We start from the raw sequence: 60,977 nt of genomic DNA on the forward strand, positions 1-60,977 counted from the left end.
GTCCTGGTTGATGGAGCGTAACCACCTTCATGCTGAGAGTTCCCATGATCAGCTAAGTACAAGTTCAACATTCACCATTAATTCCACATCTGTTTTCTCCTTTGTCAGGGAACAATGAGGGAGTCTGACCACGAATCTGCTTGTCTGTCAGTTGTCCAGTTACTTTTGACCCTTGAAGAATCAGTCAGTCAACAGTCAATGCAACACTTCTGTCAATTAAACCAGAAAGTCTGGTTTTGTCACATGTTGATTTGGTTTCAAGTCCACTGTCGTTGTGTGAAAGGCAAAATTTCATGGTCCAAAAACCTCTGGAAATAACTGTATGATGGTGGTGTTGAAGGTTTGGGAGGGAACATGAGCAATCTTCATAACTGTAATGAGGCTGTGCAGACAGCAGGTTATATGACCAACACATCATTCAGACTGCAGTCGAACCCTCTCATAATCTACGCAAGGAGAGCGTGTTCAGGTCAAGTCTTTGGTGTTGTTGGTGACAACACTCGGCTATTTCGAGCAGTGTTCAGTTAACGTGCAGTATTATTCACAGCACACTGGCCCTCCAGGAGTCTGACGCATGCAGATTACTGATGATGATCTGCGACAGCATCCCGGCAGATTCAGATTATTGATAGAGACCTTGGACTAACGTGTAGTGAAACATGGCTGACCTGTTGCAAAGGACTCCGCATGACCTGACACGACCTCTGGCCGCCATGTTGGATTTCTTCAGCTCTCGGGTACCAGCTGATGTTTCTCACAGAAACGTTTACCTCGGTTTGTGTACGGTGTTTGAATGTCACAGATTACAGTTGTTTCTCTGATCCTTTGGTTTATGACTGAGCAGCTGCACAACTACACTCAGTTCATTGAAAAGTGTTTGCTAATCCACATGAACTGCTCCTTTTTAAAAATGATTCACATATTGCAACTTGACATTGGCATTTAGCTTAAAGCACTGCTGTGTTCAAGTAAAAGGCACATGTGAATGTACGAGCCAGAGAAGTGATGGTAGCAGTTAAGACCAAAAATACAGTTTTAAGAAAATGGATAAAAGAGCTTCTCTCTAAAGTACGTCAGCACTTCATCAGCTAATCTTTGCAGGTCGGTCACAGTAGTCTTCTCCTGTTTAATGAGCCCACCAGCCAAGAAAATCACCTGTAAGCTGCACGCGGGACGATTTTTGGTCCATAAAGAGAGCAGCACCAAATCATGACAGAGGAGTGTTGAACACAGTGGGAAGCAAAACTATCCAAAAACATGAGTTTTGCATCTGAAAGCACTTTGAATGGTCAGACGACAGTAGAGAAGGCAACACTGTCCTGAGCTTCTTCACAGCTCAGGACAGTGTTGGAGTTCACATGATGACCCATGGAAAGGTCAGTGTTTCCTCTTATGCCCAGTTTGAGAGCTGTTAGTTTCCCCTCTCCCTAATTCAGCTGTTTTCTCACATGTGCATCTTATAGCCTACTAACAATCAAAGTGTGTTATATTGTTATTGACACAGGGATAGAAGTTTCAGTGTTCAAATCCACAGATTGTGGCTGATACTCTCGTAAGTTTCTCAAATTTGCTTAAATATGAAGGTGGGTGCTGTAACAGTCTAAGGCCTGTCGCCCTGCAGTGAACGCGCTGCCTCATAAAGGCTGTACGATACAGTAATGTCAACTTTTATTACAGTGTTACTGAACGAATCCTAAGCGAGTATCGGTACTGAGTCGACTCTGATGAAGCTCCGTGTGAATCCATCTGTGGTTCAAAGCTCAGCTCCAATAAGCCCTGCATCGTCTACACGCGTATAGTGTTTGTGCGGTTTTTTTGTTTGTTTGTTTGTTTTGTTGTGCGTTCTGGTTGTGTCCAAGTAATCCAGACCTGCCTGTCACTACTACAGAATGATCCAGTGACAAACAGTCCACAGAGAGCGATCCAAGATCCCTGCTGTGAGCTGGCACTATGTGTATAAAGACTGAGCTGAATGGGAGACAACGTTTGAAATTGGATGTAGCGAAACGATACCTGAAATCTATTTTTGCTCCAACTCCTGGTCCGATCTGCTTTAGCTGCAAAGCTAAAGTTTAAATGACAAAATAAGCTCCCGTCTCTCTTTTTGCAGATGCATTTATACATCTTTGTATTTGAACTTTGTTCTTTTCAACATCACTTTTTAGATTTTCAAGTCATTCTTTATTCTAAGGATTTGTTTGTTTTCTTTCTGTCGCAGTTAAAAAAAATATTGACTATGAAATAAATGACACAATATTTGCTAGGTTTTAAGTGATAATGACTTATTGTACATATGCATTTTTTCCTCCGTTACTGAAAAAAGAAATTAAATGGTTGTACATTGTGTAGAAAAGCAAACAAAAAGCCATGAATATTGTGAAGCTTGTCATTTCGTTTTGTGATCACTGTGTATTATTGTGTAACAAATGTGCAAAATGTTTGGGATTCCTTTTCTTTCGCCCGTTCTGCTTCTTGAAGCAGCCTTGCTGGTTGCATTTGCTGTTATTTTGAACTAGTTAGCGTTTGCAGGGAAGTGCTCACTGGTTCAGATCAGAATGGTCTGAAACTCCCGTCTGAATACTTCGACGCATTAAACTTTAGATACCTTCAAATTACTTGTTGATGGAAACACTCTGATTGGTCGGACTCGGTGGGCCTAGCCCTCACTGTCAGAACGCCGTCACGTTGGCGAAACCACCTCTCGTAATTACGTTTCTGTGTTTTGATGGAAACGATTACTGCTCCCCGGTTTGTTACACGCAGGCAGACAGCGGATCGACACGAACCACTAAGACGCAGATTCTTACAACTGTTGAAACTTTTTGTTTGTTTAGCTTTTTCGTAAAGAAGCGCTCGCCCTGAATCAGTGACCACTTTTTCTGCCGACACCAGCATACAACACGTATGATACTGTACTGTTTGGCTTTATCTTCTATTAATTGTTGTTGCTAATGCAGGGAATGATTTAACTGCAAAATCATTGTTTCTTTTTGCATAGTGTTGACAATTTTAAATATCTGGGAAGTAGGAACGAATGATAAAACGGACCAGAGACTAATCAGACTAATTTTTGTTTTACTTGCATCAATCCTGACCTTTTGCACATACTTGATATTTAACGGTCTTCAAAAAAAACGTCAAGAAAATAATGCTGTTTGAATACTGCCAGTTGATTGACAATTATGCATTGATTGAAAAAAAATAAGCTAATTTTGGAGGAAATAACTTTGTAATATTTATCTCTTGCAAGCTATGTTTAATAAAGGTTGAAACAATTTGCTTCAAAGTGTCAACGTCATTCAGCTTTCTTCTTCTTCTTCAGCGACGCGCTGGGCAGCGTTTTCAGCCGATCTGTCCCGACCACTTTTCCTCTGGTCTTTTCATTAATTTTCAAGTTATCATTATCTCCTCAAAAACAGTCTCCATCTACCCCAACAACATACCCTGGATCACCAAGGAGCTCAAGGAAATCCTTAATTTAAAAAAAAGAGGATTTTCTTTTCCGGCTCTGCTCTGGATAAAAAGGAGGTCAACAGGGAGGTCAAGAGCCCCTTAAAAACTGCTAAACTGGAGTATCAAAACACTGTTGGAAAAAAATTCACCACAGGGGACCTCCACTCAGCCTGGCAGGGCCTCAAAACCATGGCCTCTGTGAATACTGTGGTCACCACCTCCAGAACCATCCAGGTTCTCATTCTTGGCCTGTTTATGCCATGCCCTTATCTTTAACGTCTGCTCCGTTGTACCTTAATTGGCCCTTGGGGATAAATAAATAAAGTCTCTCTGATTCTGATTCTTTAGCCGTTTAAATCAGCTGTGTTGGATCAAGCACACCGGCCCTCGAGGCCTGGAGATCCCCACCCCTGGATTAGGGGGTCTATACTTAAACCAGCGTTTATATCATGTACACAACGCAGTACTCTCCACTAGGTGGCAGCCTGGAGCAACAAACCATTTCCCGGGTCAGCTGAAATTTGACCTGTGTCGAAACAGTTTCCATCTGGAGAGCTTGAAAGAGCCTCCAGGAAAAGTAGAATGAAGCAGACTGATCAGGACTCAATCTGAACCCAGCTCTCTCCATTTCAGCACCGACGAATGTGTTTTTACTGTAACTTGTTTCATGATGTCATTTCTTGATTTTTCAGTGTTGACTAAACAGCCATCCTCTGTGAGCTGCTTTGAATGAACCGGTACATGCAGGGATCAGGGCTGGTGGACACACACACACACACACACACACACACACACACACACACACACACACACACACACATTATTTGGAGCAGCTGTTACAGTATTGTTTCTGCGCTGTGTCATAACGTGACATGTTGACTGTCTGCCATACTGCATTTGAGAGGCCATCTACTGGAACATGCAAAGTTACAAAGCAGAATAGAATAGAAATGGTTTTTGCCTGAATATTAAATATTATTGTAGCATTGATCCTAAAAAGCGCTCTGTGGGTTTTATGGCTCTTTAAGTCATAAGACCACTGCTAACAGAATCAGCTCCCAGCCCAGAGCAGATTTACTGAGCGCTCGCTAACAGTCTTATCTGACTCCTGCTCCTGCCTCCTTTGAGCGTATCAGAAGGTTCCTGTAACGGCGATGCATAGTTTGAATAGACTTTTCTAAAAATAAGGCTGTCAGACATGTATTTACTTAAGGATGTTTGCAGAAATGCCCGTGCTTACATGGAACGGTTGGTAATAAACAAGTGTCACATATCTGTTTCTGCCATCATACTGAACTCGTACTGTTACCAGTTAAACGTGTTGATGAAGTCTTTCAGGCTTTGTGCACATGCAGGAAAACAACGAGCTGCATCTCACTCCCCTTTTGTCTAGAGCGCAAACAGTCATTACACAACACAACCACAATCATGTGACCTGTAAAAAAGGAGAACAGCTGCATTAATAGAGTACATGATGTGACGGTGGGCGGGGCCGGCTCTGTGTGGAACGTGTGGAACATGACGTTCTCTGAGTGTTTACATATAGATCTGCCTGAAGGACGGGAACACGGTAGGTGGACGACCTCGAGTGTGTAACTATAGTGCAGTGCGACCTTCCAAAGTGCTTCAAACCACACAGCCTCCCTTAAGTGAAACAGTAACATCGTTCATCTACATTTGCTCTGTGTTTGTCTGTTATGGACTGAACTCTGTTGTCACACTTTAACAACCTTCAAACGTCAGAAAATCTCCCAGCGAGTCATTTCCTTATTGTCAGCCTCGTCGAGCCTGAGTGGCACACACACCTGGACGTTGATTTAATGTCTGCATGTGCACAAGTCAATACGCAGTTAGGCCTTCCTCCATCACTGTAATATACTCTAGAATAAAGAGTTAAGCCACATCTATCGTATGCAGCTGCTCACTACAATAATTCATTAGGATTCATGAATTAATCCTAATATTTGCCTCACTTTTTTAACGTAAACTGTCACGGACTCCTCACAAGGCAAACATCTCCATGTAAGATACACAGAGTGGACGAGACTGAACAAGCAGCAGGGCTGATAATGAACCACAGAGACCGTAGACAAACATTAACATTGATAATAACTCGGGGGGCATCCATCTGTTGCTGTCTGTTTCTCCTGTTCCAGCCAATGAAAGGGCTTACCTGCTCTACAGCTGTGTGCACGCTCTCAGTCACTCTGGAGTGAAACACATTCACCTTACTTTGGTCACTGCTAACGTCCTCTCTCCTGCCCGTCAGTAAATCTTTTCAAACTGCTCACAGTTGTTTGAATGTGCTTGAAGTCCAAACAAAGGTTCCCAGACCAAAGTCTGTTTATTCTGGAAAACATTGCTCAGCACAGAAATGATCAAATCTGTTCTTGCACACATAAAACGTGCTGATCGGTGCTGGTAAAGAGCGGAGCGTCTGCCGGGAACACAAGCCGGGAAGGTTAAGATCCTGCGGTCGGTTTGTTTCCACCGGCCTCAGAGTTTATGTCTTCCTCACTCTCCCCAAAAACACAAGTGTTCACGTCTGTGCGGTTTTATCTGTATTTTCAAAATATCTGCCGATTCATGTTCTGTCCTGCTTGTTGTTTTTCAGTGCGAGCATGCACGCAGGTGGCAGACGGCTGATTAAGGTGGATGTCAAGGTGACGAGTCTGTCTGTGCACATTGCTGTTCCCCACACAGTGACTGAAATGCTGCAAACGCTATAGCTACTGATCAAAACGCTCAACAAGGAAAACTGTCATTGGTTCAGCTTCCAGGCTTTTATTCTTTCTCACTGTTTCTTTAGACTATGCATGAATAAAGTAACTGTTGTAATGGCGATGACCTTGTTCACTGTTATCACTGCTGACTTTGTTTTCTGAGTATCTCCTCCCAGGACAGACAGTGGGTGGGCCCTCTGTGTTGTCTTCCTTTGGGGACCCTGACTTCCTCCCACCACCCAAAAGCATGAATGCCAGTTTAACTGGTGACTCCAAACTGGTCACGGATATGAAGCAGAATACAGTACTGTAGGAATACATGGTTAACCATGTGACTTACAGTTACATACCTGTGCTTGCACCATATTAAAGACTCCGCTGACTAAACCCATGTGACTTTTTGACAGTCAGAGTTCCCTGAAAGGGAACAACCTGTAACATTTTCAACACTTATTCGCTTCCATTTAAAAGTAAGTTTGGCAAAAACCCACTAAAATATCAAAACTGAAAGCAGATCAAGCAGCAGGAAGCAGAAAGTCCCCCCCGTCCTGCCCAGGAGCCATGAGAAAAACAAAATTCCTCCCGAAGACGCCCACATGCCCTGTGTGCATGCCCCACGCATGAACAAGGACTCCAACCAATCACAGAACACTTAGCAACAGGCTTCAGCCAATCAGTCCTCAAGTTTTGGGGTAAACAGAGAGGACTTTTTTCTCCTGTGGTTGACACTGTGAAAAGAAAGAATGAAGGAAACTCGTCCAGTTCCTGAGGAGCAACTTTTGTGTCAGTTCAGCAGCAGCAAAGCAGCAAAGCAGCAAAGCAGCAAAGCACAACCACGGTCGCCTCCAGGCGGCTTTATACTGGAAGGCAGACGCTGCAATAATTGTTATGTGAAGAAATGTCTTTCAGCCACTTTTCTCCTTTAGTGGTCAGTTCTCTCTTTGTTTCTCTGCCTTTGCACAAGCACATTTCCCTTTCCTGAAACAGGCTTCACAAAGGCCGAGTTCTGTTCAGTTAAGAGCTTCTTCTGTTGTCACACTTCCAAATCGAAAACTGGGAAAAGATGAAGCTGCTTGAACATCATTCCTGTCTAAAACAATAAGAAGGCCTAATGACTTGTCCTGTTAACCTTTGTACTGTCGCCATCGTGCACCTGGTCACATTTTGAGAAATAATGTTTTTATGCCTCCTTAACTGGATTGAAGGCATCATAAATGGAGGCTTTAAAGAGGCCGGTTTTACAGTTCAATGCTTTTTTGGAAGAGCCTCAGCAATCAGTGTTTATTTGAGGCAACTGTATCATGATGTCCCACTCATGACTAGACTCGCTCAGTAAGCAAACTGAACTTCCTGTGGTGAATCACCGCCTCCGCTGAGAGAACAAATGGGCGGATGAGGAAATAGACAGCGATCTGCTGAAAACCGGCGGGTGTGTCTGTGTACTTGTGCTGCTGGTATTTTGTGAGTGTCTTGGTGGGTGGGTGTGAACACGCAGCTCGTGAATGCTAGCCTTTATTCAGTCAGACAGGGGGCAAGTGCTCTGGCCTCTCAGCCAATCACAGCTGGCGTCTGGGGATGGCTCGAGGCGTGCGCCGAGTTATGACATGATGGTGTAGCTGCCCGCAAACACACATGCCTGGAACATGAGAACATTTCTCATCAGCCTTACTTCATCTCTCAGAGTGAAACCCAAGAATGAGCCACAATGCAAATGTCTGGAGATTTATCATCATTAGTTTTATTCATTTTTATGACTATGAAGGATCTCCTGAGGGTTCGGCGCTGCCAGCCCGAATCTTTGTTGTTGTTATTAAGTTGTTGCAAAGTCTCCGTCTGTGTCTCTCTGAGCTTCTGCACTGGAACGACAATGGAGGTGGAACAGGCCTGCAGGGTCGGCGTCTTCCTCTTCTTGCCTTAAAGACAAATGTTAGCCTCAGTGAGGTGAGATGGGAGGAGCCTGTTTTTGAAGAAGTCATTAGAAAACCCCCCCCCCCCCAGCTCGCTGCCCTACTGCTCGGGAACGCCTTGATGGACCTCAGACGGTGAAAAGTGTGGATCCAAAGTCAGGCAGACCTTAATAGGAGGGAGTGAAGCCCCGATGAGTTTCCTGCTGTCCTCACCGTCTCTGCGTCTGAGGCACTGCAGGCTCCAGTTGGTTCAGATGAAATTTGTTTTTTAGCTGAACTGTTTAATCTGAATCTAACTCCAGGAGAGAATTCCTGTAGGGCTGGTCAGGGGTCAATAAATCAACTTCTTCCAATCTGCCACAGATTGGAAGAATGTTGGCTCATTTGAAATAATCTGTAACACTGAGGTGTTTATCCTACTAAACAAACTTCCAGTTAAAAACGCATCCAGGGACGAGTCCGGAATAAAGAGGTCAAATCTTTATATCATTTTATTATTAAGAGTTTGCAAAACAAGGCGTTATTAGAGCAAAAGGCCTTATCTGCACAACACCAAAGACCCACACAGTTCTTTTAATGGCACAGCCTGCCAGCAATGTAGCAATCACCTGATAACACCTCAGTGTCCCCAGCAGATAAGTGTGATTCAGAGCTCATATCTCAGAATCAAGCTTAAAATAGTGCCTTCATCTAAAACCAACCAGGACAGAAGAAAGCACCTGCTGCCCTCACTTTGACCCCCTGGGTCCTAAAACCTTTCAGGGTTTCCCAAACTGCAGAATCAAAAGAGTTCCAAGTATGAAAAATCAGTCAGCCTGAGATGATACTCATGGGAAATCCAGTTAGTTTCCTGTGTTCATGGCCTTGATAAGTGGGGCCTTTTTTGTAACAACATAATGTCTGCCTTTAAAGACTGACCCACAGCCTGGACCCAGATAATTACTCATTTTCAGGGATTTAAAGGTGTCCCGTGTGGAAGCACTTAAGCATAGAAAAAAACAAGTGCTCGTACGAATGAATGTGAATGTTGAGGCATGTTGTATGTTTGAGTTCTCTGGGAAAGTAGAAAGGTGCTGTGTAAGAATCAGCCCATTTACCAGACTTTAGCCCCAGTGAGGTCACCTGAGGCAGGGGTGGAGATCTCAAGCCTGTAGGCGACTAAACGCTGGTGGTGTAAGTCCCCACCAGCTGGCAGCTATATGAGGCGAGTCGCCTACATTTGTGCTCGGGCTGCCCAATTAACTAATTAAAATAAAACATATTATATGTATATTTTGCTTAAAGGTAACAAATTGACAAAATAAAATGCATTTAAAAATTGGACTAAATTTCATTATAATTCTTTTTCAGTCTAAACCATATGAAGTTAAATATATCATGTGTTTCTCTAATAAAACATGTCTATTAACACCTGAATTAAAATACATTGGCAAAGACAGACTTAAATATACATATGAACGAGAATGTAACAGGAAGCATGTGTGGCCGGTGTAACGTGGAAAAAACTGTTGTAGCATAATAACTTTTTTTTAAACCCTTCTTACTACGTTTAGATGAAACGGGATATTGGGAATGAGCCACCTGGCTGTGGAGACACGGATCACTGGTTAGACTGCATGTTTGGATTCGATGTTCCAAAACAGTCCTTTGTTTCGTGAAACTGCTCTGGGTTGTGTTTTGAGAAAAGGTGGAAAGTTTCAGCAAAGGCTCCAAAAGCTGGATACACGTCTAGTCCGAAAAAGGTTTTCCAATTTAAAAGAAGCAGAAATGTGTGTTTGATACGTTTCAGTGAAAAGTGTTTCCTGATGGTTTTCTTTCTGTTTTATTGTTTTTAATAATGATATTAAAATACTAATAAAGTCGTTCTTCTTGAGGCTTAAAAGCATTTTGCTGGTCACCCTTGTACACGAGGCTGGTTTGTTTCCCTGTTATGAAGTTTACATCCATAGTTTCATATTTCTAATATCAAACTGTGTTTATTAGTGTTTGCCAAATGTGTGAAGGTCACTTGGCTGAAAGTCAAGCTGTGAACTTTTAATAACAATTAGACTCCAGTAGTCATTTCCCAGGGAGAGGAAAAGAGCAGAGGAAATGTCACTGCCTCTGAGAAGCTTAAACATGACTTTTCGTCGTTTGCCATTGGTTGGCTGTGAGATGAGCTGAGCCTGTCAGAGGCACTGTTGGATAAACAAACTTTGCTTATCTGTTGCTCGCAATGGCTACTGACGCACGTAGTATAGAGTGGAGAACATCATTTAAAAGTGTAAGAAAAATATTTTCAATGCAATTCAGTTTTATTTATACAGCACCAAATCACAGCAACCGTCGCCCCAGACGCTTTATATTGTACGCTAGACCCTACAATAATACATACAGAAAACCCAACAATCATATGACCCCCTATGAGCAGCACTTTGGCAACAGTGGGAAGGAAAAACTCCCTTTTAACAGGAAGAAACCTCGGCAGAACCAGGCTCTGCTGTGATTGGTTGGGGTGAGAGAAGGAAGACAGGATGAAGACATGCTGTGGAAGAGAAACCAAATAGATTCAGCCACACTGCTGCAAGTCACATAAACCACTGACTAATTTCCCCTGTCAGATTCCACAGTGTGTGGAATCTATTCCAGCATTTCTATGACAAAGGTCCATATTACATTTTAATACAAAGAAATATAAATTAGTACCATTCTTTGACCGAAACGCCTTTATTGTATTAATCTTTGTTTCTGTTGTCATCTACTCAGGGAAAACGCCCCGACTCACAGAAACGGGCAGATATAACGGCACACGCGATTAAAGACCTCTCCATCGGCTCGCTGCGCAAAGAGTTTGTGCAAGCGGAACAAAAACCTGCAGCGATTAAATTTTTTTAGCTGACAACCAGAAAAAAAAAAGAAAAAAGGAGGAGGTAGACAAGTGAGTGGATAGTTTTTAATAAAAAAAGAACCCATAGGGTTTCATACAAAAACATCTGCACGTATCAAGAGCGCATTACAAACATATTTTCTCACAAATGAGTCATTAACAGTGATTTCCCTGCACCCTGAAAGAACAGAAGTTGTGAATTCACAGAAGTGGAACTCTTAAATGAAATGTTGTCTGGGAAAACTGCAGATCAGATACAAGGATCCTCAGATAAAGTGCGTTCCATCGAGAGCGTGTGGTATGGACGGCACTCGCAGTAATTAGCACCAGTCACCAAGCTGTGGTGACTGGTGGAAGTTGGTGGAAGTTGCATATCTCCACATCAAAAACATTGTTCAGTTGAACAGAGTCTTCTGGGCAGTAGGAGAGTCAAAAGCGATCAAAAAGTGCAACAATATAGGAATAAAGGACTTTTTTCAAACACTGGTAACACTACTGACATTTAAGGAAGAAATTTACATGCTGTGATTCTGAAAAGCAACAGTGTTCCCAACAATTTCGTAACAGCGATGCAAACTGAGTGGACTGGTAAAAGGATGTTTCCTTTTGAGTAGTCCTGTAAAAATACAGGCTTGGAGTGCAATGAGAAAAAGCCACGGTGCCACAGCAGGCCAGTGCTCGGCCCAGTAACAAAGTCATAGTGGCTGTAAATGGAGAGTCTGTGGAAAGGGCAGCTTATTCAGAAATGCAGCATATCACTGTGCCATCGGGCCTCAACATCTCTGGTCTGAGGAGCACGAGCAGGAAGACTCATAAGCGATGAAGCAGGTTGAAGGCAGCTGACATAACAAACGACCAACATTTCAGTCCACCTCCACACTCGTGCCTTTACTTCTCCATCCAACCTCCTCTGGAGTTCAGACCTTCTGCCTGTTTTCAAGTTTGGTCCTTAACAGGTGGACCACAGTTCCACGGTTCCCACTGGTGGACTTCAGCAGACCGGCAGCATGCGAGCATTGCCGTTGAACTCCTCCTCCGCCTGAAAAAACACGTAATTCCTTTTAGTTATCTCAAGGAACGCAACTTCTTACTAACAGGACACTTTTAAGTTACCAGAGATGCTTACCTCACTGTAGGCTGGCGGCGCTGGGTACTGGAAGGCTGGTGCGTTCATAAAGATGGGACTGTCATCGCCGTCAAAGTCATCAAGGAGAGGTGTGAGAGGCTGGTCTAGGCGGCAGTCCCGGGTCACGTCGCAGTAGCTCGGAGGTTCAGAAGGCATCCTGAGAGACACCCAGCTCTGGGAGGCAGTGCTGGCTGAACTGTCCTGGCTGCTCACACTGTTGCTGCGGCTGCCCAGACCGGCAGTCCCAATGACCAACGGCAACTCCAGGATCAGCTTGTCACTACCAGGAATGTGTACGTAAATCTATGATGTAGAAAAACACAGTTATTAACACCAATGTTTACGAGATAAACACCAAAACTTTCAGAAACTGAAGGCTCACCATCAGAGCGTACTCCACGCGGATGATGTTGCAGCCCAGCATGGATGGTTTGATCTTCGGTACCCTGATAGTTTTTCCCTGCCAGGCGTCGCACATCCCAGAGATGATGTGGTTACCACGCACCGAGGACAGCTTCTGGCGTAGGATCTTGGTGCGGCCGTTTGCCTGGTAGGTGTGTTTGGCTATGATGGCAGCCTTGGGCACAACAATGCGGGAGCAGGTGTTCTCAAACTTCGCATTGATGCAGATCTCTTCGCCTTCACAGAATCCACGCCGGTCAATTTTTGCATTCAATGACACCTGACCGTCAGGGATGAACATGCAGGTGACTTTCTTCTCCTTCATGCCACCTGCTGGAGACTGAAGAGCAGCAGAAAGGCTGTTCGGTTATGCAGTCCCAAGCTTCAATGACAAAAACACTGACTATGTTCTGGCATTAGTGAACTCACCAGCAGGTCTGGGGTGTTGACATCCAGTGGCTCCTCCACCTCGAAACATTTCTTGCACTCTAGCACGGGCTGCTGCGGCCTCTCCATCAGGGCTTTGACACAGTACTGGACGTAGCCGAACTTCCCCTTGTATGACGACACCAGTTGCCTGTAAGAACCGTTATTGCTCCATCACTTGTAAGTCGGTGGAGAGGTGCACACTGCATCTCTTTAGATAACGGAAAATCATGCGTCACATAGCGCATCCTCACCCTTGCTGAGGGAGCTCGAATCCAAACGTGTACTCGTACTTGTTGCCAGGTCTCAACACCACGGAGCCGTCAGAGTCTGGAAAAGAAAGTAAACCGTTTACAGCAATATTCATGCACAGCAGGTTTCACGGCTGCCCTGACAATTCTTACAACACCCACAAACATGTTTTAAGCCGGTAAATGTCGAACACACATTCCAGGATATCCAGCATAAAGGTAATTCCCGTACCTGTGGGCTGGTCTTGCAGCCGCAGGACCGTTTCATGTCTGAGGTACTCGGCCTCCTGTCGGCACCGCTGCTTGCCTTTAGCGTACTCCACCTTGGCGCAGCCCAGACCCAGAAGCTTCAGCGCGGACACCCGCATCATTTCGCTGACTTCCACTTCGACACGGCCGGACACCGTGTCTCCGCCGCAGTAAAAACTCTTACTGGGATCGGAAAAGATTATCTGAAAGATTTTAACTTTCTTCGTCATCGCCACCATGATTGACGACCTCGAAAATGGACAAAATGAGCTGAATAGTGAAACTTCACAAATAAATCCCTTGGAAACTACCGATAATCCAAACACGTCGAGCGACCGATTCACTTTGCTGTAAACAAAGGGAGGAGGCAGTTTTTATGAGCGGGGCACGAGGAGGCAGAATGAACAGCATGGCTCAGTGCGTGCACACCGCTCTGATTGGTGGAGAAAACTTTGTTTGTGTCAGCCCTGCCCAATCAGCGCAACGAAACAACGCGTGTACACCGCGTGGCTGGGAGAATGTACAGCGTGCTCAGCAGATGCGCGCACAGGAAACTGGAAGTACACAGAGAGAACATTGCATTTATAGTAAACACGTTAAAACGTGTGAAATCTTGGCCTGACAATGAGTCAACCCAGTATCACATGTAGGGGAAACTTGAAAGCTCACAGTATCACAAACGACACCCTTTTAGCTCCTACCGCAAAGCACACTGTGCGCTGTCGATCTTACGTGCTGTTTAATATTTAGTATTTACTGTTATATTCACACAGATCATCGCGATGTTGTTTATTATGTTGCTCTTTTCTTTCTTCTGCCTGTTTTCTCTTTTTCTTTCTCAACAGGTGATTGATATTTGTATTTTTTTGTCTGCTTATTTTGTTGGTTTTTGTTTTTTGCCCTTTATCTCCGTCCCTCTTCCCCGCTGTTTTTCTTTCCCCTCTTTCTTTTCCCCAGTCAAGTCTGTCCCGTATTTAACAAGTAAAAATAAAATAAACAATAAAAGGTGAATCAATTATCAATCATTATGGCAAGGCTGGGATGGTCCATTTGGTAAAGTAAATCTGTTGGGCATCTTTCTTCGCCTTTAGACAAGAATTCTGATGGCGAAAGAGCCAAACGGGACAGGCAAAAAAAGAAAGCTCACAGTATCACCAAATACTTTGATAAAGTAGAATAAACGAAACAGATTATAATCACTCGCAAAAACAAAAATACATAAGGCACATGAAATTATAAACCTATTGAAATATTTAATTTTTGAACATCTTCAGTTTCACTGTAGCCTTTTTTGTCCAGTAGCTGTTTTAAAGAATGAATCGAACGCTCAAGGTTTCGAGGTCAACACTAAACAGAGGGCTAAAACTGGATGGATATCCTTTATATGAGCTTCAGGGAAATAAGGGAGTGTTTTGTACAATATAAGCATTTAAAAAGGGAAGTATAATACTGAGTCTTGGTCTAAAACAGGGATGTCAAGCTCATTTTATACTCTTACCTTACATGGATGAGTCAAACTAATTTCAGTCAGTGGCAAGAGTGCAACTATACGTGCAATCAATAAGATCTTTTAACATAAGACAAAGAGCAGCAGGTTCAACATTTCTCAGTTTTTCCTGTAGCAAAAGAAAGAAAGCGAATGACTCTGAGCTTAACCTGCAATTAGTCATGTGCAAAAATAATACATTGAAAATGTAGTTACCTTGGTGTACTGTTAGTGGACACATGGGAGGTTTTCATGAGAAAGAAAGTAAAACTAAAACCTGTGAAGACAAGTATAGACTAAAGAAAATGTATGGCCTCAGGAAAACCCCAACCTAGCCAAGCAGGCTGGGTTGGGGTTTTCCTGGCCCCCAGGCCTCATGTTTGACAGCACTAGTCTAGAAGATGTTAAAATAGCCTGTCCCAACAGCTTCATGACAGCCCATGGAGAAATCTAGCCATTTCTAGGTTAAACCTAGTATTGGAGAACTCCCAGCAGCTTTCTTAGGAACGTCGATATGGTGTCTGGTTCCTGCACGAAGCCGTTCTGAGCTCTGTGAACTTCAACCTACTTTTTGTAGGTTGTACTTGTTAGGTTCAAGCTAATGGAGTACTGCTGCCTCCTAGTGGAGAAAGTAAGCTACTACAGTATACCAGCGCCCTCTGCATCAAGATCAAACACCCAGTATCAGTGAGTGCTAGTCTCAAGTTTAATAGGACAGTGCAGGAATTAAATCTATGACAAGGCAAGATTTTAAAAATAAAACCTTGATCTTTTCTTTAAAAATAGTCAGTGATAAAATAAAAATCCCCACGTCCCTCAGTAGGTTCTGGAACACGTGTAAACATCAACCCTCAGACATCCATGTCCCAAAATCATCATGAAGTACGGAGCTTTAAAATGTATTACCACCAAGTATTCATTGACCTTGTTTCTGCAAGCCAAAGACTTAAACAAGGTCCAAACACAAGTGCCAAGTCAAGGTTTGCTGTAACACGACATCCTTTATTAAATCCTCATTTGCAAAGGTTACAACACGTTTCCTCCAAAGCCAGCGTCAGCCTGGAGAACCGTCTCCTCTCAGGAATCACTGATCCACTCCTGAAAGGAAAAGAACAGATTTCAGACACAGAATGACTGCAGCACCGTCACTAAGTGAAGTCAGTGACATCAATTGTGTTGAATATGTCAGCTGCTTAGCTCGACTCTACAGTTTGTCACTACACTCAACTACTGCCCCAATGGGCTAGGCGTCGTTATAGCAACGACATCATGATTGTTTACCCTCACCCCAAACCAGTCACAGGAGACGACTGCCACCCCCTGAGCCTGGTTCTGCTGGAGCTTCTTTTACATTAAAAGCACCTTTACTGTGAACTGGCCTTATAGAAATACATTTTTATTGAATCAAAGTGACTGAGCGACACCTTCCTGAAAGTGAAGCCTCAACATGTCACTAATCCTGGAATTTTGCTTTTTCATATACCCCTCAGGAAATGTTCCCAACAGGTTCTTCTAAGCTGGTTGCTTGAGAAGCCCACTGGGATGGCTTGCTTTTTGGTCATGTCCACAGCTAAACAGGAACACAGAATCCTGACAGCCTTGGTTCATGACCACTTTGACACACAGACGCACAAACACTACTTACAGCGATCAGCTGCAGTCCTTTCCATGCAGGCAGGACAGCCTTCAGATTCTGAAACACATGGGTTTACAATACAATTTTATTTATATAGCACATTTAAAAACCCGAAGGCACACCAAAGTGCTTCACAGTAATATGGAGAGTTTATTAAATTATTGGAGCGTGTCCTGTCATGTTCTAATGAAGACCGTCTTTAGACCCAGGCCTGCTTGCTGCAGGCTTCAGTTAACTGTCAAGTCTAAAGTTAATTGTTCACCTGCACATTTCATTTTCACTGCTGTCACTTTGCATGCGAGCAGCTGGCTTTTCCTCATACTGGAGAAGTTTTAATGTTGATTACGGTAACAAGTGCTGCTGCTTTTGATGCTCGGAAAGAATTCCTCCATGCCACCTGAGCTCATCGTCGCGGTAACTGCTCTGCCTCTTTGCTCCAGATCTCTCCCTCTTTTTAAAATTTCCAAATGTTGCTGAAAACCTCATGTTGTGAGTTTTATAGAGTTCAGGGATTTTCAGAGATCATTCATTTAAAAAAAATATTAAATTTAAAAAAAAGAAACTCTGTTAAAGCAGGCTCGTGGTATGCACAGAACCTCACGGTACTCACACTATACCGATTACTCCTATCCATGTTTATCTGTGTGGTCCACCCTAACCAGTGATATGAAAACAGTCCACTGATAAGACTTGTAAACAATGACAGAATAGAAAATCTATGGAGCAGTTGGTAATATTTGACAGACACTTGTTCTGCATCAGTATCTCACAACGTTCATGGCAGTGAACATGTGGGTAAAGCGAAACAGATTTACTTTGTGAGGCATTTCCAACGACACGGCCCTACAGAGAAAGGTCTGTCGGGATAGACCTCAGCATACTACGGAGCATAAATGATATGCACGACTACATCAAGCACCAGTCAATTTCTTACTTGAACTTGATTTATTTCAGCGTCTTCAGTTGGACAGTCTGCTGCTTCCTCCTAACAATAGAGGGTTTGTCACTTGCACCTCGTGGGAAACATGTTGACACTTACAGGGGAATGAGGTGTGGCAGCAACATTTTGGCACAACCTGCTGATACAAAATTATTTTAGTTACACAAGATAAACAGCATTAGAAACAAGAGAATCTGCATATGCACTTGTTCTTACTCTGTGCAAAAACACATTTCCACAGACATTAGTAAGGAAGGACCAAGGCTCCAGCCCCTTTTGTCCTTTGGGCCAATCCTCACCTTCATTACTGCAGTTGAAACCTTGGATCAGGACATGATCAGTTGTGGCAGCAGAAACCTGGAAAAAGGTAAACAGTGAGCTCAGCAGTTGATGCAGGGTTACTGGGACAAACACCATGGCTGATTACAAAAGCAATTCATTTTCAGATCAGCAACAAAAATTAAGTTGCAGGAAAAAAACAAAAACAGCTTTATTTGATGAGTACGGATCCACGAGTAATGCAGTGTGTACCAACATGTTTACCAGGACTCCAAACACAAGCAGTCGGGAGACCAACGATGCCATTTGTTGAGTTCATCTTGCACTGACTTTTGAACAAACCAGCTAACGAAGCAGCTGGCTGCAGATACCACACAGTGCTGCCATTGTGGCTCCAATTCACTTCTCCTTGAGATTAACATTCATTCTAACAGATCTTGTTTTTCCTTTTGCACATCTTGATTCACTGATTTAATCATGTGTCAGTCTGGTTTTCACTGTGGTGGACATTTACATCGTGGGAGTGATATGGATGCAGAAACGCGACGTACCGTTTACTGCTGCCTCAGTGCAGAAAGTCAGGTCAAGAGGAAAACCTGCCAGAAGGAGGTAGGATGGAGGTCAGCGGGACTTCAACAACACTCAGTTTGTGGTTACAGTGCAGCAGGTGTTCAGAGAGGCAGCTGTCACTCACACTTCAGAGCAGTTGAACATATTAAGCCAATCATCATTACTTGGTCTACAGCACATTAGTCCTCAAGCACGACTTACCGAGTTGGACTGAAGCGTCGTCTGCGACACCTGCAGGGAAACGGTACAGTTTCTCGTTTTAACAAGTTTTCAAACTGAAATTTCAGGTCAGTTTACAGAACACGCGAGGTCACCAACAGATGTTAGTCCTCATTAGTAACACTGCTGCGGAAAGTCTGCAGCAGTGGGTTGCAAGAGAATATATTGCTCTTTGCACTGCATAAGCTTTATGGCCCACTTGACAGAACCAGAGCTCATACTGTGCTAATCAACAGTCATGCGTGAAAGTAGTGTGTCATATTCATTTTGGTGCTTCACCACTGCTAAAGCAGGTTTTTGTTTTTTTAAAACACAGGAAGAAATGGATATTTAGCTGAGGCACCACAGCCAAGCAGATTATGGTTGGACTCTAAAGCCCATTTCTGTTGTTGAAGTGAAAACATCCACTGTTTATCTTCTGCTTTGTTGCTTGGATTAACAAATCTTTAATAGTGCTTTAGCTGAGGCTGACCCATGAGCCTTGCAACCAGACAAAAATCAGCCATTACAGTACAGTTTTGTTGAAACAAACATTAAATACAACTGACCACATGCACCATCGCAGCAGCAAGAACTGTAGAGCCACTGCTCCCCATCACATCCTGCAAAACGAGAAGTTTGTGTTAAATGGGAGGAGATGCAAACTTGTATGTCGAGTGTGTCAGGGCTCATTGTCACCACTAAGCAACCAATGATGCAGAGGTGAAAGCAAAACCTGATGTTCTATAGCCACTGTAGCCCAGGGATTAGTCCACAGTGCAGGAAAACCCCAGCAGGTGATTGCACTGTGGCATTGTGGGCAGATACCATATAAAAATATGCATACGATTCAGTTCATAACACCCAAGCTGCATTCTTTCAAACGGCAAGAGGTGCACTGCTCTTAATACTCTGGTTTCTTAATTAACAGCACCGTCTCCATGGTAATACAAGCTTAGATATATCACTAAGGCAGGCTTGCCTTGTTAACACTTGCTATGATAATAAGGCATCGATGTACAATAGTTTTTGACTACAGGTTACCAGAAACAGTCTTGTCTCTACATTTATACGTTGCACTTCTGGAAACTTCTAAAGGACGGCTTTCACACTCATTTTACGTCGTGGGCCACATGCAGCCCACGTTGGTCTTCACAGGCCTTTTAGAGGACTTAATACAGACATTCAATTATTTCCAAGACCCTGACTGCGCGTCGTTGGAAGCTGATGACGTTTGAGCCTGCCGAATTTTGATTGGTTGACAAGTGAGCCGGAACAGAGCACGGAGCGATAGCAGAGCTCAGAGTACGAAAGAACCACGAAAAAACCCAGAGCGCAAAATATAAAGCAGGAAAAGCACAGACAGCGGCTGCAGCGACGCTTTTCATCATTTTAACTCTTTGTTTCACCTCAGCTTTTCTATTACAGCTTCGCTCTGTCGCGGCTGGCTCACAGACACGCTGTAACACATCCGGCACACTGCCTCCCTCCGACAACAGCGCGCACTGCAGGCTGACGGACAGGCCTCGGAGTGGAGCGGGCAGCAGAAGTGCCCTCTCTGCTCGGCCAGATATTCCTCGGGCACCCCACACTAACATACACGCCGGCCACGGCGCCTTCCACGTGCGTAGGTCGGGTCGTACTCCCCGCAGAAAGCTAACCAGGCCCTCCGGGAGTCCCGAAGTTAACACCCTGTGTTAACACCAGGTTCGAGCAAATCACAGAGTAAGGACTGTCCTGACTTTGTGATTCTGTGCGGTGAAACGCGATTCTAACCAGAGGAAAACCAGTCGACGGTTTATTTTTTTGTCGTTTTTAAAAATAAATTGGCGCATTGTTGGAAGCTTGTATACTAAAAAACGCGTACAGTTTTAGCGCCAAGCTAGATGTTAGCTATGTTCACAGAGGTTTAAGAGCATCGCATTTAAGTTTTAAATAATAAAACGTATGCAACCACATATCTATATACACACAGAGGACATAACTAACCAACACGCTCAGTTCGGCTTACCTCTCGTCCTCGCATGACGGACCGCAGAGAAAGGAACTCGAGACCCGGCGCAAAGCCCTTTATAGGAAGTGTTACGTCACTCGAAACCGGTTTTCGACACCTACTCACGCGACGCTGCAGATCCGATGCTAAGCAAATACAGTTCCAGCGTCGCTGATAGCAAGAGCCCATACTATTAATGTACAAAGCAGCTGTGTTTATCGCGAGTGTTCTTGTTTGTATAAATTGGTGTCACAATAGCAAATAGCCTTCCTGCAAAGTTTCTAGTGTTTGTGTCTCCACAGGATGCTCCTTTGTGTCTGCCATCACTCACTGCGTTCTACATACGTCACGCGTCAGCTCAGCCTCATTCATTTGAGGGCTTGGCAACAAAATATGCAAGACACGTGACAAGTGCTTTTAGCACAGAGACGTCCACTTTCGGATGAAACAGCAACAGTACTAAATGCAAATTTAAATACTGATCGCATTATGCAACCATCTGATACCAATGTGGTATCAGCATTATCAATCTTTGGATTGATCCGGTGTTCTGGTAATCCATCCTACCCGTTGTTTCTGCGCATGCGCACAACACGAAATTCAGTGGCAAAATTGTCCTACCTTTATGAATATTAGCTAGAAAAATACTCTGACGGGTAAAATTAAGTGCCAAACCATGCTACCTTTGTGAATGTTACCTACAAGCATACTTTAACGGGTCTGTTTAACCTTTTGTGTTGACACACGAACGATTTCTAAACAAAACAGGAACTACATTAAAATTCATCGCAGAAAATTAACCAAACACAGCTGAACAATGAAGAAATAAGATTCTAAAATCCAATCAAGTCACAACAAACTATTCAGATCAAAGACTGCACCCAAGTACAAGCTGAGAGAAATGCTGAGCCTCCAAACTCCAGAAACTCACTGTAGTTTTCTTTTTACAAAAAAAAGTCAAAGAGGGCAAAGTGAAAGACTTGGGAATAATTCAGTTTCATTAAAAAAACAAACAAGGTTTTTCCAAAAGTTGTTTATTTTTTGTGGCACTAAGTCCTCTGACTTCATTAGATACCCCACAGACTCATGAGAACTATTCTGTTGGTGCAACAAAGCCATCTTCGGCCCAAAATGAACATGGCATCCTCAAAGTTACTTTGTGAAAACAGCAGAAGTGAAAGCATCAACCCCCCCTCCTACAAAAACACCATTCAAAGACAGCCAGCTCTTGGATGTGAATGCACATTTAAAACTCAGACATTTGACACAATTAAGGAAATAGTTTCCACTTTAATTCAAATTTCACCTAGAACATTTCACTGTAAGCAAACGGCAAACAAAGTGATGCTTAAAACTTCTGAATTCCCACGATTCGAGCAGGCAAATGTTTAAAAGAAAAGCACATTTAAAAACTGCTTTCAACAAATGTAAAATTTTGACAGTTTGTCCCTTTGGAGAAAAAAAAATAAATAAAAAAAATGACAACGGAAAAAACCCGTCTTGGACACAGAAGTCTAGAAACAGCAGGGTTTGTTAATGCATAAGAAGTCCCTCCAGGATTAAAAGGGCTCTGAACGAGCGGGTCGATGCACAACCGAGCAGTGACCCACACAATATTGTTTAGACCGCTACTGGGTGCCACCTAAAGTGTCATCACTTTCAGCTAAATTAACAATCATTTCTCAGCACATCAACACTACACTGTTCGTCCAACTTCAGCGCCTCTGTGTGCTCAGTCCACAGTCCTTTACTCCATAGAGTCGGGGTCTGCCTGGGCCATGTAGGCATCCAGTTCTGCGTCCAAATGTCCCTTAGTCTTTGACATGTAGGCATCCAGCTGGTTGTCCAGCTGCTCGCGAGTAACAGCCGGTCTACCGACACCTCGGCCACGTCCACGTCGCCCAGCAAAACCGCCACGTCCACGCAGCCCCCCGCGACCTGTCAAGCAACACAGAGCAGAAATCTTCAGGAGTTTGTTCAACTGAAGAGCAAATGTTTTGTTGGCTCTGAATTTAAAGTCCCCCTCACAAAGTCTTCAATAATCTTATCTTAGAGCCCTCAAAGAACCGCATCACCCCAACAGAGCACCTCGCTCCCAATCTGCTGCTTCACTTGTAGCTCATCAGATAATTGAAGTTTAAATGGGAGGCAGAGCCTTCAGCTTCTGTGGAAGAGCTCCCAGTCTGGATCCAGGAGACAGACACCCTCTGTCCTTTTTAAGATTAGGCTCAAACCTTTCCTTTTTAATAAAGCATATAGTTAAGGCTGGATCAGGTGACCCTGAATCCTTCCTTAGTTACTCTACAATAGGCCTAGGCTGCCAGGAGCTTCCCATGATGCACTTTATGCACCTTTATCCAGCTACAGCATTTACCCCACTCTACATTTAGGCATTAGTTATCACTTTTTGTTGTCCTGTGTCAGCGTCTCTACCGTAACATGAAGCACTTTGAGGCGAGCGCTGCTGTGACTTGCACTGTATGAATAAAACAGTTTTGAATAGATATTAAAAAATGACAGTTCACTGGTGCTACACAAATAAGCTGAATTAAATAACAATAAGCCCCTGACCTCTGGGCATTCCTCGAGCTGCTCCTCGGGACAGTGCTCCTCCTCTTCCAACACCTGCACCACGCTGGCGGCCTCCTCTACGCATTGCCATACGACCGGCAGAACCACGGCCTCGCATGGGCCCACCTGTAGAACCTCGCTTCCCTGTGTAATGCAAAGCCAACACTCAGTAGGAGCACGAAGCAAGACTTAAAAACGAAGCGACAGTCAAACCAACGTTTCTGAAAGCATTTCACTAGTCCCACATGGCATTAAGGTTGGCGGCCCGTCTCCTGCAGACATCCCAGGTACCAGTTGCCTAGGTAATTCTCTAATGCATTCAATGCTAGGCTACATGTCAATCAATGGCACCCTGCGCACTCATTGGTAGTCGCTTGCATGGACGTTGAGATGAGAGATAAGATCCTGGGTCCCACCTGCCAAATGTGTTTCACCATCTACAGTCTCCTGCAAATCACTTCCAGTATGTACACAGCTTAAAGGATGCCATTAGAATCCAGGCAGACACTGAAGTTTGTTGATACATACCTCTCAGGGACAGAGCTCCCCTCATTATGCCTCCTCTGCCTCGTCCCCGAAGACCTCCTCTGTTCATCCCGCGCATTCCTCCTCTGCCTCCAGGAGGTCCTCCACGCATCAGAGCCCCAACAGGCCGACCCAGCCGGGCTTGGATGTTGCTCTTCCCCAGTCGCTGCTTTAGGCTCTGACACATGTTAATTACAAATGCTACATTACAAAAGCAATTACGACAAAATTAAAATCAGTAAGCTGAATCCTCAGGAAATATCATCTTGCACATGGCAGTAACAGGAGCCTCGTAATGACCTGCGGCTCAGACTCACAGCAAGTCTTTACTGAACGAGGCCAGCGTGACCTACAGGTGCTGGGCAGGCTGGATTTCACGTGCTGCCACAGAGCTGCGATGAAGGCTGCAATCATGCTGCTCTGTGTGCATGCACACGTTTCACCCAGGACTCTCACACTCTGCACAAACGCTGCAGTCGACTCCAATCACAAACGTTAACAAATAAGAAATCAAATCTAAAATGCTGTCGGTACCTTAGCTGGATTCTTCCTTTGATTTTAATTTTGAAAGAGCCAGGAACTTGTTATTATAGACTACATCATTTTAAAAGGTCTTATACTTGTACAGGAGTTGTTCCAAAATCAAAGGGCTTTGAACATTTCTGTCAAAAAGGACATTTTAACTTGGACTCTGCAGTCAGTTTAAGGTTGCCATGAAAACTGAAACAAGCCCAGGGGATGATCGTCTTCCGACCCATTTTTCAATCCCCGTTATTTGGAAAGAACATTTGGAAATCAGAGCAGCGTGTGGAGAATTAAGTCACCCGAAACGTAAAAGAAATGCCTAATTGTCAAACACTGACCAGAGCTGTGAGCAGCAGAAGCTTTTCACATTTCAAACTGGGCTGTGGCAGTCCAAGGTTTGGGGAATGGCTGGAATAATAAACCGTTTTGGCACGATCGCTTTTACGTCATTGTTAATATAAAAATGGAAAAATCCAGGTGTTTTCCTATCAAACCTGATACCATCCCTCAGCATCACTGCTGACACTGTGGTTTGATGTCTGCAGGCTCCAGGTAATCTTTTTTTTTTTTAATTTCACATCACACTTTGTCCACAGACTGACCAGGTCAGAGACCAGCTGGAGGACTGGATGGATCCAAAATATTCAAGATGACAGATTCTGACTGGACCATAGATGCAGTTCAGCTTCGGTTGTGCTCTTTATTTACCCACTGCTGTGGTGAACAGCAGCATCAGAGAACCACGGGTGACTGATTCCCTTCTCTACTCACACACTCAGGCCACGTCCACATGGACACAGGTGTTTTTGTAAACTGAGATTTTCCGTTTAAATAAAAAAATCCCGTCAACATTTATATGCAAAAAACAAATTGAATAGCTTTCAAAAACGACCCAAAGCAACAGGTGGCGATATAATCAGGGCTGCACATAAGTGGTCCGCAGGTACGCATGCGCTGTCAAAATGAAAGACGCGCACCAGATAAGAAATGACAACGCACGTTTGCGTCCATATAAAAGGCTGTTTTTGTCCACTAGAGTGGGAATTTCACAGCACATTCCGCACCACATCTCTGTGCGTTCATCATTTGTTTGAAGCCAGCTCACCTCCTGCAACCACTTACGAGAATACGTGTTTCTTCGGACTCCTTCTGCTATTTCTTTGGAGGTGGAGGAACATCACAGTAATTGCTTAAAGGAGCTTCTTCGACATCTTTAAGAGTTCTAAACAAATGTCTGTCCTCCTCCAGAAAATCTTATGTACGCAAACGCACGTTGCAACTTCTTATCTGGTGCGCATCTTTTATTTTGACAGCACATGCGCACCTGCAGACCACTTATGTGCAGCCCTGTCTATAATCCTAACTGTGTAGAAATGTTAGCCAATCAGAAGTCGAGCAGCCTGGGAGGGAAAGCGTAAACAAAGATGTCTTTCTAAACTGTATTTGTATATGAAAGCATGTAAAAGCTGCAGATTAACAGCAACAATATTTTGTCAATATTGTAGAAATTCATCGCATGGAAACAATAACGTGTGATGCAAAAAAAAAAGGTGCACACCCTTGGCGTTGAGTCCACACATAAAGTTTTTAAAAATCTGTTTTCAGTGATGCAAAACGCCGTGCACGTGTGGATGAAAGGCCCAACGCACAGAAGAAGCTGCGTTCTCAAAAACACTCGTGTACGTGTGGACGTAGCCTTAATTCGGGTTAAACATATTCAGATGGAACCAACAGTGCCACGGACACCAATTTCACCTGAGCGTCGCGCTCACCTGCTTGTGATTCAGAGCGGCTTGCACCGAAGGCCGGTTCTCCATCTGCTGGGCCAGCCGACGATTGCGGGCGCTAGCCAAATGCTGCTGTTGCATGGTGGCTCGAATGCTTACCGCAGTGGGTTGCTTGTTCTTCAGCATGTTAGTGAAGCTTTAGAGGTGGGAGGGAAAAAGAAGGAGGAAGTAAAAGAAGGGGACAGGGGATATACAGAGGAGGAGGAAGCAGGGTTCCACATCATGTCATTTCTCATATGGACGATCGTGGCAGCTCTTTAGTCATGTTAGACTTTGTTCCACTTGTTGGCACTTATTTTCTCTCTCAATCATATGATATTCCAGAGTTACTTACACTTGACTTTAGCCTGTGTTGTAAAATTAACACAAGGAGAAAAAACAGTTGAAAGCAGACTTCAGGACAGAAGGAGAGAGAAAGTTTCAGAAGAAGAGCCACAATTGCCACTTACGAGCCTCCAGCTGACACTGCAGGGATGTCATCATGTCGCAGCAGCAGAGGCCAGGGCATGAGGTGTGCTTTGGCACCCAGCCACTTACAGGATGGACCGTGACTTTATTTAAACCACCAAGTGGTCAGGAACTAGGGAACTGGGGGGAAGGGGTAGTCCCTTGTCACGTCCAAGCTAGGACTGAGTACTCTGAGCAGGGAAAGGAGAAAGAAGAAGAAGAAAGATGATAGAACACGAGGAGATAAAAAGCTTCACTTTTACTGGTCTGAGAGAGAAAAAGATGAGAGGCAGAAAAGACGAGATGCCCCATCTCACTGACTTAGCTTTAGCCCTCCTGTCCCATTTAATGGTGTATACATGACGTATACAGTGCTGTTTAAACAGGGAGCCAGCGTGCCGAGGCATTTACAGGATGGTGGTCTGGTTCTGCGTATGCTTTACCAACCACGACCGCTACAGTCACCCCTCGTCTACATGTGCGTGCTGCTCACACAAAACATTTGGCCTGGGCAAGCCCCTCCTGCCCCACACTTCATTTACATGTAACACAAACAAGGACAAGGCCAAGAGAGTTGAATGAGCAGCGCACACACGGGAACAGCCAGAGCTGCATCCATATCAGGTTTGGTCCCAACAGTAGGTTCCGCAGAGAGTATCAGAACCTGCACAAGCCAAGGCTGGCAGCAGGTGACTAATTTCTGACAGGGTGCGTAGCCTCTCACCGCTCATTTAGGGACACTTTGGTGGTGCTTTTCAGGACAACTTTTTGGGAGGCAGCCGCACTCATTTTGAAAGACTTTGATTGTAGAGTCCTGGAAACAGAAAAGAGAATGTGTTTCACCTCCCTCTCTTTTACACATAATGTACGCACTACTACTAGAAGTTAAATTACCACTTTTAAGTCACTGTTGCAAGGAATTTGCTGTAATTAACATCAGCTGTTACACACGTGTTTAACAGAGAGGACTACACACAGTGTCACACAAATCCTCCCTGTAGGAGTAACCCACGACCCCCTCCCACCCAAGCTACACTTCAGACCACCGCCAGTTTGGTTGACTTAGCAAAGTTTTCAACTTCTTTAAACTCTTTTCTGTGTCACCAGCAACAAAAGGGATCGATTCTTTAAGAGAACGTTTTAATTTTAACCCAATTGTCGATCACGTCCGGTGGAAAAATTAAATGTTTAGCGAGCGTCCATCCGGTTATAACAAACTGCAGAGACAAGAACACGGAGTAACGATTCCGCCTCGTCTTCGCTAGCATGTCGTTTATCGACGAACAACAACTTCGTCTCATACTTACAGCGGATTCTGCGTTGGTAGAGAAATGCCTCAAAGCTAGCTAAGGTTAGCTTTAGCAGCACGGCGGCTTCGTATAGGTGTCCGTGTATCCTGTTTAAATACAACTGACCATATACAGCTCCCCACGCACGCGCGGTTTGAAACAGCGCTTAGGTAAGCGACCCTATATCAAACTCTCCCAGGAATATTGTAATAACGCGGAAATCGAGACTCCTTCGCGATCCGAAAGCCTAAAATGGTGCTCCTGGCTACTGATGGGAAGAAAATGGAGAGGTTCTTGTGACGCTGACGTCACGAGGGCACGACTTCCTGTCCGCTCGCGCTGGTTCAGTAAAATGGCAGCTACAGCTTTAGTCGAAGGTTCTTCTGGTAACGATGCTGTTGCCGAGGGTTTGCTCGACCTCCTGAGACCAGCGATACAGCAGCTCGACCTGCATGTGAACTCGGTCAGGTAACTCGCGTCCTCGTTAGATTAGACCGCGCCAGCTTGTTGACAGTCAGCTGACTTTCCCCGTCAGACTGATTGTTTTGTTGTTCAGTTGTCTCTGGACTCACGTGACTCACGTTTCTTTACAGAAAAAGCCAAGTGGAATTAAGAGAACATATAGACGGTCTGGCCACAGGTAAGGTCCTGCTTCAAATATAGCATCAGCTATAAAAGATTCATAAATAACGTGCTGTGTGCGGTTTTTCAGAGTTATGCAGGATAAACGAACATCAGAAGGTGGCTCTGGACCTGGACCCATATGTAAAGAAGTTGCTGAATGCGAGGCGTAGAGTTGTGCTAGTAAACAACATCCTGCAGAACGCTCAGGTCAGTGACCAGTCTGTAGCTGATCTTCTTCTGTATCACGCTCTGCCCGTCAGCATGCCTACGATCAGCCTTCGTCACATCAGACATTAGGCAGGAAATTAGTATAATGTAATATTGGGCCCCTGTAAGGGAGGTATACTACAAATACTGTATGACGAGACTTGTAATTCCGATTTCCATGGCGACCACAGATATACTAACTATTCAAGTTACCTGAAAATGGTGTGAAAACGATATAGAAACATTACACAACCTGAGCTTTCTTTGTCCAGGAACGTCTGAGGCGGCTCAACCACAACGTGGCCAAAGAGACGGCGCGGAGGAAGACGATACTGGAGACATCGGGCGTCTTCGCTTCCCGCTCACCTAGTAAACCATGAACCTCACCTTGAACCTCCTGCTCCACACAGTAAATACTGTGAGCTATTTTGATCAGCAGGAACGGTTGATTGTGATTATAGGAAGCTAAAAACCAGGAGGGGCCGGTCTTCCTTTGACATTTGCTTGTCTTTTTGTTTAATACCTCGCTGATGTTCTGCTTTTGTCACAGTGAAAAAGCTGCTGTCTGCTTACCATTTGGCAACTTCAGAGTACGGGCTTGCACAGTGGAGATATTTATGTAATAATTCTAATGCACTCAATAAATAGATACACTATGTGGACAAAACTATAGGAGCCACAGCTCTTAATCTTTTGATGTTTTTATTGCCACAGGTGTGTGAAATCAATCACTGGCTTTGCAACCTGCCTCACAAACATTTGTGAAAGAATGGGTCATTCACTGTAAGGCAGTGTGGAAGTGTACAAGATGCCACTGTCGGTGAATCTTTACTCCACGATGATACACAATCAACTGGAAGTGGTATTCACTGGTGTCAAAAGTGGAAGTGTTGGAAACCCCAGTAACTCAGCAGCCCAGTGGCAGACCACAGAGTTAGGGCCTTATATATTTGGACACTGACACAAGTTGCTGTTGTTTTCTTTTTTTTTTTCTTTTACCCGTTTACTGAAACATATTCCAATTATATAATGGACACTGACATAATGTGCAGCTTTCATTTGAGACGATCTTCATCCAAATTGGATGAAGGGTTTAGGACACAGGTGTCGAACTCCAGGCCTCGAGGGCCGGTGTCCTGCAGGTTTTAGATGTGTCCTTGAACCAACACAGCTGATTGAAATGGCTAAATGACCTCCTCAACATGTCTTGAAGTTCTCCAGAGACTGGTAATGAAATAATCATTTGATTCAGGTGTGTTGACCCAGGGTGAGATCTAAAACTTGCAGGACACCGGCCCTCGAGCCCTGGAGTTCGACACCCCTGGTTTAGGAGTTTCAGCTCCTTAACATGTGCCACCTGCTTTTTAAACGAACCAAAAGTAATTGGACAAATGTGGGTGATTCCTTCGTTATGTCATTATCAATTAAGCAGATAAAAGGCCTGGAGTTGATTTGAGGTGTGGTGTTTGCATTTGGAAGACAACATGTGGTCAAAGGAGCTCTCCATGCAGGTGAAACAGGCCGTACTTAAACTGGAAACAGAAAAAACTCATCTGAGAAATTGCTGCAATATTAGGAGTGGCAAAATCTTCAGATTGTACATCCTGAGAAAGAAAGAAAGCACTGGTGAACTCAGCAACACAAAAAGACCTGGACGTCCACAGAAGACAGCAGTGGTGGATGATCACAGAATCATTTCCACGGTGAAGAGAAACCCCATCACAACCAGGTGAACAACACTCTCCAGGAGAGGTAGCTGTATCGATGTCCAAGTCTAAATGCAGAGGGTTCACTGCAAGGTGCAGGCCGACCATAAGCCTCAAGAATAGAAAGGCTAGACTGGACTTTGATTAAACAAAAAGAACTGAAAAAGCCAGCACAGTTGTGGAAAAACATCCTTTGGACAGATGAAACCAAGATCAACCAGAACGATGGCAAGAAAACAGTATGACGAAGGTGTGGAACGGCTCGTGATCGGAAACATATCACATCATCTGTAAAACACAGTGATGGCTCGGGTGTGCATGGCTGCCAGTGGCACTGGGACACTGGTGTCTATTAACGATGTGACACAGGACAGAGGCAGCAGCGTGAACTCTGAGGTGTTCAGAGACAGCCTGTCTGCTCACATCCAGCTAAATGCAGTCAAACTGAATGTTCCATAGTTCAGATGGACAATGACCCAAAACAACCCAGTTTATCAAAGAAAAACAGTGGGATATTCTTAAATGGCCAAGTCAGTCACCTGATCCTAGCCCAGCTGAGCATTTCACTTACTGAAGACTGAACCTGAGACAGAAAGGCCCACAAACAAACAGCAACTGAAAGCTGCTGCAGTGACGGCCTGGCAGCATTAAACAGAAGGAAACCATCATCTGGTGATGTCCACGAGTCCAGACTTCAGGCTGTCAGTGTCAGCAAAGAGCTTTCAACCAAGTATTACAAGTGAACATTTTACTTTCAGTTATTTAATTTGTCCTTTTCAGCCCCTGAAATGAAGGGATTGTGTTTTAAAAAAGATCCAGGTCGTTTCATTTTTCTGCAATCATTTTGTTCAACCCACTGAATTACAGCTGAAAGTCTGCACTTCAGCTGCATCCAAGTTAATTAAAATGCATTGTGGTGAATTACAGAACCAAAATCAGCAAGTGTAATATGTAGGTGGCTCAGAACGTTTCTCCATGTAATGTACAGTAAATACTTCTATCCATGACGGCAATGTTAGAAATGTTGCTCCTGTAACAACATGCAAGAGAGAAGATGTGATGGACAGTTTCTTGGGTTGCTGCTGGAGGCACATGGAGGTCATTGGCTTCAGGACCTTCTCCTATGCAACATGACTAATGTCCTTTAAAGGCTGTATTTTAATCCAAACATTTTCCTAAAATAAACCTGAACATGATGTAAATTATTAAGACTTTGTATCAGAAAAGCCCCAAATGTAACTACTGGCTCTCTGTGCTGATGTGATCTGAGTTTGTTTGTCCTGCAGTTACACAAGCACAGTGTTTGTTCCCTTAATGTTGTGGCTGTTTGTCCTGGAGTAGTTTCAAAGCAGACGCGTATTGTTAAGTACTTGGAGGGACTGTTTTGTTTAAACCAGAGTAGAAACGTACTTGTGGAAGGTAAACTCTCTGTACACGTTGAATTGTATGTTCAGCTATAGACACATTAAATACTTAAAGACACTTAAATGCAAATGTACCTGTAGAGCGTAGTGTCTTTAGTTGTCTGTATTTTTACCAAATCGTCACCGTATTGGGAGAAATCGTGGTGTTCACAGATCTGACATTTTGGAAACAAAATGTTCTGTTTGGACTGTGAATGTTTCACTGAGTCCATTCTTCTGCAACAATCTCAGCACTTCTGGCTTGTTATTGGGAGACAGGATCTAAAATTTTCATTAGAAGGGTCACAGCTGATTTAAAACGATCATGGCATAGCCCCCTCCCCCCACGGACGTTACCGCAGTCTTCGTGTAAGGATTCTCCGAGTGCCATTTTCCCTGTTTTTGCTGCTAGAAGGCCAAAGTTGTGCTGTTGCACATGTAAATGACGTGTCAGTGAACTAACATGCGTTGTTGATGTATTCAGTGTGAGCTGGAGTCGTGCTCAAATACCGAGCCGTGCCGTTCCAGTTGGTGGTGGTGACTCGGGGCTAATCCTCAGCGGCGCCACTTTAGAAAAACAGTCTCGCGGGCCAATCTAGGCGAACCAGACAGTTCGTGGCTAGCGGTCCTGCTGTGAGAACCGCGGCGCGATTGGCCGAGAGGTGCGTGCCCTGTGACACCTGGCCGCCGATTGGCTGCGGCGTGTCGAGACACTGACGCGCACGTCGTCTCCCAGCTATTGTTATTGTGGCGTGCACGAGAGGAAGGGGCAAGATGCACGAGGAGACAGTGGGTCTGATAAAGGGATGAAACAACTGAGAAACATCAAGCTAGCGCAGTAGAGCCACTGAGAAACGCTGGCTTTCTCCACTACAGGAATTCACAGAGAAATCCCCCCGTGAACACAGCGAGACACTCAGATCTAACAAAAATCGCTATAAACACAAACGGCAGCTCTGGGCAGCAGACACAGCACGCAGAGCTGTCGGAGTGCAACACTTGAGGCAATTGTCGAATAGCTCAGCGATCGTTCTGTCCAAGTTCTTCTCTACTTTGGCTGATGTGTAAGTAGAAATAGTTTCTCTATCTTTGATTCTATTTTTCGTCATTGCTGTTACGAAAGCGTGAGGAAGAGTCAAGTTAGCTTGCTAAATTGTTGCTTTTAAAATGCAACAACTGCTCTTTCTACTGTCCCGTTTGGTACATACTGACCGGTGTTGTATCGTCCGTTTTCCGGTTCCAGCGTTCAAATATGTCCAATCTTATTGGTAAAGTTTAAGTGGAAAATGTAAATAACCTTCATATTTATATCTGTATTATATCAGCTGGGCATGTCGAGGCAGCAGGTTTCGGGATGTGCGGAATGTCACTGACTGGAATGAATGGCCTGGAAACTGTTCAGGTTTTGTTAAGCACATAGGACACGGTCAGTTTGGCGTGGCCGTGTCCATTCAACTGTGATTTTGCATTGCGAGTATTATATTGGTGCTCCTGTTTCATGAACAGCATGTTTAGGGAAGTGTGTGTGCGGTTAGGAAAGTATAGCAGTCACTAAAAGCAGCGGCTGCCTGTATTCTTTCCATGAGTTAGGCTATAGTAAAAGGCCGTATTGCATTACAATATCCTACCTTCTCCACACGCTTAGAAACTGTGCGCAGAACACACTGTGCATTTCATTTTAAAGCAAATAGCAGATATTTCAAAGTTCGCATATGTGTTTGCAAAAAAGGTGCAAAGAAACATTCACAAGACTGTGCTGTACAGTTTTAAAGTATGAACCTTGAGGTAATTCTATATGCGATCGTGGCTCAAGAGTTGGGAGTTCGCCTTGTAATCGGAAGGTTGCCGGTTCGAGCCCCAGCTTGGACAGTGTTGGTCGTTGTGTCCTTGGGCAAGACACTTCACCCGTTGCCTACTGGTGGTGGTCAGAGGGCCCGGTGGCGCCAGTGTCCGGCAGCCTCGCCTCTGTCAGTGCGCCCCAGGGTGGCTGTGGCTACAATGTAGCTGCCATCACCAATGTGTGAATGTGTGCGTGAATGTGTGGATGACTGGATATGTAAAGCGCTTTGGGGTGCTTAGGGACTAGAAAAGCGCTATATAAATACAGGCCATTTACCATTTGCTTTGTTACAAAATGCTGCATGACATTTACTATGTTGTTACACTTCAGTCTGTAAAGTTGTAGTTCTTTTTTACCTTTGGTATCTTGCTTGGTATCTCACTGTGGGAAGCGCCCTCTGGTGTGACCAGTCACGGTCTACCACGCCAGGCTAAGACAAACCAGTCGCTTCAAGGACAGGGGGTCCCCAACCCCCTTTTTTAGTGGCCACACCAGGCATTCCTTCTTCCCCATGAAGATCACTAGACCTCCTCAGTGGTCCCCGACCAAGTTTATCCAGTGCTTGTTGATGCAGGTCCATGAACGTGGGTTTTTCCGCTTTCACAAATGTTCCTACACTGGAATTATATTTTTTCGTCACAGTATATTGTTTTTAGTAAGCGGTTTTAAAGCTAGCACCTCAAGTGAGCTTGTGACTGTGTAGCTATTGTTAGCTGTCAAAGCTGAGCATTAGTGGGTATGGCTCACATTGGATCCTCTCAGGGGAACGCTGGTGGTGGGAAGGTTAAGGATGTCGCATCCTGCCCTCACCCAGCTGTTGTGGGTTGACTGTCTTGGGGAAACTACCCATCCCCTCTGCATCTGTATCGTGTCAGGCACACACTGGCATCACTCCCAGAATCCTGGTCCCGGAGGCTGAATTTCCTCCTCTCTTCAACCGGCTTCTTGACTGGAAAGAGGGATGCGGAGAAGACAAGGGGGATGATGTTGACATGGATATCCTTGGAGACAAAAATGATGCCCAGGTGTCTGTACGAAAGGAAAACATTGGCAGCTCATTAGACAACCACCGATGGAAGTTTTGGTGCATCCCACCCTCCACAGGGACTTAGGAACTGTGGTGCTGCGGCTCAGTGGGCAGCACTCACAGAGATCCAGGCCCTGAGCACTCTGGGGCCACGTTCTCTGTTCCCTCCTCCCCCCAAGAAGCAGAGAGAGGAAGATGTTTTGCTGAAGTCCACTCTAATCTGCAAAAGAGCATTAGGAGCAGATCCCCCCCCCCCCCCCCCCCCCCCAAAAAAAAAAAAAAAAATCAAGATTAAACTCGAAATAGTATTTTGGAAAAAAGTGACATTACAGTTGAGTACCACATCAATAAATCGAGTCAAACCAAGTAGGCACCAGTGGAAAAGAGGCAAAGGAGTGCTGTCCTCTTTCCCCATGCCTGATTCACAATCACAATGCACACAGAGCCATGGTAAGTTTGTTCAGAGCTTTCTTTTAGTACATTAGCACTCTGATTAATGAGGACATCAGTGCAAACATCACAGTTCCTTCACTTCTAATTAGATGCAGCAGCAAAAAAAGCATGAATGAAGAAACAATGTTAGCTAGCTAGCTATATAGCATAAATGCACTGATCAGTATGCTGCTGTGACAGCTTGGATATGCCTCAGTTTGACCCAGCTTGGCAGTAAAAGAGGACCGTTACTTCACCTCTGAAACCAGAGTCTCCCTCAGTACCTCCATGTTTATTATGCTAAAAGGCGACTGTGCCAAGTTGGTGTCATGCAGCAGATTGATTTGATTTCTAATGAAATTTCATGCAGATGAAATCCATGAATCACATCAGGGAACTTTGCAATGATTTAAGTAAATGAATGTTGTTAAACGGCTTGTTAAAACTTTGTTATTGTTGTTTAAAAGGAAAAAAGAATGAATGCCAAACCACATAAACATGAACAATCACATATGGTGTTGCATATTTCTGAGGTTCTATTGTAGTAATGATCACATACTTGATCATCATCTGTAGTAGATGGCTGATGAGGAAGCTGGGTGACACACAACAGACCCGTGGTTGGTACAGTAAAGATCAGACAGAACCAGTCAGACCACAAAGTTGGTTTCAAAATGTCTGTGGCTGTCATCCTGCTTTTTAACACAAAGTGTCTAAAATGATGTAAATATGTGAATTAATAATTAGTTGTTAATCGCCTGAGCAGGTCCAATGATGGTGGAAGATGGTTTGCCTCCCAGTGCTGTCAGTGGGAGGCAAACCATCTTCCACCATCACAGAATCCTAAAAGGACGGAGACAGGAGCGTGGACACGTCTGTGCCTCCACCGTCTCTGCTGTTCTCTGTTCTCCCTGATCACGGATTTCTGATGTCTGTGTGGATTTACTCAGTGCTAATGTGCTAACGTTTATTAAGATGAAGAAAATTTGAATTATTCAATTAAAGCCTCTGGCTTTGTGAAGATATCAGTCTGCACATTTGTGAATATTTTTCTGCAACTGCAAATTAAAAACACGCGTGTGAACAATGTCAAAATACAGTCCTCACATTTTATTTGACAAATGTTCACATTTTGCATCATATGTACCTTCATACCTCAGTGTGCCCTCACAGCTAGCTTTGCCTTTAGGAAGAGTAACCAGCTCTTTGTGGCCCGGCTGCCTCGTGGAGCCTTTTCAACCCTCGGGCAGAAAAAGCTGATTGGGTGTTATCGTCAGTCAAGTCTGTGACTCAAGCATGAGGTGACATAGGATTTCAACATTTCTACCATAGTTGCGTCCACTGAAAATCTCAGATCAGTTTGAATTTCAGTGACCTCGACCTCAAGATGAAGGTCAGAGGTCAAGTTTTCTGAAAATCTTGTGAATGGGATAATTTGAGGACGAGGCAGAGTAGCGGTGGCTTAGTGCTGAAGTGGTTAACAGTTCTTATTCACATTCATATCTGTAAACAATCACTATTCAGGACTGGGAGGAGACAAAAAGCCAGCCTGAGAAACACCTTCTTCATCTTTAGTGACTCTTGTGTACGTGGCCTCACTAGGATCCACTAAGTGTTGGTGTTCTTGCTCCACTAACAGGGAACGATTCAGAGCTGGGCCATCATGATGCCAGTGAACTTTCTGGTCACTCATTGGTGGACCAACTTAACACCAGGTAAGCAACACAGGAATGACACCATGTTTTAGCTGCCATCAACTTTAGATGTCTCTGCTTTTTGTCACATGCCTAGTAAGTAGAACAAATGTCCATTTTTGGCCCTGTGACAGCACCATCATGTCAGTAAACCCACCAAGCAGCAACGATGCCTGCCTCAGCATCGTCCACAGCCTCATGTGCCACCGGCAGGGCGGGGAGAACGAGGGCTTTGCTAAGCGCGCCATCGAGAGTCTGGTGAAGAAGCTAAAGGAGAAGAAGGACGAGCTGGACTCTCTCATCACTGCCGTCACCACCAATGGTGTTCATCCCAGCAAGTGTGTCACCATCCAGAGGACTCTAGATGGACGGCTGCAGGTCAGTCCACCTGCAGCATGAAGGGCGTCACTTTGATCACTGCTTTGATCTTTCTGTGCATGATTCGTATGTTTATCAATGATTTCACTTTTTTCATTTCATGTTTACGAATTTCCTCGGCGGGTTAGAGTTGCTGTGGTCAGTATTCAACTGAAGTGCGATTCTATACACAATTATTAGTGCTTTGAGGTTTATTGGTGCAGCAGTCGTTTTGTTTAGGGCTGACAGTGCGATTCAGGTTCACTGTTTATCACATACAGCATGTAGGCATAAAAAACGACAAAATGTTAGTGTTACAACGTCACAAACTTTCTGCCAAAATCCTGATGTCTTTGTGCAACAACACTCTTTGTATCCTATTGGCTTTGTCTTGCTCTGCTTTGGGGAATCGTCCCACATCACATTTCCTGCTTGGTTTGGTTTGTATTGACCTTGAAAGTTGTCAGTCTCTGGTTTGAATGAAGCATCCAGAGCAGGAGTCTCCAACTCAGAGGAGCTGGGGGCCGCTGCTGGCACTGTCGTCTCGTTGGACACTAAAGTGTTCAATTAGAACAAGAAAACAGCCACAATTATGTCCAAAAACAGTGTTTTTCTTTATTTTAACCTCCTAGGACCTGGGTCCACATATGTGGGTTATTTAGACCAAAATACTCAATTTTGCTCTACAAGGGCCTGATGTGCACTTACGAGGACATTATGCTGCCGCTGTTCTACTGAAATTTTAAACTAATATCCTCATATCCTCACATCCAGAAATGCATACACTATTATATATTGTACATATATTTATTAGTTTCAGGTTGGCCATTCTTGTATTTTGCTCGTTTGTGTTGTTGTGTTTGCACATCTCTGTTGCTTGTGGGGCTCGCACACAAGAATTTCACTCGCATGTGCTGTGCCAGTGTGCCTGCACATGTGATGTGACAATAAAAAGTGATTTGATTTGATTTGATTTGATTTGATATGTGGCTCTCATTCTTCTTGGAAACAAAAATCTGGTAATTCTTTGTTTTTACATTCATCGGGTCCCAGTCAGCCCAAATATCAAAGAGAAATGAAAATGCTGCTGTGGAAGAGCTCAGGTCCTAGGAGGTTAAATATTGTATAATAAGACAAAGCTTTTTTCAACTCACTCTTAACTAACCGAAGCCTTTCGTTGAACTGCCAAATAAACAAATTGGTCCTGTCTTTCTGCACAGACACGTGGCAGCACCTCTGCTATAACTTTGTTCGTATTTAACAAAGTGAAAATGCAGACATAGACCATCTTTGTTTTCTTTATGAATAACTCTCACTAACCTAACACAGTTTGTACTCTCTTGTTAGCTCAGCCTGGTCTGAACCGTAGTAAAGGGACCGCCGGCTAATACGTCGAGTTAAGGGGTCTCTTGACTAGCTTTACTGTCTGGGTCAACTTTGCTAGCAGAGACAGAGAGAGACGTTGAAAGGCTGCTCCAACGGAGCTTATTGTTTCAGAGGAAAACTCGAACACGCTGTACAGTCGAGTCTTAACAGCTTACTTACAGCTGGGCTCGTCAGGCTCTCTGTTTGGCTGCAGTGGTTTTATTATATTTACATGCTTCCATCTTTTTGATTCTGCTTCTCCTCCCTTCCTCGCGCTCACACACAATGGGAGAGGCGGTCCCGCAGGTTGTCCCTGCAGCACGGACCACACTGTGAATGAGGCTACGTTCTTAAAGGGCTCCGCCTGTAACACTCTGCCTGTTGCCTTCATATTAAATTCCGTATTAAATTGTGGGCCGCAAGTAGGGGTGACGTGGGCTGCAAACGGGCCGCGGGCCGCGAGTTTGTCTCCGTCTACATGACTAATTACCTACCGATCTTTGCTGCAATTTAAAAGCTGACCTTTATGTGAAAACCTGAACTGTCAGAAAATTCTGTAGGTTTTTTTCATACAGTGTCATCAGCCACTTTATTAGGTACACCTATTCAGCTGTAAATCTACAGCGGGATGCAAACGTTTGGGCAGCCTTGTTAGTAGTCATTATTTGCCTGTATAAATCGTTGGTTGTGACATTAAAAATGTCAGTTAAATACATCATATAGGAGACACACACAGTGATATTTGAGAAGTGAGATGAAGTTTATTGGATTTACAGAAAGTGTGCAAGGATTGTTTAATTTTCCCTGGAGAGCAGCAACACAGGGTCTCAAAACAACTGTCAAATGACCTGAAGACAAAGATTGTTCAGCATCATGGTTTAGGGGAAGGACACAGAAAGCTGTCTCAGAGAGTTAAGCCGTCTGTTTCCACAGTTAGGAACATATTGAGAAAAAGACCACAGGCTCAGTTCAAGTTAAGGCTCGAAGTGACAGACCGAGAAAAATCTCGGAGAGACAGAAGCAACGGTGAGAACAGTCAGAGTCGACCCACAGACCAGCACCAAAGACCTGCAACATCATCTTGCAGCAGATGGAGTCGCTGTGCATCGTTCAACCATTCGGCGCACTTTACACAAGGAGATGCTGCATGTGAGAGTGATGCAGAGGAAGCCTTTGCTCCGCCCACAGCACAAACGGAGCCGCTTGAGGTTTGCTGAAGCACATTTGGACAAACCAGCTTCATTCTGGAATAAGGTGCTGTGGACTGATGAAACTAACATTGAGTTATTTGGGCATAACAAGGGGTGTTATGCATGGAGGAAAAAGAACACAGCAAGAACAACACCTGCTGCCTCCAGGAAAATATGGTGGTGGATCCATCATGCTGTGGGGCTGTGTGGCCAGTGCAGGGACTGGGAATCCTGTCAAAGTTGAGGGACACATGGATTCCACTCAGTATCAGCAGATTCTGGAGAATCAGAGACAAAGCTGAAGCTGCGCCGGGGCTGGATCTTTCAACAAGACAACGACCGAGACACTGCTCAAAATCCACTAAAGCTTTCATGCAGAGGAACAAGAACAACGTCCTGGAACGTTCATCTCAGCCCAGACCTGAATATTATTGAACATCTGTGGTGTGAGTTAAAGAGAGCTGACCATGCTCGGAAGCCATCAAACCTGAATGAACGAGAGATGTTTTGTAGAGGAAATGGTCCAAAATACCTTCAGCCACAATCCAGACTCTCATCGGGACCTACAGGAAGCGTTTAGAGGCTGGAGTTTCTGCAGACGGCGGATCTACTAAATATTGATTTCATTTCTTTTTTTGTGGTGCCCAAATTTATGCACCTGCCTGATTTTGTTTAAACAATTCTTGCACACTTTCTGTAAATCCAATAAACTTCATCTCACTTCTCAAATATCACTGTGTGCATCTCCTATATGATGTATTTAACTGACATTTTTATTGTCACAACCAACGATTTTTACAGGCAAATAATGACTATTAACAAGGCTGCCCAAACGTTTGCATCCCACTGTATAATCAGCCAATCACATGACAGCAACTGCATTTAGGTATGTGGCTAAGATGACCTGCAAGTTCCAACCAAGCATCAGAACGAGGCTGAGCGGTGATTAAAGGGACGTAACGTAACATGGCCGATGGTGTCCGATAGTTGTAGTATTTTAAAAACTTCCGAGCTTCTGGACTTTTCCTGTACAAACTAAGGATTTGGCAGAAACAACATGAAAGCACAGGTCCATCCTGCCTTACATTGGTGGTGGTGCAGGTGTGGTCTTGTGGGGATATCTCACCCCTTAGTAACAATTGAGCCTTGTGTAAACGTTTGAAGAAGCATTTTTGCCGACCATGTCCAACCCTCCACAACCACAGTGTACACATATCAATGCAAAGTGGCGGATGAGTGCGTATGCAGCACTGGCTTCCCATCATGGTAACCAAGGCAAGCAGGGCTTGTGTGGTGAAATCTAACTTCACCTTGAAGTCTGGTGGCCATTGTCGGTGTATTTTTATTTTGGGTGTTGTAGTGTTGAGGCCAAAATCTGAGACAATAGGACTAAGATGCGTGTTGAAGCTGCGCTCCGCTCTGCTAATCTGTACTGTTGTTGAACGCTGTCACTCAGACAGCAGTATACAGATCCACAAACAATTCTCTGCTGTACGCAGGAAGTCAACAAAGGTTTTCCTGTTACGCTTCACAGCTTCCCTGTCGTAGCTCTAAAACAGGCTTCCTGGTTTAGACTGTACTGGAACTGCTGTAATGTTGCTTTGCTGTCTCTTCAGGTGGCAGGCAGGAAAGGCTTCCCTCATGTGATTTACGCACGGCTGTGGCGCTGGCCTGACCTCCACAAGAATGAACTAAAGCATGTCAAATTCTGCCAGTATGCTTTTGACCTCAAGTATGACAGCGTGTGTGTCAACCCCTACCATTATGAGAGGGTGGTGTCACCAGGCATCGGTAGGTCAACGCTTTACCTCAGCAGCTCTTACGTGGACTCCACGGTCTCCTGCAATGACATTATGACATCATGAATGACAGATATTGTTGTGATGTCTTCAGTCAAAATGTTTCTCTTATTCTGTCCCTGTTCTCTAAAAGTTGGTCTCAGCCTTCAAAACACAGGTGAGTTCTGTTTCACAGAAACACAGCATGAACATTTCCAATCCACATGTAGTTGTGACAAAATACATTTAGTAAATGTTTATGTTGTAACTGGGGACCTCGAGATTTGTTTGTATTCATATGCAATGAGCAGTCTATAAGAAGTCTCTGTATTCCTCAGACGTGTGGTTGACACCACCTAACTAATGATACTGACAGAAAGCTGCGTGCGTGTTCTCATCATCCGAGTCACTCTGTGCTGTGCAGCCAACCACACACTTCGAACTCTCAAACATCTCTTTGTAACCGGGACAGAGAAGTCAAAAAACATTTACACAGCGACGACCGAAGCTGCCAAGAGGCTGGACTAAAATGACCCCGGGATCTGTGGGAAAGTCACACGTAGGGATGGAATCAGTAAGAACGTAGCAATTCAAATTCCACTTGATGATTCAATTCCTCATCGATTCTGATTGGCTCCCTCTGCCATCACTGCTTAATTCCTCCCAGGAGACAGTAATTTGTTCCAGCAGTCGTTACGTTACTTTGTTGCCTGAACGGTGTCGCGAGCATTAGTGGAACAGATACGCGGGATCGACAGGCAAGCGGACCAACAAGTCCAAGGAAATGAACTGCTGGGAGCTGCTGCTCCGTTCCAGTCATTTATGATTTTACTTTAAGGTTTATGGTCGATTCTCATGACAGTGATCAGAAGTGTTACACATGAATGTGAAATCATGAATCAGTTCTTATTACTAAACAAACATGTTTCATGACATAAATGCAAGTGTTAGTAAATGAAAGCAAAAAACAGCATTAAAGATTTGTTCGTGTGCATTTGTCCCACATGAGCAGCGTCTCTGATAATTATGTCCCTTCGTGAAAAAAGAGCCTGGCAACACTCGACAGCATTGTTGTTTCTCTCATTTTATTCCTAATATCACAACTTTATTTTTAAATAATGAGGAAACGAGCAGAGGAATGTATGTGTGTGATTTACACGAACACTAAACAGCTAAATGAAAACACCAGTGGTCGGCTGTAGTGAACAGGCCCACGTCACACTGTGACTTCTGTTAGAATATTAAGTACATTCACATCATTGAAGGCCTTTGGCAGGTGACCCCTTACATGGTGTAGTCTGATATGAACTCTCCTTCGCACTCATACATCCATCAGCATTAAATACAAATCAGTGCTGTGCCTCTTTGTGTGACCTCACCTCCTCCTGCCTCTCACAGCTGCATCGAGCGGACTAATCAAAGAAGAATACATCCCTGATTGTATACAGATGGACCTTCCGCCTGGTATGCCTCTGTCCGACCACCAAGCAGCTCCAGACCACTATAGTCCCCTTCTGCCCCCTTCTGAACCCCACGGCCCCCCACCTGTTACCAGATACTCTAACCTGGCTGTGTCACCCAAAGGTCAGCAGATCATTATTCAGCGCAGTTTGATGAACCTGTCAATGTTCATATCTTGTCATGTGTACTTTTGTTTTACACTGGGACTGCTCAAACTTTATATTAAGGGACGACAAAGCTTCTTTCTATCTTTCCTCCGCAGATAGTTGATAACAGTCACAGCATGTAAACCAGGTCCGACGTGCTCCTCTGTTTGTCTTCCAGTGCCTGCCTCTGGCTCCATGCTGCCACTGCAGGGCAGTCATGGTGATGGCTGTCTCCAAACTCCATCTCCACAGGCTCAAGTCATTCAACAACGACCTCAAAGCCCACCCCAGGTTTCCTCTCAGCAGCAGGCTGCCCAGCATCCCTCGCAGCACACCCACTCACAGCAGCCCCCTCTACCTCCCTCTCATTTGAATAGACAGAATGGATACAGCAGCAATACGCAGTCTCAGACTCAGCCTTCATTCCACAGTGAGCTCATGTCCTTGTACTAACGCACTTCTTACAAATCAAAGCCTCTTGGTCCTGTTGCCAGTTCACCCAGTAATAAAAGAATCAAAAGCACTTGTTAGCATTCATATTTGTTTCCGTGGGTTAGTGCTGGACACGTTAGCTGGTTTGATTCATTCATTAACACCAATCTTTTCATGCATGTGCTCCTGAGCCCGACACTAAACAGTGTAAACATGATGCTGCTTAATTCAACTCAATTCAGTTTTATTTATATAGCGCCAAATCACAACAAAAGTCGCCTCAAGGCGCCTCATAGATACAGAGAAAACCCAACAATCATATGACCCCCTATGAGCAGCACTTTGGCGACAGTGGGAAAGAAAAACTCCCTTTTAACAGGAAGAAACCTCCGGCAGAACCAGGCTCAGGGAGGGGCGGGGCCATAGTCTTGACTTTTGTCAGCTTAGTCTGAAGTTTACAGCCACTACAGACTGGAGGATTGTTTAGTTTCAAACATGCACTTAAACAGTAAATGTTGGATAAATATCTGAGTTCTAATCATTTTTAATTGGAAATAATATTTGTTTTATTTACAAATGAATTCTTAGTGCTGATTATATGCAGATTATAAATAAATATGCAGTGCAAAGAACAAACAAAGGTGCTTCTGATTTCTTCTGCACATTTAGCTAACGGATGTTTAGTAAGTTATTCACTGGTTAATTTGACTTTTGCATACATTCATTTCAGATTTGAGCGCGTTATTTCAAAAACACTGATCAGACTTTGCTTTCCTGTGACGCAGCTGTTTGGACAGGCAGTAGCACGGCCTCCTACACTCCCATTGGACCCCAGCAGGAAGGGCGCGGTCACCAACAGCCTCCTCTGCATCTTCCAAACCATCACTGTAAGAAATGCCTCACAATGTGTCCTGTTCTGATCACTGATACTCTGATATTTGAATGCACTGCTGCAGAACTTCCTCCCTTATGAAGCCTCACACAGAGCGTGTGCACGCTGTGATGCCTGACACTGTGCACAGTCACATGCACAGGTCAAAAACTCACATTTCAAATGTGCTGTGCTTGAATGTTTGGGGAGGGGAGGGGTTTGCTCACAATCAATAACTTACTTCATGTTACATCACATTATTTTTTGATTTAACTATTTTCTGCATGACTTTAGGAGTTTTTTTTTTACTCTGTCCTGATTTGTAAAATATTCAAATTGCAAGAAGGTGTCCTTCTTTTTACCATGATTGTATGTTCAGTTCACGTTCAGCACTTCTGTCATCATGTTTTTGTATGTTTGTTGTCATGCACACACCCCGGACAGCCACACGTCTCAGCGTAAGGTCGAGTGTGGAAACGTCACAGCCTGCCACAGCCTTACAAATGTTCTGCTTTTTTGCCACTCCAGACTAATGTACGCATCTTTTTGCTTTTTAGGGTCCCAGCATCACAGCTCAACCTCTTTCCCTCCTTCAGGGTCCAGTCATTCAGGTTAGACACCATTTGTCAATATGAACACGGCTGTTCACCAATAATATTCCCAGCGGTTACATACGGAGACTTCTTTGATGCTCGTCTTTTGTCAGTTTGACATCTTAGTTGTTGGTTTTTTGTCCACTGCAGTTTTTCAGTTTCTGTGGTTGTAATGGTCACTGTAAGATGGACCCAACACACACACACACACACACACACACACACACACACACACACACACACACACACACACACACACTGTTTGTGCTCCCAGTTCAACTTTCATATGCACAGCTCCACAGTCTCTGCTCAGAGCTGGTCTCTCGACTGTGATTAGTCCAAATGCACCGCCTGTGCCCCCCCCGCGTCACTGAGCTGCCCCTCCCCTGCAGCTGAGCCAGTCGCACCCCCACAGTCACTTACTTTGTCCAAATGAAATTTTAACACAAAAATAAGGCTTTTTCCTAATTACTGAACTACATGGACGTCATAGAAATTCTAGATTCTGATCCAGCCATCTGTCAGTGTGGACCAGTCCGCTCTACCTCATATTGTCACAATATAGTTTCAGAGCTCTCAGGGCTGTGGGCTTGTACGTTGAATATCTGTCTTTAGATTTTCTCACAGAGTAACAGAAGCTGATGATGTGTTTTACTTACATATGGCTGATTTTCACGCATATTAAATGTCTATTAACACATCTCTACTTCTTATTTGTCCAAATCATTTTTGAGTCGTGCACTTCACAAACAGATCGTCTGTTTTCTTGACTTTGTTGTAAACATGTTTCTCTCTTACTGCAGGACCAGAGTTTTGGTGCTCTGTCTCCTACTTTGAAATGGATGTTCAGGTGGGGGAGATGTTCAAGGTGCCTTCCAGCTGCCCGGTAGTGACTGTGGATGGTTATGTTGACCCGTCAGGAGGTGATCGCTTCTGCCTCGGCCAGCTGAGTAATGTCCATCGCACAGATGCAAGTGAGAGGGCCAGGTGTGTTGACGCAGACACACAAACTGTGCAATGACTTTTCGAATACTCAGCAAAGAACATCACCCTTCAGTTTTATTTATACAAATCACAGCAACAGTCGCCTCAAGGCGCTTTGTATTGTGCGGTCGACCCTACAATAATTCCTCTCCCAAAGTGAGACTGTACGATACAGCACTGATTAGTGAGGCTTTATGATAGCTCGTAAACATCACAGGTGAACTTTACATTCAATATCCACAATTAATCAGGATATGGATAATTCTTGGATATTTGGGACAGATACATTAAAAATGTCTGTATATTAAAATTCAAGCAGTCCCACATTTGAGTACACATTAAAAAAGAAGTTCAAATTCCAAAAGTGACCATTTCTGGATTACATGTGGTTGGATTTCACTGCAAAATAATCCGCTTACCCGTGTCAGGGTCGGGGGGGGTGGAGCCTATCCCAGCTATCATAGGCCGAGAGGCAGGTTACATCCTGGACAGGTCGTCCGTGTGTCACAGGGCTTACACAGAGAGACAGACAACCATTTCCAACCTAACCCAGCTAACTGCATGTCTTTGGACTGTGGGACGAAGCCGGAGTACCCGGAGAGAACCCACACAAACACTGGGAGCAGACTCCACACAGAAGGACCCCGGCCGGGTGCTGGAATTGAACTCAGGACCTTGTTGCTGTGAGGCGACAGTGCTAACCGCTGTGCAAAATTTTAAAAATGTGAAATATTTTTTTATCATGAATTTATTTATCGCAGAAATGAAGAAAATCACAGCATCAGTTGCCTCGTGGCACTTTCTATTGTAAGACCTTACAGTAAAACAGAAAAACCAGAGAAAACGCCAACAATCGCATGACCCTACATGAACACGTGCTTTAGCAACAGCGGGAAGGAAAAACTCCCTTTTAAACCTCCAGAATCAGGCTCAGGGAGGGGCGGGGCCATCTGCTGCGACCACGTGATGGCAGAACGACAGGTAGATTAGAAAAGTGCTATAAGAACCAGTCCATTTACCAGTCCTTGGGACGGAGTTTTCCAGACTACTAAATTTAACCCAGTTTGTTACCAAGTGCACCGATTTAGAGGGGAGCTACAGGGATGTCTGTAAGATGCCGGGTTTTCTTAAATGAGGGAAGCAGAGGGATGTAGGAGCGGGCGAGTCCCCTCGGCCATTGGCTCCACCTGAACTCTGCACAGTACCCGTAGGATCAGAGATTCGGACTTTTAAACAGAAGCTGACCCTGACTTCCTGTTTTGGGGGGCTGCTTCCACAGATCCACACTTTTGAAAATTGGCCTCTGATGGGTAGTTAACCGCCCGTAGTGATGTGGCGTCGGCTTCAGCCAACACTGGTTGAATAAGCAGATAAAAATGTTTTCTCATGGTAGTATTTGGTGATAACAATGACACTAAGACATTTTTCAAAATAAGCACAAAAGGTTTTATTTTCATTGCATCATTTCCCTGCACACCGTCCCAAAGCAGAGCTACATGCTGGCTTCCTGACCTGTTTCCCTGTGTTCCAGGCTACACATAGGCAAAGGTGTGCAGCTGGAGTGTCGTGGTGAGGGGGATGTGTGGATGCGCTGTATGAGCGACCATGCTGTGTTTGTACAGAGCTACTACCTCGATCGGGAAGCGGGCCGGGCACCAGGTGATGCTGTGCACAAGATCTACCCTGGAGCCTACATCAAGGTATAAATCCAGCTCACTCGCATCATTCATATGTAGGGATGGGTACCGGTGTCCGGTGCCATGATGGCACCGGTTCTGACATAAACGGTAGTAACCAGACGGAAAAGCAGCGCACATTTCGGTGCTTTTTTTTCCTGAGCTGTGATACAGTTTAGATTCTAGCCAATAATTTTACGTTTCCGAGGATAGTAGGCGGGCCCAGGTACGTACGTTCTTTTAGAGCAGAGCTACAGATTAAAAATGTCCAAGGCGAAGCGGTCAAAGTCTGGCTGTACTTCACAGCAAAATATGCAAACTCAGCAGCAACAAGTGCTTTAAGCTGATACTGTGATACTGTCAAAGGAGGTAACACCAAGAATCTGATGAAACACCTGGCGACGTATAGCGTTTTTTTTAAAAGCCGAGAAATGCGCCGTATGATAGCTTGCTGCGAGACCTCACACTGTGCACATCTACTGTGGGTGGGTTGCCTGTTATGCAACATCCTCCAAAAACCCGAAGAGGAGAGTCCTGGCCCCTAGCCCTGCCAGTGTAGCAGAAATGATGAGGATGATGATGCAGCAGCAGCCGTTCTTCTCTGCGTGAGTAGCTTAATGTTGTTCGTTTGTAATTTACGTTGAGTAGGCTAACCACGTTATTACATTAATGCATGTAAGGTGAACTAGCAAACATCATCATAGCTACATGCGGCTGTCTTCTTGTTTGATGGCAGATGCTCCCTTCACCCTGGACAAAAAGGCTAAAATGACCAAAGAAAAAGTGGAAAACAGTTAAACATGAGAGGTTTTTGGATAAAGTTTGTGTTTTTTCCATTGTTTAAGCACTGCTTCCAGCCAACAGTGATACCATATATGCCCCATAGCTGCAGAAAAGGCTAACATTGTTATATTTTTACAAAAAACAGCTGAACATGAGAGGTTTTTGAACAAAGTTTGTGTTCTCCATTCTTTAAGCACCGGCACCGTTTCAAAAGTACCGATTTGGCACCGGTATCGGATAAAACCTAAACAATACCCATCCCTAGTCATATGTTTTTAAAACTGTGAACACCTGTGAGCAGCACTGGGTTTATAGGTGACACTGGGCACAAGAACACTGTACCAAACACTTAAAATGCTCAGTAATAAACTGCATATATTACATATATTTATTACCAAGGTGCTTTTTTAAGACCCTACAATAAAACAAGGAAAATGGCAACAATCAATGACACCCACTGAGCATGCACTTGGTGACAGTGGGAAAGAAAAACTCCCTTTTCACAGGAAGTAACCAGCCAGACTCAGGGAGGGGCGGGCATCTGCTGTGACTGGTTGGGGGCAATGGGAGGAAAGTAAAGCAGTATTCATGAGTTTCATGCCTCAGGTGGTTTGCTGTTACAGTGTACACCAGTTGTGTCTCGGTCAGGTATTCGACCTACGGCAGTGCCACAGACAGATGCAGCAGCAGGCAGCCACGGCTCAAGCTGCAGCTGCTGCACAGGCAGCCGCTGTCTCAGGAAACATTCCTGGTCCAGGCAGCGTCGGAGGGATTGCACCTGCAGTTAGTAAGTGCTGAGACACGCACAACACTCACAGTGGAGTTAAAGGTAGAAACTGTCATGATGGGGAAAAACAGCAACTTTTAAATATACTAAGAATCTACTAATTCCATTCACAGTGACCGAGTACAGCCAAACACCGACCAACAGCAGGTGGAAATGTCCTTATATGGTCTCTGATATTAACCCCTCCCCCTCCCTGTTCACTGGCAGGTCTCTCTGCAGCAGCAGGCATTGGCGTCGATGACCTGAGGCGACTCTGTATCTTGCGGCTCAGCTTCGTGAAAGGCTGGGGGCCGGACTACCCCCGTCAGAGCATCAAACACACTCCCTGCTGGGTGGAGGTCCACCTGCACCGTGCCCTGCAGCTTCTGGATGAGGTGTTGCACACTATGCCACTGACTGACCCAGGGCCTGCGAACTGAGAACCCTCAGCAGTCTGGAGTCTTTGAATGTGCACACACCAGACACACATGGTTGCTTCTTTGTTTCTTCTTCAAAAGGATTTCTCCAGCAAGTCAGTCAGAAACCATCAACAACCAATCATGCTTGTAGCAATCACTCATGCTTTTTGAAACGCACATACACACTGTAACCAAAAGGTCTGTCCAGACACATATATGCTGATGTCTTTGGGATTTTCCTAATGCTTTAGTCCTAAGAATCTAAAGTCAAGGCAGGCGACATTTGAACCCACCAGTAGAGAAATCCAGGGATTTGTTTCAGATATTCAATTCTCCGATATGCAAGTTGGATTTCTTCTTGCAGGAGTGTTCTGCACATTCACTCATGGAATATAAACAGATGTTTAAAAATCCAGTCTGGAGTCAAAAGCACCTCAGACAGGAAACTGCATACCTCTGGAAAATGCTGTCAGTGAATCTACGCTGAGCACATTACACTTCTCTTTATGTGTCATTGACGTCAGAGCTGATGTAGAGGTATGGATTATTCCATCTGCGTACTTGTACTCTGCTCTTCACTCTACGTTGGTTTATATTATTACTATATTATTTTTGTACCAAAAGACAAAAAAGCCCAAAACATTTAGCTTTAACGCCGTGTTGTTGTACTTTGTAATGAAACAGTGCTACTCTGTATGTAACCAAATGGTTGATATAACTCATGAAAGCCAGATTACCTCATAAGTACAGTGCAGAGTCACAGCGTCAGGCTGAAGTCAGTCTGTGACTCGGTACCAAAACTAACAGGTCGGCCGATCAGATCCTGACGCCAACATTTAGTTTCACAGCAGAGTGAACTCATAAGACAGCAACTAACTTCTCACACGCAGAGACAGAAACCCAGACAGTGTTTGCATGGTCAGACTCAGCATCTAGCACCAGTCTGTACCTTTGACACCAGTGCCTTTCTGTCCTCTGAGTGACCGCAGCAGTTTACTTGAACTCTGACTGGTTGTGTGCACGAGTTCTGGTTGGGAAGCTGATTTCAATCATCCTGCCCAGTCTGGGTCGTAGTCGAAGCCATGACTACAGGCTGCATTCGCCCATTTACACATATATTATTATCGCACTTTATCACACCAGTGGATCCGTCGGAGCAGTTTGGGGTTAAATGTCTCGCCGAGGACACTTTGGCTCGTAGATAAACCTGAAGCACCGACCCGACCCGTAGACAATCTGCTCGGCCTCCTGAGCCATAAAGTGTAAAGATCTCATCAATCAGCTCAGTGCTTGTAGTTAACTATCAAAGAGATATAATAATAATAATATAATGGGCACATCTGGACATTGGCTGTCTCGTGTAAAACCCTGATGCATCATTTCTCTTGTAATCTTCAACATGACTGCATTTCATGCAGGTGTGATGGATTTTTCCCTGATTTCCCTTAAATGTATGGGAAACGTCACCTCGGTGAGGAGTGTCTGACTCGAGCACCCCAACAGTACAGCACACACCCAAATACACCCTGTGCCTTTGTTTTCTGTCCTCCAAAACACCTGTTACATAAAGAGTCTTGAAACCACACAGATGTGTCGTTTAAAGGCAAAGTCAGCTCCCCACGTGTACTGTCTGTACGAGTGTAGCTGGATCTGCCACAGAGTTCAAATACACTGCACACAACACGGCCTCACATACAAAGGCGCGTTTGTACCATGTAGAGATAAATCTGCTTTCTTGTGACTTGACAAAAAGAATTCTGGAGAAAACGGAACTATATTATACGGGAATGTTGTGTGTTGATCTAAATGTGAATACATGTACCAACCAGTCTGTGTAGAGATGCTTGGACACTGTGGAATCTGCCTGGTTCAGCTGCTTTACAGTGATCAGCCATTAACATATGAATATTTGTGATGTGTGCCTTTTGTTGTAACAGTAGATGCACCGACACTGGATATAAGAAAACACTATAAAGATCGATGTTGCACATTGTGAGTTGGTTTTTCAGCTGTTCGAATCCTGCGATATTCTGTGGCTCCCTCAGGTTTCAGCGATGTGGAGACGGTGTGCGAGAGAACAGAGGTCCTACTGACAGATGACTCTTTGTACCTGAGTAGTGTTATTTATTGCCTTAGTCTTTGGTGAGTTAAATATTTCAGAGTATGCTTAGCACTACTTCATTTTAGCAAGAACGATATAAGCATGTGATACACGCTGGTTTTCCTCTGTTCACACAGGGTTGTGCAAACCATCGCATTTTTATCATGTTATCCAGATCTTTCTACAACCAGTCACTTTCATGATGTGTCTACCAAAGCACCTGTAGATTGCTATTGTCTCTTTATTCATCACTATTAAACATGTACTTGTACTTTTCCATGTGAGCTGCAGGATTTACAGTTGGTATCGATTAAAAATAAAAAGATATTTCTAGGCTTTCTGAATTTTATTTCACCCATGGCGACCAGTCATCATTGTGGTTTATTAGAAACATGACTTTGCTCACATGTAGACAAAAGTCACTTAATGAACCAGCTCAGTGTTGCGTCCGTTTGCACACTGAGTGCTGAACTACACAGTTCTTTGCAGGAAACAATAATTAGTAGGAAACTGCAAACGTATGCGTTGCCCCTCAAATAATCCACGATGTTTTCTTCCAAAGTTCTAAAGCTTTGACGAACCTTGTGTTAAAGAAGGCCCGTCGTGGAGTATAACTCACCTACCACCATCTAGTGGTGATAGGTATTGGGATAGGGTTACGCGATGGGTAAAATATACAGGGACGGGTGTCTGAGAACTTCCTTTCTGTCCGTGTGTTTGTAGAGTAACCGTAGCAACAGGCCTCGCTCATTACGACGAAAGGCTTCAACTGTAAACTGGATTCAATATGTAACGTTATTTGAGCTATTTTGGGGGGTTGGATACTATATCTCTGATAGTTCTGATTTCTGTGGGATTGTAAGAAGGATTTAAGGAGGACAAACTAGAGCTGTTGACTAAGCGAGAGTACATGTTGCAAGACAACGATCCTGCAGTCACTGAAGACCTGCCACTCCCTTAAGAAGAAGCCACAATGAGGACTGACTGCTTGTGCTGCATATTTCACTTTATTTGCACGATGACCCAAATCCGCACGCTGTCTTTCAGACTTCCTAGTCCAGCCAGCTGCGATGCCATCTCTCCAACGCCACTCTTCTTCCAGATCCCTGCGTGCTACTCAAATAAGGGAGGCATGATTAGACAACGAGCACCAGCCCTCTGAATCCACTGCCCCACCCTTCCCCTGTAGCCAAGCCTCAAACCACACACACCCCCAGAAATCTAACCAGGGAGCCATCCAGCCTAGCTTACCCCTCCCATCTGTGCTCCCGGCCTATGGACCAGCTTAGTGTTAAAAAGCTGGAGAGCCAGACTGCAGTAGGGCGTGACCTGAGCAGAGGGTGAATGGACATCCCAGAAGGTAATAGTGAAGGGAGTCGACCGCCCACTGGATTGTCCAGCATAGCAGCTAATTCCTAACCCTTAACAACTTATCTTTTATGTTTAAGCAATCTTTAGGTCACTTTTTGGAGGTCCTGAGGAGAGGTGCTGAGATGGAGCCTCCAACAGCAGCTGAGTGTAGCAGGCTAATTATTGTAAACTACTGACCTGGTGTTCTAGTCACTCACCCCACTGCCCCTGACTTCCTGCATTTCTTGGTGCTGTTGGTTTTGATCCCAACGAATATCCCCAGTTTGGTTTTGTCAGATTCAAATGCCACAATGTACAAAATGTTAATGACTGCAAATATGTGCATAGATAGAATCTGGTTCCCTTACTCCTAAAGAAGAGCAATTCATGTTCCTGGACAGTGCAACGACAACTGCTCATGCAGTGGCGTGACTTTGTGTGGGCACAGGAAGACTACCTTGTGCAAAGAACAAACACTGATACAGATGTGCGATCAGCACGATCAGAGGAAAAGTGTCTCAGATGCTTGGCTACATTCAGATAATCTGATTAAAATATTTGTTTCTATATTTCATCTGTAACGTTAAGATATTTCTTAAATACCAAAGCATGAACATGAAAAATACACTGGGTACATATTTATCAGAAGCTATATAATTGAACTGATGTGGACAGAGGTCGGAGCCAGATAACATAATCCCTGTTTATGCTTCCTTAAATCCTCGACCTCTTTGGACAGGTCTTCTGGAGATGATGCACACATGTCCAGTTCAGGGGGTGAGCTGTAGTTATGATCATTTATGCGACTCTGCTCTTCTTGCTCTGGTTCAGTGAGTCGCTTCATTCTCTCCAAAACACGATGAGTCATTTTGACCCGGAACACAAACTTGTTTAACCAGGAAATGAACACAACATGAGGATTAACAAAGGGTTTGTGGGTCTGCTACGAAAAAAATATGTTGCAGATACAGACTTTAATGAGCTGCAAGTAATAAAAGTGTATTTTTGTAAAAATGTTTCATTTGAGCAAAAAAAACAAACTATTTTATCTCTTTGTCTTTTTCTGGGTGTTGTTTGTTCAGGAAACTCCATTTGGAAATGTTGGTCAAAGTTGCTGATGATTGTTGGTTAGTTCACCTGTAAAGTCATTCTTGTTGTTCTGTGCAGCGTTTTGGGCCTCTGTTTGCCGCAGGTTGTGTCTCAGGTTCTTCCTCCAGTTGTTGTAGAGGAACCACAGCTATAAAAATGCACTATATAAATATTTGGTAAAGGAAAAAAACTCAGTCTTTAATATATTAATAATTATTAAAAATAAAAACAATAAATCATTAATTAATTAAAATGTGTTCTTCTTACAAAATAATCCTTTCTTTCTTTAAGATAATCTAAATTTAAGAGCACATTAAACTTTGGTGCACTTTATTTATTGTAATCTGTTTTTTATGAGATTAACTACTTTAGATTTATCTAATAATAATGTAGAACACATTTCTGTTTTTTCACATATAAACACATTTGTTCTATGTAAGCTTTGTCTTTTATCTATTGCATATATGTAGCAACACAGTACAATAGTCTTTAAATTGTGCTACATTTGTATAGTATATGCTTCGTTGTTATTTTATCTACACAAATAATAACCCACTGCTCCGCCACTGTTGGAAGCCCCTAAGATAAGCACAGATAAGAACATGTAAAAAAGAAGAAGATAATAATAATAATAATAATAATAATAATAATAATAATAATAATAATAATAATAATAAAATCAGCACGTGTTTCTGGAATGTGGGAAACATCCATGAAGATAAAACAAATGAAGTTTACCGAAAGGTCACTTATTTTTCGAAGAAAACAGGCTCTACAGCGCCGGTTTCAAACTCCGGTCCACAGGGGGCGCCAGCGGGTCAGCTGCTTTGCCGAGCAGCAGCTCAACCGAAGAAGAAGTAGTGATGGGATTTCCGGATCTTTTTAGAGAACCGGATCTTTCGGCTCGACTCACTAAAAAGAGCCGGGTCTTCAGGTTGTTTTGTTGCTTTAATTAATTTATTATTAATAATAATATAAAATTATGCACAAAAAGAATTACTATTTTTTTAAAAAAGTTGTTTTATTTATATATGTTTATATATAAATATATGCGGTGGCCCCTTTTTGGACACAAAGCACTCCAAAAAGCATGTACAAATTCCAAAGCACGTACAAACTTCATAACACATTTCTAGCATTAAGTGAACTTCCAAAACAGAGCTACCTAGATCACACCAAATCCGGTCGTTGGTACTTGCTGGCTTGTGTAGCCACCAGGTAACAAAAGCTCAACACGCCTAGCGCCTAGCATTCTGGAGCACTGCCGTTGTGTTTTGTACATGTTTTGGAGTTTTTAGTGTTTTGGAGTTTGTACGTGCTTCGGGATTTGTACGTGCTTTGTCTCTAGGGTACCGTAAATATACTTTTATTTATTCACTCCACATAAAATGTAATAAATAAATCATATAATACAAAAACCAACTATTCACATTTCAACTTTTAAATATTTAAATGTTCAGCTTTTTCCTTTTAAACAAATTTAAAGTGAAACAACACAAAACTGCCGCACAGCAACAAGGTCCTGAGTTCAATTCCACCATCAGGCCGGGGTCTTTCTGTGTGGAGTTTGCATGTTCTCCCCGTGTTTGCGTGGGTTCTCTCCGGGTACTCCGGCTTCCTCCCACCGTCCAAAGACATGCAGCTTGTGGGGATAGGTTAATTGGATAATTCAAATTGTCACTAGGTGTGAATGTGCGAATGAATGTGAGTGCGAATGGTTGTCTGTCCCTATGTGTTAGCCCTGCGACAGACTGGCGACCTGTCCAGGTTGTACCCCGCCTTTCGCCCTATGACAGCTGGGATAGGCTCCAGCGCCCCCCGCGACCCTGAAAAGGATAAGCGGAAGCAAATGGATGGATGGATGGACAACACAAAACACTGCAAACCACAACACAATTAAATATAAATTGAAACGTGAAAACAAAAAGAACATGCACATTCTCTGTCATATGGGCCTGCATGAATAAACTTTCTGAATCCTTTATCATCCGCAACTGAAAATAGTTGTGGATGATTACTATACCTTTCTAATGTGACGTTGTTGTCCCTGGCTCTCTTTCTTCCTCCCGCTCTGTTCCTGTGCTACTGTGAGTGTAACTACCGGCCCTCCCCCTCTGCTCAGCGCAAAGCAGAAAAAGTGCGAGAGAGAGAGAGGGTGAGAGAAAGAAAAGAAAAAACACGGCTCGCGATAATTAGTCGGCTCGCGTCGTTCATGTCAAAGAATTGGCTCTAAGAGCCGTTTCGTTCGCCACCAACACATCACTAAGAAGAAGAATTAGAAGCGCTGGATTGACCCTCTTGTTTTCTACTCGGACAGTTAAGCGTAGAAAGCAGAGCTAAAAACGGAGGAGCTCTTCTGGCATTAAAACAAACAACCGCACTAAAGCATTTAAAGATAAGTTAGCAGTTTGACAGCTAGCCGAGCAGCAGATACGAGCCGCGAGCCAACATGGACTCTTGGGTTCGCTTTAATGCCCAGAGCCAAGCCAAGGAGAGAGTTTTCAGGTGACGTTACTGACGTTTGGCACGTTGCTGGTTGAGACGCGGGATTCGTCGAGCTTGTTCATTTCTGCTAATGTGATAAAACCGTCGGCTGGATGTTGCAGACTGAGTTCCGTGTTTGAAGCGGAACTTTTATCTGCTCAGTAGGAGCAGCTCTTCCTGCGCTGGTTTCAAATCAAGCGGCCTTAAGATGCCAGCTGCAGCTGCACAGAGTAGTTGAGTTTGTTAAGCGCACTGCTTTCCGTCCTGGAGACGTGTGTGTCTGTTGATAATGACTGTGCGTTGTGCGTTCACAGGGCTGCACAGTATGCTTGCGCGCTGCTCGGATCCACTCTGCAAAATGACGAAGCAGCTCAGATCCGCAGAACTGTCAGTCAGCTGGAGGCACACATGAGTCTGACAAGAAAGTGTGAGTAAAACAGCCAGAGCGAGTCTGAGTCGTTTCCACGTACCAAAGCTTAAGTGGGACTGGTGTTGGTTCTTCCACAGTGCTACGCCTGGGCAACTCCGTGGAGGCCCTGGAGGCCGCCAAAAGGGCCATACACCTTTCTGACAGCGTGCTGCGGCTGTGCCTGACCATCAGTCACCTTAACAGAGCCATGTACTTTGCCTGCGACAATGTGCTGTGGGCGGGAAAAACCGGTCTCATCTCCAAACTCGACCAGCACAAGTGGAGTCAGAGATCTTTCAGGTGTGTGAGGAAGAAATACATGCAGGACTGGTTGTGTAAACAGTGTCATGTTGCTCCACAGATCAAACTATATGTACATCTACTGATCGCATTGAGGGCCTAAAAATCCTCCATGTCGTTCATTAGCAACATTATGTTGTATTATTATAGGGTCTTTACACTATTTTGCACACTGGGGGAACTGTTGGTGTGATTTGGCGCTGTATAAATACAGCTGAACTGAGCTGCCTCCCCAGTGAGCCTCTGGTCCCTTACAGCTGTCCCTGTTCAGCTTTCTGGAAAACCTTTTTCAGAACTAATCAGAACTGTGTGGTGACGTGTGCAGTTATGGCAGCCTCACCGAGGTTACAGAGTAAGTCAAGCCATTGGACAGAGCGACTGCACAACCCTACAGCCGCAACATAGTGACCTGACAACCTGTCATGTAAGCAGACAACAGATACAAAGTAGCGCAGGATGAACCTGTTAATGAGAAGCAGTGGGCTTAATCCAGTTAATCGAGTGCTTCCAATTATGAAGGCTAAGTAACTTGTTGTTAGACTCAGGTTTCGGTTTGCAGCTCCTTCAGTCCACATGTCTAACATGGCACTCGAGTGTGTAAGAATACACCAGACATTCCTCTGTGAAAGTGTCACTGAGGCTTTTAATTTGAAAGTACTTTAAGCGCTCATAATAAAAAGGTTCAAGTCTGTTTACTGATAGTGGTAACGAACCTGTTTCAGAGGACATGCGGAGCTTTAAACCAGAGCTGGTGTGATGCCTTTGTGTGGGAAATTAAGTCATGGTATTTAACTCACCTGTGTCCACTTCCAGCAGTTACCCACAGGGCTTTGAGTTTGCATCACATGCACTCAAAGCCTGATTTGAAGTGTGCTTGCAGTCATCTTCATATCAGGGTCACAAAGGAATCACAGTTATCTTCTAGTGATTGATTTCAGGTAACTGAAATTTAAAATTGAGTTAAACAAACTGTGTGGTTAAACCTGCAGGTACTACCTCTTTGCTTTGATCCTGAACCTGACCCGAGATGCCTACGAGCTCCATCTTCTCATGGAGCGCGAAGCACGTTCCACAACCAGCAAACAGCCATCCTCCCCCAGCATTCCTCTGCCACCTGACCACCTTCCCTCTTCCTCCTCACCTGCCACACAAGCCATGGGTTTTGGCTGGCTCTACAGACAGCTTCATCTGGTGGGGACTGTGCTGTACAGCAACCCGCCACTGCTGTTGGACCTGGTGAAGAACAGTTGTGATGTCTTCATCCCACTGGACCGGTTGGGGATTTACCCTACAGGTCCAGGCTTTGTCGGGGCTTGTGGCCTGGCCTCGTCCGTCCTGTCCATCCTCACCATGGTTCACCCCTGGCTCAAGCTCAAGCCATAAATTGTAAGACTTGGAGGAGATATTCATTTGAGGACTAGTAAGGATTGAGAAAAATCTACTCGGGTTAACAAAATTTATTTCCCCCTGATTCTACACAAAGCAGTCCTGACTGCAGGAGCTGTAGTACTGCCACCATGCTGTGTGATCGAGTTCCTTCAAATCTCTTGCTACAGAAAAGCTGAGGAGTTTCTAAAATGCTAAACCAGTTTCACATATTACTTCAGACCTGCATGAACACGGTTGTTTGGCCTTAGATCACATTGCTGCTTTAAAGCCCTCGCTTCCCTCATGTGAAGTAAACCATGCTAGTTGCTGCCGTTCTGCACATAACCATCACATCTCCAGCTGTCTATGACCGTGTCTGTAACAGAGTGTAATCAAGGCAGTACTGTCTGTTGATATCACTCCAGAACGTGTGATTTCTGCCCTCTGTGTTTAAAGTTTTTACATCATGTGATTTTACCGCCTGCTCCCAGCAAGTTTGTGTTTGAGATATTCTGTTTTTGAACTACTAAGTGACTTAACTACTGGAGAAATAAATCCAAAGGAATTTGATTTGTCTGAATCACTACAGTAAAGTGTAACAACACTACATCCAGTTTCGTACAACATGGATCTGGATCTATTGCATCTGTAACCAGGGTTAAGATTCCACATGAACTATTAACAGTGTTTGTGCAAAGTCAGGCCAACATCAAGAATTAGTCTTCTCATGCTGATGAAAGTTGTGTCAGATGTGTGTTGAACACATCAGTTTTATAAGTAAATATATTTATAGGTGCTGTTGACACGACGTCACCAGTAACAACACATCCAATCCACACATGCAAAGAAATTAACTACAGATGTCCAGAAATGAAACGGGGTAAAAAGTATTGAACACATGAAGAAAGGGAGGTGCAAAAAGGCAGGACAGTCATGACTAGGGACATAAACGGTAGTAACCAGACCGAAAAGCAGCGCACATTTCGGTGCTTTTTTTCCTGAGCTGTGATACACTTCTAGCCAATCATTTTACGTTTCCGAGGATAGTAGGCGGGTCCAGGTACGTACGTTCTTTTAGAGCAGAGCTACAGATTAAAAATGCCCAAGGTGAAGCGGTCAAAGTCTGGCTGTACTTCACAGCAAAAGATGCAAACTCAGCAGCAACAAGTGCTTTAAGCTGATACTGTGATACTGTCAAAGGAGGTAACACCTCGAATCCGATGAAACACCTGGCGACGCATAGTGTTTTTTTTTAAAAGCCGAAAAATGCGCCGTTTGATAGCTTGCTGCGAGACCTCACACCGAGCACATCTACTGTGGGTGGGTTGCCTGTTATGCAACATCCCCCAGAAACCCGAAGAGGAGAGTCCTGGCCCCTAGCCCTGCCAGTGTAGCAGAAATGATGAGGATGATGATGCAGCAGCAGCCGTTCTTCTCTGCGTGAGTAGCTTCATGTTGTTCGTGTGTAATTTACGTTGAGTAGGCTAACCACGTTATTACATTAATGCATGTAAGGTGAACTAGCAAACATCATCATAGCTACATGCGGCTGTCTTCTTGTTTGATGGCAGATGCTCCCTTCACCCTGGCCAAAAAGGCTAAAATGACCAAAGAAAAAGTGGAAAACAGTTAAACATGAGAGGTTTTTGGACAAAGTTCGTGTTTTTTCCATTGTTTAAGCACTGCTTCCAGCCAACAGTGATACCATATATGCCCCATAGCTGCAGAAAAGGCTAACATTGTTATCTTTTTACAAAAAACCAGCTGAACATGAGAGGTTTTTGGACAAAGTTTGTGTTTTTTCCATTCTTTAAGCACCGGTTTGAGCACCGGCACCGTTTCAAAAGTACCGATTTGGCACCGGTATCAGATAAAACCTAAACGATACCCATCCCTAGTCATGACACCTGCAGAAATGAGAGAGTCAGGCTGGTTGGCCTATAAATGTCTCATTACCAACGTGTCACACAAGAAACATCTGATGGGTGAAACGACTGAGCTCGCAACGACCGTCGCAACCTTATTGTTGCAAAACATTTCGACGGCATTGGTTACAGAAGAATTTCCAAACTACTGACAGTTCTTGTGAGCACTGTTGGGCCATAATCTGGAAGTGGAAATTCCACAATAAAGTGTGCCGCAAGCTTCCAGAGTGAGATGAATTATCAGAAAGGTAGTCGAGGAGCTGAGGAGAGCAACAGGAAGACCTGGAATCAGCAGAAAACAAGTAAAGCTCACTGTTTAAAGTTTGCTGAACAACATTTAGACACACCTGTGAAATACTGGGAGGATATAGTCTGATGAGACCAAAACTGAACTCTTTGGATGCCGTAATGCACACGTTTGAAAGGCGCTGCATATCACCCCAAAAACACCGTAGCAGCAGTGAAGCCTGGAGGTGGGAGCATCAGGATGTGGGGCTGTTCAGCTCCCTGCACTGAAACGCCTGACAGAACTGAAGGAAGGATGGAAA

The 60,977-nt window shown here is 44.2% G+C and overlaps 6 protein-coding genes and 2 non-coding genes across 14 annotated transcripts in view; 4 read left to right on the plus strand and 4 right to left on the minus strand.

The window, feature by feature from the left end:
* The window catches only part of gatad2b (GATA zinc finger domain containing 2B), a 44,191-nt gene extending 40,905 nt beyond the window's left edge, over positions 1 to 3,286 (plus strand). For all 3 annotated transcript variants that reach the window (XR_191432.6, XM_004560977.5, XM_004560976.6), the window contains one exon: positions 1 to 3,286. This exon is cut by the window's left edge. The gene's annotated coding sequence lies outside the window, so the exon portion shown is untranslated.
* Positions 3,287 to 11,001: 7,715 nt separating this feature from the next.
* txnipa (thioredoxin interacting protein a) lies at positions 11,002 to 13,768 on the minus strand. Its single transcript, XM_004560978.6, has 6 exons — positions 13,387 to 13,768; positions 13,158 to 13,233; positions 12,907 to 13,054; positions 12,458 to 12,817; positions 12,076 to 12,378; positions 11,002 to 11,988 (listed from the first exon to the last, which is right to left on the minus strand). Exons 1-6 carry the CDS (start codon positions 13,640 to 13,642, stop codon positions 11,941 to 11,943), a joined length of 1,191 nt encoding a protein of 396 aa, XP_004561035.3. The 5' UTR covers positions 13,643 to 13,768; the 3' UTR covers positions 11,002 to 11,940.
* Positions 13,769 to 15,870: 2,102 nt separating this feature from the next.
* On the minus strand, positions 15,871 to 27,808 carry chtopa (chromatin target of PRMT1a). The gene is made up of 13 exons (XM_004560980.6): positions 27,668 to 27,808; positions 27,085 to 27,174; positions 25,899 to 26,049; positions 23,605 to 23,779; positions 23,077 to 23,220; positions 20,524 to 22,443; positions 19,082 to 19,135; positions 18,516 to 18,545; positions 18,296 to 18,340; positions 17,765 to 17,822; positions 17,460 to 17,601; positions 16,535 to 16,582; positions 15,871 to 15,987 (listed from the first exon to the last, which is right to left on the minus strand). The coding sequence occupies exons 2-6, from the start codon at positions 27,147 to 27,149 to the stop codon at positions 22,253 to 22,255; spliced, it is 726 nt and encodes a 241-aa protein (XP_004561037.1). The 5' UTR covers positions 27,150 to 27,174; positions 27,668 to 27,808; the 3' UTR covers positions 15,871 to 15,987; positions 16,535 to 16,582; positions 17,460 to 17,601; positions 17,765 to 17,822; positions 18,296 to 18,340; positions 18,516 to 18,545; positions 19,082 to 19,135; positions 20,524 to 22,252.
* On the minus strand, positions 17,272 to 17,402 carry LOC111500714 (small nucleolar RNA SNORA18). The gene has a single exon (XR_002721225.1). It is a non-coding gene; the product is annotated as a small nucleolar RNA SNORA18 (small nucleolar RNA).
* Positions 17,989 to 18,126, minus strand: LOC111500713 (small nucleolar RNA SNORA8). Its single transcript, XR_002721224.1, has one exon. It is a non-coding gene; the product is annotated as a small nucleolar RNA SNORA8 (small nucleolar RNA).
* Positions 27,809 to 27,920: 112 nt separating the features above from the next.
* snapin (SNAP associated protein) lies at positions 27,921 to 29,147 on the plus strand. The gene is made up of 4 exons (XM_004560979.4): positions 27,921 to 28,117; positions 28,243 to 28,289; positions 28,362 to 28,480; positions 28,753 to 29,147. Exons 1-4 carry the CDS (start codon positions 27,921 to 27,923, stop codon positions 28,858 to 28,860), a joined length of 471 nt encoding a protein of 156 aa, XP_004561036.1. The 3' UTR covers positions 28,861 to 29,147.
* Positions 29,148 to 31,971: 2,824 nt separating this feature from the next.
* Positions 31,972 to 51,840, plus strand: smad10a (SMAD family member 10a). 3 transcript variants are annotated; one of them, XM_004560981.5, is made up of 13 exons: positions 31,973 to 32,653; positions 36,528 to 36,603; positions 36,717 to 36,960; positions 41,111 to 41,285; positions 41,427 to 41,450; positions 42,671 to 42,856; positions 43,058 to 43,309; positions 44,097 to 44,198; positions 44,740 to 44,793; positions 45,579 to 45,762; positions 47,291 to 47,459; positions 48,852 to 49,005; positions 49,213 to 51,840. In XM_004560981.5, exons 1-13 carry the CDS (start codon positions 32,650 to 32,652, stop codon positions 49,422 to 49,424), a joined length of 1,836 nt encoding a protein of 611 aa, XP_004561038.2. In that variant the 5' UTR covers positions 31,973 to 32,649; the 3' UTR covers positions 49,425 to 51,840. The 3 variants fall into 3 exon arrangements, with proteins under 3 accessions (XP_076735470.1, XP_004561038.2, XP_004561039.2); XM_004560982.6 differs by having other exon boundaries at positions 31,976 to 32,653; positions 48,867 to 49,005; XM_076879355.1 differs by lacking the exon at positions 48,852 to 49,005 and having other exon boundaries at positions 31,972 to 32,653; positions 49,213 to 49,390.
* Positions 51,841 to 56,184: 4,344 nt separating this feature from the next.
* On the plus strand, positions 56,185 to 59,074 carry pex11b (peroxisomal biogenesis factor 11 beta). 3 transcript variants are annotated; one of them, XM_004560983.4, is made up of 4 exons: positions 56,185 to 56,448; positions 56,742 to 56,854; positions 56,935 to 57,136; positions 58,126 to 59,074. In XM_004560983.4, exons 1-4 carry the CDS (start codon positions 56,393 to 56,395, stop codon positions 58,517 to 58,519), a joined length of 765 nt encoding a protein of 254 aa, XP_004561040.1. In that variant the 5' UTR covers positions 56,185 to 56,392; the 3' UTR covers positions 58,520 to 59,074. The 3 variants fall into 3 exon arrangements, with proteins under 3 accessions (XP_004561040.1, XP_004561042.1, XP_004561041.1); XM_004560985.5 differs by lacking the exon at positions 56,185 to 56,448 and adding an exon at positions 56,459 to 56,660; XM_004560984.5 differs by lacking the exon at positions 56,185 to 56,448 and adding an exon at positions 56,459 to 56,657.
* The last annotated feature ends 1,903 nt before the right edge of the window (positions 59,075 to 60,977 follow it).

The sequence above is a fragment of the Maylandia zebra genome, linkage group LG22, assembly GCF_041146795.1.
Source record: "Maylandia zebra isolate NMK-2024a linkage group LG22, Mzebra_GT3a, whole genome shotgun sequence".
NCBI classification, from domain to species: Eukaryota; Metazoa; Chordata; class Actinopteri; order Cichliformes; family Cichlidae; genus Maylandia; species Maylandia zebra.

What these genes read in the sequence shown, in the direction of transcription:
- pex11b (XM_004560983.4), top strand. Translation starts at nt 56,393, where the DNA reads ATGGACTCTTGGGTTCGCTTTAATGCCCAGAGCCAAGCCAAGGAGAGA. An exon ending in GCCAAGGAGAGAGTTTTCAG is followed by an intron (nt 56,449 to 56,741) that starts GTGACGTTACTG and finishes GTGCGTTCACAG; the next exon opens with GGCTGCACAGTATGCTTGCG. An exon ending in CATGAGTCTGACAAGAAAGT is followed by an intron (nt 56,855 to 56,934) that starts GTGAGTAAAACA and finishes GTTCTTCCACAG; the next exon opens with TGCTACGCCTGGGCAACTCC.
- txnipa (XM_004560978.6), bottom strand. Translation starts at nt 13,642, where the DNA reads ATGGTGGCGATGACGAAGAAAGTTAAAATCTTTCAGATAATCTTTTCC. An exon ending in GCTGCAAGACCAGCCCACAG is followed by an intron (nt 13,234 to 13,386) that starts GTACGGGAATTA and finishes TTTCTTTTCCAG; the next exon opens with ACTCTGACGGCTCCGTGGTG. An exon ending in TCAACACCCCAGACCTGCTG is followed by an intron (nt 12,818 to 12,906) that starts GTGAGTTCACTA and finishes GCTGCTCTTCAG; the next exon opens with TCTCCAGCAGGTGGCATGAA.
- snapin (XM_004560979.4), top strand. Translation starts at nt 27,921, where the DNA reads ATGGGAAGAAAATGGAGAGGTTCTTGTGACGCTGACGTCACGAGGGCA. An exon ending in CTGCATGTGAACTCGGTCAG is followed by an intron (nt 28,118 to 28,242) that starts GTAACTCGCGTC and finishes GTTTCTTTACAG; the next exon opens with AAAAAGCCAAGTGGAATTAA. An exon ending in TATAGACGGTCTGGCCACAG is followed by an intron (nt 28,290 to 28,361) that starts GTAAGGTCCTGC and finishes GCGGTTTTTCAG; the next exon opens with AGTTATGCAGGATAAACGAA.
- chtopa (XM_004560980.6), bottom strand. Translation starts at nt 27,149, where the DNA reads ATGAGTGCGGCTGCCTCCCAAAAAGTTGTCCTGAAAAGCACCACCAAA. An exon ending in AAAGTGTCCCTAAATGAGCG is followed by an intron (nt 26,050 to 27,084) that starts GTGAGAGGCTAC and finishes CCACCTCTAAAG; the next exon opens with CTTCACTAACATGCTGAAGA. An exon ending in GGGAGCTCTGTCCCTGAGAG is followed by an intron (nt 23,221 to 23,604) that starts GTATGTATCAAC and finishes TGCATTACACAG; the next exon opens with GGAAGCGAGGTTCTACAGGT.
- smad10a (XM_004560981.5), top strand. An exon ending in GGTGGTGTCACCAGGCATCG is followed by an intron (nt 41,286 to 41,426) that starts GTAGGTCAACGC and finishes GTTCTCTAAAAG; the next exon opens with TTGGTCTCAGCCTTCAAAAC. An exon ending in TTCAGGGTCCAGTCATTCAG is followed by an intron (nt 44,794 to 45,578) that starts GTTAGACACCAT and finishes CTCTTACTGCAG; the next exon opens with GACCAGAGTTTTGGTGCTCT.